The sequence below is a fragment of the Lagopus leucura genome, unplaced genomic scaffold (assembly GCF_019238085.1).
Source record: "Lagopus leucura isolate 7727_CA_CO unplaced genomic scaffold, USGS_WTPT01 Super-Scaffold_100017, whole genome shotgun sequence".
Classification (NCBI taxonomy): domain Eukaryota; kingdom Metazoa; phylum Chordata; class Aves; order Galliformes; family Phasianidae; genus Lagopus; species Lagopus leucura.
Genome location: NW_024962271.1, coordinates 2,145,989 through 2,206,936, shown reverse-complemented (window position 1 = coordinate 2,206,936; position 60,948 = coordinate 2,145,989). Strand labels below are relative to the sequence as shown.

Genomic DNA, 60,948 nt, shown 5'->3' with positions numbered 1-60,948 from the left:
AATTTGTCAGAATGGAGAGAAACCGATGACACTCCATTGTCTATCACTCCCAACAAGAGAAATTCAGAACGGTGGGTAGAGCTTTCTTCTGTTTTTCTCTCTGCTCCTGCCAAGCAGGGCAGGCACCTCTACAAACAGCTCCGATTTTCCCTGCAATGCTGAAGGCGATATTTCAGTTTCATTTTACCTTTGGTGTGCCTGGCTGCTTGAGCTATTTTCACACAGAGCAAACAGGTGAGCTGTGCTCCTCTAACATCAAACTAGTGAAAGAGTTAAAGGAATGTGCGAGAATTATTGTGTATGTGTTAGGGATTAAAGATCAGCTGTTATAAGTTGTCGATCTATAAGCCAGCAGCCATTAGCTCGAGTTGCACTTTAACCTCATCCTTCTATGTAACAGGAAAGAGCTGTTCTTAGCCCGGAGAGGAGGGAACCGCTACGCCTGCAGGAGCAGCTGGGTCGAGGACGCAGGAACTGTTCGGTTACGTGAGCAATGGAGACAATATTTAGCAGAAACAAAGAAGAACATCCAGAGCCCATAAAAGCTGAGGTGCAAGGTAAGTGAATGACAAACTCCTGTGTTTTCAAGTATATAAGACATTGAAACACTTGCTCTCTCAAAGCAACGCAGAAAAGGGAAACGGGAAGTGAGAAACGTCAGTGAGTTTTGTTTAAAGGACTGAGCTCAGACCTTATTTGTGCCCCTGACCATGGGATTTTTCTCATTTAATGGGTATTTCTATGTGCTTTTTCAGAAAGTCTGTCTGAACAGGATTCACTGAAGTTGGTGGTGAGGGACAAAATCTCAGCATTTAATCTGGTGGCACTCCCTCCCCCATGGTTCCGTACAGACTTTCATTTTCTCCTCTCCGTAACCCTTCACTACCCTCTCTAGGGTACAGAAGGTACTTTTACTAGAAGGCATTCTAGCAAAAAATGCAGAGTATACTCCATTGAGATAGCCTGAAGTGGCTTTCTAGGTACGCAGACTTGATCAATTTAGCCTTTTTTTTCTGCTTTTTTCACCTTGAAGAAGAGGGACTTAAAGAGATTTTTGCTGCAGCTACAGGAGAGGTTTGTTGTTGAGTACCTCTTTCTAGTACATATGCATATAGCAGGCATCTAAGACAGTTTTAAAGTCAGTTCCCAGGTAGGTCATATCAGGTACATATGGCTATGTTGTTGTTGTTCAGCTTGGTGGCTGAATTGAAAAAGATTTTCTTTCAACGTGCTTTGTTTAAATTGGAGGTGATTTTATGCCTTTCAGATGTTTGTCACCCAAAATAAAAGCTTAGTATTGAAATATATGAATTTGTTTGCAAGCAACAACTTTTACTACAGCTTATCTGTGTTATGGAATGGTTTATTTGAACTAAAACTGAACAGTTGAGTAAATTAAATTAATATATTACTTCAGTGGTAATGGTCATTCAGTATTTACCAGTAGTGAAAATTAAAGAGGACTCTGACCTCTTCACATGTTCAGCAACCCCTGCGTCCTGCCCGTGAACTGTCTCCTTGTTACTCAATATGTGCACTGTAAATATGATCCCTTAACGCCAGCGTCAGACATAAAACTCTTGTTGTCCTAAAGACTGTACAGCCACATCAACATCCCATCCTCCACGGCTGTGACAGCTCGTACTCTTCCAAATATTTGGAGATTTTGCTGTCATTCTCGTGTCCTCATGTAGTACAGAAAAGCTTTATTATTTTCTCTGTAGATAAAAGCACGAGGCAAAAAAGAGATGCAGTCCAGATTTGTAAAGCTGTTTAAGCACTTAAAAATGCTGACTGATACCTATTGTGATTTGCAGATGTTCTTAATTCCCACTTACATGAACTTTCATCTGAAAACTTCAAAGTATGTCCATTTTCTCTATGACTTTCATACTGCAACTGTGTCAGAAATTACACTGAATTACACCAGAAGATTCAGAAGTTGCATCAAGTCTATGGTGCCTTAAGCAAAAGACTACCTTTCTTTTTTCCCCATTATTCCTGTCCTGGAATTCCTTGAGCATCTTTCTTCTCATTTAGGGAATATATCTCTCTATTAGACATCTGTATAAAGATACACATGCCTATTTATAGATGGATAGCTAGATAATATCTAGAGACATCTAAATATATAGATAAAAATTTTTTAACTCTAACACTTCAATTGATGTAATGAAGACCAGTACAAGTCACACATCATATAAAATATGTTGATTTCTGAGAAGCTCTAGCTTTTCCTGGCATGAGTAAAAAGGATTAAACACATATCTTTAAATCTGAGTGCAGGGAAGAAAAGGCCCAGCTCTATTTTCTTCCTGGCTTTAAGCAATTTCCAGCAGTCTTTTGCTCAAGTGATAATGTCATATCACAACATTAATGCAGAATATTACTAGCAACATTTTTTTAGCAGGTTGTGCTTTAGTTATCCGAAACAGAAACATAATTATTTGCTACTACAGATGTGGACTTGCATTCACAACCCATCTGTCTATGAAGCCTATGCCCTTAGTAAAATTGTCCTGCAGCATGCTCCTTTCCTAAAGGAACGAATACTGGAATGCTCCTTTTGTTCTCAGGTCAGTTGCCCACTTGGTTACAAGGAGTACTTCTCCGAAATGGCCCAGGGATGCATACAATAGGGGACACTAAATACAACCACTGGTTCGATGGCTTGGCTCTGCTGCACAGCTTCACATTTAAAAACGGTAAGTTATTGCATGTCAGATCACAGAAAGATAAACAAACCAAACATTGGTGTTGCCAATTCTGTTCCAAGTTAGATTAGCATTAATTGTATAACCAGACATTGCAGGTGTCTGGTTATAACCCTGCAAAAAAACAGCCATGTAGGCGCTGCGTGCTGGTGAGTCTGTCACAGCCAGCAGTCAGAGTAGGTGAGCTGTTCCTTGTAAGTTCTTTGTGAGAGAGGGCTGTGCACACATCAGTGAGGAGAGGCTGTGTTTCCGATTCTGGCACTGCTCTGGTTTGTGTGTGTTAGGTGCCCAGTCACAACACTGAGCTCTGGAGGGGCTGCTTCTTGATGCCAGGATCTCAGATGTAGCTGTGTCCTCCAGTTACAGCCCTTCCCTCCTGACATAAACGGAGATGGAGAAGAAACTGTTGTGATGGTTCAGTGGGCAGTCCTATCTCTGGAACAATTACATGTTTTAAGACCAACTTCACAAAGTCATGCAAGCAAAACCACAGTTCTTTGGCTGTGATAACTGAGGCTAAAAGTTGTTTCAGTCACTCAGTGTGAGCAAGGGCCAATTTCTGCCTCTTGTCTGCAGAATGGAGTGTCTGAAATGATAACACACTTTTGGTAAAGTGTCTCCAAAAGTAGACTCACACCTCAATCTCCATAACAGCGGCTGAGGTGTCTCTCCAGGGCTGTTCTCCAGGGCAGATTATGTTGTCCTTTTTTCTGAAGAGCCAAAGTTCAACGCTGTCTGCGCTGTGGGATGGCGTGCAGCCAGCTCTAAGCAGGTCACCGCAGGGCAGCATTTGCTTTCCACACACACCAAGAGGGCCATTTTTCATAAACATTGAAGTGAAAGCGTTTTCTGTTGCTTCAGTACTTTTCAGTGTGAGGCAGGATGTTTTACATCTATTCTTCCCACAGAAAGTACAGTTCTGTAAAAGAACTGAGATCACCCTTGTCGTTCTCCATTCCTTTTTAGTTTTCATTTCTGTAACTGGAGGCTTTTGGTGCAGCTGCAGGTTCTCCTAGCCTGACCAGGTCTACATCACCAACAAAATAACATAAAGTAATGAGCAGTGTTTTTTAAATTGCTACTTGTTTTACCCCCCTGATGCAAACAGAGCTCAGCTAGCTCAAGTATATCAGTGCATTAGATCAGTTAGTGCCGAAGTTGGTTCCTTCAAGCAGTGTGCTACTCTGACATCAATAGCAAAGTGTAAGTTTTGCCAGTACTAGAGATTTACCACCACCCACACATTGCTGCATAATTAATCATTTTTACACTGATTCCTTTGGTTTACTGGAAGAATTTATCCAAGTCCATTCTTTCTTCACCCTAGACCCAAGTATTGTCCAAGCTTGATGGTAATTGAGGAAGGTAAAGAAATTGTTGCTGATCTCAGCAGCCACAAGAACAATCCTTGGTTCCTCTAGACATCTAGACAGCTGAGATTGCTTTCCATAGCAGGGATTTAGACAGCCTGATCCATTGCAAACTTTTCTTTGCTAAAGGACATCTGCTTAACAGATTCTTTCTCTATCTTTGTGCCAGTTTTCTAAAAAACTTAGCATGAAATGTGATTGAAGTCCATTTGGCCTTTGTCAGGTGAAGTTTACTACAGAAGTAAGTACCTCCGAAGTGACACATACAGCTGCAATATAGAAGCAAACCGAATTGTGGTGTCCGAGTTTGGAACCATGGCTTATCCAGATCCATGCAAAAACATATTTGCCAAGTAAGCAATGCTTTCCCCAACAGGGTGCTGCTATCCCTCTCTCTCTCTCTCCAGCACGGCTGTCTTTTCTGTTTACTCTTGACAGATGTATACAAATATGAATTTTGTTTTGTAAATTTACAATTTCCACATAGTGATAAGGTCAGGAGTGATACCCGGTACCGTATGCTCTGTGGATTAGTCTAAGGCAAACATTATAATTCCACTTTGTCGGTAGTGTTGTCTGTTTTATTCACCAGTGCAAGTAGATTTTGTTGTAGTTTTGAACAGGCAAGTGCTTTCTTTTCTTTCTAATATGGCATTTCCCTCCCCTCAGGGCATTCTCATACTTATCTCACACCATTCCCGAGTTCACGGACAACTGCCTGATCAACATTATGAAAAGTGGGGATGATTATTATGCTACCAGTGAGACTAACTTCATCAGAAAAATTGATCCACAGACTCTGGAGACACTAGAAAAGGTATAAATGTCTGTGTGTCGTTCTGGTTCCCTGCCTGCAAGTTAAATCTGCAGTACACAAAATTGGAAAGATGTATTTCCTCCTATGTCCAGGCTAGCAGAGTAGACTTTTTCAAAATTGTGGTAAAATGAAATGGTGAAGATTCATGTAAGAACTGTTCACGTAAGAACTCAGGAGTTCAAAAGAAAATCCCAAGCAGTTTATAGAAAAGTGGGGCTTTGGGCAATTGTACAGCTGTGCACAGCGTAGTGAGGCTTCAGGCATAATTCCACATATCGTGCTTATGACGTGATTATTTTGGATGATTTCCATTATAATGCATCTGTAGTTCTGAAGCGATTTACGTAATTAACAGTTTGGTAGGTCATTTATTTGATGACTTTTCAAGTGCCTTATGCAAGCTATTACTTAATTATTAAAAGCAAATGTGGACATACTGAATATTGATTTTTTCCTGTCGTACACTATGGTTTGAGTACAGTTTCCTTAAATTGAATAGAAATAATTTTGTTCCAGAAAACTATTAGACTCATTGCCTTGTTAAATAACTGCTCTCAGAATGACATGGGCATTTTCAGAGTAATGCCTTTAGCCAGCCACCCTGCTGTATTGTGTGGCTACAACAGAGGGGTGAATTCAGTTTCTGTAGTTTGTTTAGCCTCAAATTAGGAAATGATTTGAGAACCTGCATGAGTTATGTGACTTAAATGATGAATTTTCAAGACCTCTGGGGGGCACCAGTATAAGGCTACCAGTGCAGAAGGGCGGGTGGATTTGTGCCGTTAGCTATGATCAATTTTAATGTACTTACACATCTCTAAATTCTCCTACTGTATCATCTTCCAGGTAGACTACAGCAAATACGTAGCTGTAAACATGGCAACTGCTCACCCACACTACGACAGTGCTGGAAATATTCTCAACATGGGTACTTCAATTGTTGATAAAGGGAGAACAAAGTATCTTCTCTTTAAGATCCCCTCCTCTGTACCAGGTAAGATATGGCTTTTAGCAGTATTTCTTAGAAACTTGTCAACATTTTCTTTTCTTCTAAGGTTAAGGGGTGAAAACACAAGATTTTATAAATGTAATTTTACTTTTTCTTATTTCTGTTCAGAGAACGAAAAGAAGAAATCTAGTTTTAAACACACAGAAGTAGTATGCTCCATCCCTTCTCGCTCCCTGCTCCAACCAAGTTACTACCACAGCTTTGGAATGACAGAGAATTATATTGTGTTCATAGAACAGCCATTCAAGCTGGATATTGTCAAACTGGCTACTGCCTACATCCGAGGTGTGAACTGGGCTTCCTGCCTTGCCTTTCATAAGGAGGATAAGGTATTCTGTCTGATGCTGAGCAATGGAGTCGGCCAGGCCAGTAACCTGTTGTTACTGTTGCTGCTCTGTTTTTTGTCAAGTTCATTAATTTCAGTAATAACATTTTCTTTAAAAGCTCTTACTGTCATGTTGCACTTTTTTCAAACTAATGTTGTATTTTTTAAATGTTATCTCCCATCTCCAGAAATTTCACAAATACTGATGCTGAAGTGACAGTTTGGCATAGTCAAAATGTGTGCAAGAAGAGAAAATAAAACTGCTCTAACATCCCAGGCATGTACAGCTGCTCCTGCTCCATACGAAATGCTGTACAGTGTGGATGAAATCTATTCTAGATCTGTTTCATCAGATTAAATAGAGATAGATTTGTGGAAAAGCCTGAATTCAACAAAAGGACAGTCTGTTTTGTGGAGGCAATATTTTGTGACCCACAACTTGGGGAAAGTGCTGGAGAAGAGGGCACCGACACAGAAGAAGACAGAGACTTGATGCTAGGGCAGAGTTATGTAAATTAAAAATAGGCCAGGGGATTTTCCAGGTTTACTGGAAAACTTCTGCCTTCAGCTTGGCCCAAACAGCAATGTGCAACAGTGACATGAGTTTGGAGCACTTCCACACTCATTTTCTACTGCATTTTTTTGGTCTCAAGATTGGAACCTCTCACCTCCTAGCAGCAAATCCCGAATTTGTAATATGCTTCAGTAGAAACAGGCAGTGGTTTAGAATGTAGATGGCTATCTTAGAAAAATAATTTCCTATGTAACTGTTTGCTGATCATTACTGGCTTTACATAATGTTCGCTGTCTTTCAGACGTGGTTTCACTTTGTAGACAGAAAGACAAAAAAAGAAGTATCCACCAAGTTTTACACTGATGCTATGGTGCTTTATCACCACATCAATGCTTATGAAGAAGATGGCCATGTTGTTTTTGATATCGTTGCCTACAAAGACAATAGCTTGTATGATATGTTTTACTTGAAAAAACTGAACAAAGACTTTGAAGACAACAACAAGCTTACCTCCATCCCAACCTGCAAGCGATTTGTTGTGCCTCTGCAGTATGACAAGGTAGGAAGAAAAGAGCTTTTTAAACCGCTCTTTGTTCAGTAATGTCAAATGATCAATTAGGAAAGTGGGTGGATGAGCAGCTGCCAGCCCTCTTGTGCAAATTTTTAGATCTTTAAAAATAACATATTCACAAAGTGTTCAGGAGTTTTGTTTTTCATATGTGTTGTGAGAAATGGCAATGAGCAGTTGGACCTACTGTTACAGGGGTGGGGGTTCTGATATCATCATTTATGGAGATTTATGGAGGGTTGCTGAGCATGTATCATTTCCTTAACAGTGCAATTATTAGTAAGATGCTGTAAAATATAAGCAGATATATCAACTTGACGTTGGTTAGAAAGGTATTCATGAGATTTTGCACAATATGATTTTTTTCACTTTACTGGAAGCCTATATAAAATATATTCACACTCCCCACTGTTGCAATAGCTTTATTAAAATGAGAAGATTTCAGTTAAGGGCAAGATTTACTAGCATGAGGAATGATCTTATCTTTCAATATAATTTAAAACATCATTTTACAGCATTGTTTGCAGCAAAGATTATATACTGGCCAGCAACTTGGGCAAGTTTCTGCTTGATTCCTTTGGAACGGATAATACTTTTTCCTCCTACATCCCAGAATCTTGCTGGCTTTTTGTGTCTCAAAAACTTATGTGGCAAGGGCAAAGGATGTGTTGGATCTCAACTATCCTACCTATGCTGCAGTGTTAAACATTCAGCTGTAGTATATTAAAAACAAGAATGCACCTTAACTTTGGTGATTTTTAGTGTGAATTTTATCCCTAATATTTTAAAGCCTATCTCCATTAATTAAATACACAAACTGTATCATCTATTTATTGTGCTTCTGGAACACAGCCATATCTCTCTAAACCTTTCTAAATGCTCACTGTGATTCAAAGCAGTTACACAATGATACATTCAAGCTCTCTGAGTACAATCAGATTTCTAAAGAGAAGGTCAGAATCTAATGTTACAGGATAAATGGAGGAACTTCATGAACCTGGAATATCTGTGTTAATCCCAAATTTGTCCGTGTTAATATCAAACCTGATGAAAGTTCTAAATTAGAAACACATTACATTTTCAGCATACCTCTCTTTCAGGATGCAGAAGTAGGTTCTAATTTAGTCAAACTTCCAACTTCCGCGACTGCTGTAAAAGAAAAAGATGGCAGCATCTATTGCCAACCTGAAATATTATGTGAAGGTAAGAAATGTCTGCTACACAGATCTCAAATGTGTTCCTTTACACACTTACACTTAGATGTATTCTAACAATGCCTTGCAGCTGTATGTCAGATCTTTATAAAGCTGAAAGTAACAAAAGCTTTAATTAATATGTTTTGCATAATATGGACAATATCTTTCTTATTTCACTCCTTGGGGTCCATCCATTAATATAAGACCCTGAACCTGCTCAGGAATGATTCAGAGGCAGTATTTAGAAGCTGAGTTGTTAAGCTAGGGAATAAGTGAATTGTTGTGACTTATAATGGTACCCCAGTTCTAGAAACATTTATATTTAGAAAGTTCAAAATACCACTGTGTCAAAGACAGAGAGCTTTGCAAGTGACAGACAGATCTGTGCCTGCCTACTGGAGATCTGCACAGCTTTTTAAAAGGATTGCAAGAGATCTCCTAGGTCAGGTAAATCCTGGTTCCCAAACAGCATCCCTCCGAAAGGTGAACATCCTAGCACTCTGAGGAAGGGGTTGCTGTCACCTGGATACGTATTCATCAATCATGAAATCTTTTAAATGTCTGCAGTTATATCAGTTTTATATTGCTCTGGGGTCCCAAGCCTGATCTTACAGCTATTAATGTGGCTTGTAAATCTACCTGTACTGAGGTCTAAAATTGGTAACTTCAGTTATGTGCTGTATTTTATGAATTTTACCTCTGAGAGTGGATACTTAAATTTTATGAGGGGTTATAACAGGGATTTGTAAAGGTATGGATGTGCTTAAAGAGAAAGTTGTTTCTTAGAATGTTACCCTCCAGTTATATCTCAGAAGCTCACATGTAATGTGTTTATGAAACAAATGACATGATACTAATCATTTCCAGTATAATGGATTCCCAAGAATGAAAAATTATCAGTTTTGAACAAACTGCCTTGGCTTAATTGGGCTCTGTTAATACCATCATTGGCTTTTTAGAAATTCAAGCATATAAAATCTGTTTGAAATGCTGTCAACTTTTTTTTCACAGGGTAAGATTAATTGGCCTATGTAAGTGTATGCTCAGAATTGTACTTCTTTTGTTCCTAAGTCTTGGGCTTTATTGTACCTAGGAATAGAGCTGCCTCGTGTCAACTATGACTACAATGGCAAAAAATACAAATATGTCTATGCAACAGAAGTCCAGTGGAGTCCTGTTCCTACAAAGGTATCACTAACATTTACAAAGTCAGCAACAGTATATATATAACACAAATCAAATGTTATAAGTAGACCATGCTTCAGTCTGGCCCAAAATACAGTGTCATCTGCAGTCATCAATCCAAATTGAAAGGGGGGGCTTCTGAGGACAGAACTGAAACTGATAAAGCTTCTAAATGACAACAGTGCAGCAGTGTACTGTGATAATAAACTTCAGCACTTGAAAGCACTGAGATTGGAAGTTGGGCATGTATGTGAGCTTACTGGTATAACTGAAACAGCCCCACCGGGCCAAACTATGGAAGAAGTACATCCCTGTTTTGCTAGTTGAAGGTATGGAACTTTGTTGCCAGCTGTTCAAAACATGTAGCTCCAAAAAGAGCAAACAAGTGTTTTTTTAGGTGTGTGACTTGAGATTGGATGCTGTAATATTCAATAGAGAATCAGTTTCTATTAAAACTTTTCCCATTTGTGAGTCATCCACGTGCAAAGCAATAGGAAATGGCTGAATTCTCATAAGGGTGAGCTCAAGTTGTATCATTTCTCTTGTGAAGTATGGATAAAGTCAGGCTTCTTTATCCATTTTTTTATTTCCAGTCTTCTGAATACAGCAGTTACAGAGACCCTCACTTTTCTGCTCAATTTGACTGAACTTCTGTCATATGCCAATACCTACAAAGGAGAGAGTAGCAGAAAGGAAGAGCATTAGGCAGACACATATCTGTAAGAATTATGTTTGGTTTTTTTCCCTTAGGAAATTCAGCTAAAACAAGATGTTATTAAAATAATATATAATTTTTCAGAAAGCTTTTTCCTTTGCTTGAGAGCTAGTTCTGTGTAATGGGATAGCAAATGTGTATGGCACTCTGTGTATGGCAGCTTCTTAGGAGACAGCTTTGAATTACCAACAGATTAAGGTGAAAAGTACTGCTAGTGAAGGAGTATTGCACACACAGACTCACACTTTATAATTACTGTACTGAGAGCAAATTGAGATCACTCTTGGCTCTATATAATTACCACCTCTGATTACAAAATAAAGCTGGATTTCTTCACTATGCAAGAAAATTTATTGCAGAACATTTGACATTGAGCAAATAAGTATGTTTGTGATTTCCAGCGCAGATAATCTCTGCCTGACTTAAAACATAATCTGACAGCAGTTTATATTTATATTGCTGCTTATTCACTTCAGTTTTTCTTTAATGAATGCGGTCACAACAACAACCATGTATGATCCTTAGGTCAGTGAAACTGCTGTCATCTTGGATATAAGGGAAAATTCTTCCTCCAATGCTTAAATGCTCTCATTTTTGTTTGAAGTTATTTTTTGGAGTGAACATTAAAAGGGAAAGGAATAAAACTGCATCTGGATGTGAAGAAAAAGCACTTAACTTACGTGGAAGTGTGTCCCCAGTGGAAGGTGGTTTGGGCAGGCGCTTGAGCCATTAATGAGATGAAAAGCTGTGCCCTGTTCCTTTGGTTAATGCCAGTGTCTGTGTGGAATTCTTGCTCCATTGGTTTAACCTTTACATCACTATTAATAGCCCTTGTTCTGGCATATATACCCCAATTAACAATAGAAGGCCTTGAGGAATATTGAGGTCACAACAAAAGGAAAATAATTCACAGGATTAGAAATTGGAAGGTTTAAATCCTGTTTCCTGCTTTACAACAAAACTGCAGTCATTTGGGGCAAGTCACTTCAAAGTGCTGTGCTGTGCACTCTTCTCTGTATGGGGAGGATGTTATTTAGCCATGATGCAGGGTAAGCAAATCTTACCACCTATTAGGATTTGTCAAATACTTCACGCCCAACAAGGGAAGATGTAATTGCAATGTAATGAAGTGGTATCTATGCCTTTTTTAACACTACTAAAATAGTCTCTATAAAATCAACCACCGTCACTGACACTTTTCTTTTCTGATCACAACAACTTAGATTGCGAAACTGAACGTCCAAACAAAGGAACTGCTGCACTGGGGAGAAGAGCACTGCTGGCCCTCAGAGCCCATCTTCGTTCCCAGCCCCGGCGCAAGAGAAGAGGATGAAGGTAAAATAGCAACAACATTTTGAAAGCTGGGTTTTGCATTAAGTCTTAAAAGTTTCATTGTTGTCAGTCAGAACAAGGCAGCTAGGCTGATGTTTCTGCAGATCAATTAGAATTATTGCCAACCGTTTTACTCCTGCAGACTAAAGACAGATCAATGACAGAGCAAAAGGAGCTTGCATAAAGTCCCACACTATTCATAAACAGTAAAATCCATGCTTAGGACTTTCCAGATTGCCACTGGGAACTAGATTTATCAAGTGAAGAAGCTGGAGCTGTGGAAGTCAGTGCTGTTACAAATGAGAACACGAAGTGGCATTGCAAGTCTCCCTGTAATCTGGATCCGGTTCTGTTCTGAGGCGGCTCCTTGCAAAGACAAATGATAAATAGCTGAAAGGATGTGTCCCAAGCTTCACTACTCAGTTGCCCAACAAGACTGTCAGAGACACAGTTCAGTGTTTGCTTGCTGCAGGCAGGCCAGGTAAAGGAACAGAAGAGAACCATTCAGTAGTTCCTCAGCTCCCCCAGTCAGACTTCATCTAGTAAGCACTTTCAGTGTGTGTCCTCAGATTCCTAGCAAACAAGACTCATTTCCTGACAGTGTTATGTTTTCAGCTTGGTGTAACCAGTATGAGCTTCTAATTCTCCACTTGTATGTCACAGGTGTTGTTTTGACCTGTGTTGTGGTGACTGAGCCAAACAAAGCACCCTTCCTACTCATCTTGGATGCTAAAACATTCAAAGAATTGGGCCGAGCCACTGTTAATGTAGAAATGCATCTGGACCTGCATGGAATGTTTATACCACAGAATGATTTGGAGGCTGAGATGGAGTAAAGCACTATTTATCCCATTACACAAAATGAGACAGCTTTCTACTGAGCGTGGGATAATATCCCTTTTATCATTCAAGAACAACCATATTATGACACAAAACGACTGTATATAATCTCTTAAATAATAGATACAATCTTTTTAAGACACAGCAATGACTTTTACTACAGGTAACGAGATGCACAACTGGCACATAACTATTCCAAAAGAAGAATGATTGGTATTTTAAAAGTGCTAATGTTGTACATAACTGTGGTAGAGGGAACTGGAGAGAAAGGTAATGAGAATATTTAAGTAGAATATAGATTTCTGAGCAAATGAAGTACAGTATTTATAGTGTGATGCATGGCATGAGTCACATAGGTCTGGAGCTCGTGTATCTTTCAGAGATCGTTTCAAGATTGCAGCTTGTGATGCAAGTTTTCTCCAGCCAGAAAACCTCATTTTAAACCATCTGCTACTGGTAATTAATACCAATGCATTTTCTTGGTGCTTGATTTCCACTTTAACCAAAGTTAAGTATTACATTCAGGTGCTACAACTTTCTAATTTAAAACTGAAACAAGCAAACGAAACTTGCTTTGCTAATAATCCCATACTTTCCCTTTTTATGATGACAAAACCAAGTACATATGTAGCATTATGTAGCATTCAGTTATACTTCAGTGCTATTCTATCCTAATGTTGTAAGCAATTTGTACTTAAATCAGTTTTCCTTGACAATATCTAACATAACATTTCATGTAATTAGATGAGTATGTTGTCTAAAGATGAATAGAAGTGTATCTTTCATTAATATTGTTATTTGTGTTACTAACACAATGCATATGAATGAGAGCAATATATTTCTAGAATAACTCAGATATATGTTCAACAATTTCTTTAGGTAAAAGTTTATTTTCTGATGGAGGTTGAATCATAATGAGTGAGAAAACTGTGTATCCATCCATCCACCCACCCACCCACCCATCCATCCATCCATCCATCCATCCACCCACCCATCCATCCATCCATCCATCCATCCATCCATCCATCCATCCATGTTAGGTGTTCACTTGGTCTGTATGTGTCACCACACTATTTGGGTATCTCTCACTTTCACATACCTGTTCTCGGTGTTTCTGCTACTCACTGTATTTTGCAGGAGGGAAACAAAATGGGATCACTGTCATCTATTGCCCCATCACATGAGAACAACTGGGCTTTGGTGACTTGTTCATGGTTACATAAGATGTAACCATGCAGAGCAGCAATAGAACCAACACCATCCACAGTTCTTGCTTGCTCTGTTATGACTCCCTTTGCTGTCTTTATAGTTCGCATGTATAAAGAATACACTGCCTAATTTTCATGTTAAAAAGTCACTGGGGTCAGATCTAGAGCTGAAGTAAGCAGTTTGGGGTTTTCAAATGTTTATATGTTCCCTAAAATGGAAATAAACACTCCGCAATATGCATATGAAGAAATAGTGATCATCAGTGTTTTCAAGGCATGCTACCACCACCCTATATGAGAATTTTATAATCTAAAGAAGAAACTGAATTCCGTTTTGTATGTAACATAGAAGTAGTACTGAAATGGCAGATCGACCTTTGGTGCTGGGACAGTAGAAAGGCTGCTCCAAAAGCAATGCCTCCTGTATTATTATGTTGGCCCACGAATCAGAGGCGGATGTTGTGGTACGACAGTAGAAGCTGAAGCTTCCCGCCGATATTCCATTCCATTTTGTTGCCGTGTGACAGATGGCAGAGGAGGGGCAGTCTGGCAGAATGACATCAGACGAGAAAGCGTGTATGAAGCAAAGGTGTGTTATTGAATTCCTCTGTGCAGAAAAAAATGGCACCCACTGACATTCATCGCTTGCTGAACATTTATGGAGACCAAACAGTGGAAGTGAGCACAGTGAGGCGGTGGGGACAGTGACAGTGGGTCACCTCTTCTGGTGCAGATTTTTATGAGTGTGGCATGCAGGCTCTTGTTCAGCACTGGCAAAAATGCAGTGCTAGTGGTGGTGACAATGTTGCAAAATAGTGATTTGTAGCTGAGAATTTGCTCTATCAAGTAGTGTTATTGTGCTCTTTGCATCTCCTGTAGTTTCCATGGAAATAAATAGGAGCTGATACTTTCAGACTTACCAAAATCTCCACAAATATTTCTGAAATTATAAGAGGGACGTCAGTCAAAGGTCTAACCATTATTATATCTCATTTTAAGAGTTTATCTCCAGAATTCCATCTGAGATTTCATAGTGTTACGTGTTTGGATGACCGTGAGTTTGGATACAGGAGTGACAGGATTCTGGGGAGCTAACTCATACCACAGAGAAGACATGAAAGGGGAATATTCATCATAAAAACAGATCAGATTGGTTATCTACAGACTACTATTTGCTAATCTCAGTGTTTGATCCAGGTCATCCTGCACCACAGACAATACAGATCAGACCATACAGCTAATCACAGATTTCTGAGACTATTTTTAGTGGTTGCAATGGTGATGTGATGAAACATTTACCACAAGTACAGTGGCACACAGTATAATTTCAAGTCTGACAACAGCAAGAGGGAATGCACGCGTGCTTTGCCAAGTGGCTGCAAGGCTTGTGGGTGTTTTGTTGTGGTAGTACAACACATGGTAGGCAAGTTCCTAATTTGCTTTGCTTCCCTGACGTCCTTCACCATGAATGAGATCCTGAGGGTCATAAGGGCTGGATTTTTGCACCAGTTCCAGTCTTAAGCTAGCCCCTAAAACTACTGGGATTCCTGTAACGGCAGAAAAAGAACCCACACTCAGTGGCTGCAAATAAAAATAGTAAAGAGAGATTGCTCCCTCAAAGGGAAAGAACAGCTGAGCAAAAGCTGAGCAGAGCGGGATGGACACAACTTGTCACTTCAAAGATGCTGCAAGCAGCCCTCTAGGAGGCACAGGTTTGGTGCATTGTTGTTTTTTATCAGTGAGTTTCATGAAATGAAATGAATAACAAAATGTAACCATTAATTTGTTCTCTGGAAGTGGGTATTATCCGTTACGCCTTGTCCCAGTGCCCCACATACACAGCAGGAGGAAGAGCTAAAACCAGTAACACAACTGTGTTTTCCACCATTATAGCCCATGCAGGAGGCACAGAAACAAACCCGTGTTTGTCTTTTCAAATAACCAGGCCACTCAATGACAGCTTTTGCAATAATTCAAACCACTGCTCCCTTGGGTGTGCAATTACCCAACAATGAGCAAAATACACCTTCCACCAGCAGCCCGAGAGCTCTCCTTGCTCAGTGCTGCGGAGACTTGCGTGAAGCCCTCCTGCATCCTGCCGGTCTGGTTCGAAGCAGAGACATCTGACATTCCGGATAATTACATCCAAGCCAGAAGTGACCTCCTCACGTTCTAACAGCGCCGCCAGCCCTCCTGCATCGCCGCTCCGCTCCGCGCGGGGGCGCTGCCGGGGCAGGGGCGCGTCGCTCCGCCGCCGCCGCTCCCGCCCAGATGGGCGGCGCGGGTTGATGACGTCAGCCATGGTGCGAGGCACCGATTGAGGTGGCCGGCGCGGCGCGGCTCGGCACAGCGCGAGGTGTTTGCGGGCGGCGGGGCCCGGCCGGGCAGCATGTCGGGACCGAGCGCCGTGTCGGATCCCCAGCACCCGGCGCGGCTGCTGCGGGCCCTCAGCTCCTTCCGAGAGGAGAGCCGCTTCTGCGACGCGCACCTGGTGCTGGAAGGCGAGGAGATCCCGGTGCAGAAGAACATCCTGGCGGCCGCCAGTCCCTACATCAGGTGCGGCGGTGCCAGGCCGTCCCGGGGCGGTTATGTAACGGGGAGCGCGGGCTGCGGGCCGCCGCTCTGCCTACCGGCCAAGGCGCATCGGGGCTCGGGCAGCGCCGGCCAGCGCGGCTCCGGGCTGCTGCGGCCGGGCCTGTTGGGACGCTGGGTGCGGAACGTCGTGCCTGCCCGCCCGCCCGCCTGCACGCCCGCCTGCACGCTGGGTTGGCGCGGAGCGCGGGCCGGGCGCTGCCTGCTTGCTGCTGCCACATCGCGGAGCGCTCCGCGGCTCTATTTCTGTACGCTTTTGGGGCGGCGCGGTGTTTTGTGGTACAGCCTCAACGTTTTCAAGCGTGAAAACAAAGTAAAAACAAACGGAGTGTGAAGTTGGTGATTAACTTCTAAATGGATGTTGGTCCAAAGGAGCACTTCTCCCTGCCCGTAGCCATGAGCAGGCGCGGCTGAGGCCGGGAGTAGGGTGCTATAAAACTCACTGAGATGGAAGAGCAGGAAGAAGAACCCTCAGAACGGACACTGAGGTGCTTCAGTACTCAGAGTCAGCTGTGGAAGGCTGCTTTGAAAGGCAAGCCGAAGGCATGAAGTAAGGGTGAGCAGTCAATGAAATGTTCTTCAAATGCCTGAATCCTTTTTTGGTTGTTGTTTGTCATTTTGTAGATGACCCAATGCCAGATCCAAAATCAAGACTGGAAGGCTTGCTGTAAGTGGGAGATGCTGTTGTTCTGCTGCAGCAGCAGTATAGGCATACACAGAATGTGTGACTTCTGGTTGCACAACCTCTGTAGTTCAAGGATACTATAAACTACGCTATAAAAGGGCGCCTTTTCACAGATGTTCATGTCAATGTATTGCATTTTGTTCTTGATCTCTGAAAAACCAGCTGGGAAACACAAGTTAGGTGTCCTGGAGTTAGACAGAGCTGCACTGGCTCCAACAAAACCTGCACTCCTTGGAGTTGTGGGTATTTTTGTAACTCGGGATTGCTCAGGCTCATATCCAAGAAGGAACTCATTAGCTATGTGGAAAGTAGGTTACCTGCATTAGTACATAAATATGATGTAGTGTTGGTCCCTTTGTTTCTTTTGGTTGTTGTTTTTTTTTTTTTGAGCTTACTCATCTTTTCTCCTTGGGCTTACAAGATGTGACAATACATGTACCCAATTCTGCAGCACATTAAGAAACATGTTTGCCTTACCTGCCTTTGCAAAACCACATTTTTACCTGTGATGCTTGTCTCTTCTCATCACTGTAGGATCCCTTTCTTACTCCAGCTGTCCTTTATTTTGGGTGGAATGGGTCAGGTAGGGCACCAGTACTGGAGAACTGTGGTTCCAGCTGAAATGAACATCTCAGTGGCTTTGGTGATAAAATGCAGCTCTAGCTGTACCCAAACTTCTGCAAGTCCTATTTATTCTGAGTGTTTTCAGAATGATTGATTTATGTTTCTATATAAAGAGTTACCAGGAGACGCAGGAATTCAATGTCATGTTATTTTAAAGCTAGCTTATTCCAAAGCATGCTATGTTACCAGAGTCTGAAAGTCCAACTGCCAATTGATTTGAGTTACATTTATTCCAATATGTAGCTCCAAAAATCCAATAACTAATTTCAGAAGAACGTTTGGAAGAAAAATGAGTGGATATGTGGAACGTAACAGTGGAAGTATTAGCTGGCATTGCCTTTCCTGGCTCTGTCATTATATATTGTGGCTGTGGGCAAGTTCAGAAACTTCGTATGGTTTGCATGAATGCTGAATTTAGGGTGTGAGCAGGAAAATAAGTAGGCATGGATGTTCTGAGGGGGTGGTTGGGTGTGAGCACAGCACTGTGTGCTGAAGGATTTGTGTAGCCACAGAGAGAGGAGCGTTACCTGTTTTTGAGTTTTGCATGGAAGTTATTTGGCTGAGTGGTTATGAGTAGGACATTTATAAATTGCAGTGATGTGGTTTTCCCTGTTGTTACTTGGCAGCTTGAGTATCCATGCAGCTCAGAAATGGCAGCTGGGAAGAGGCAGAAAGACGTGAAGACAAAGCAGAGACACACGGAAGTTCTGCTGATGCTGTGGACCCCATCTGCCTTTGTTCATTTGCTGGCTTCTGCAGGGGCAGGAAAAAGCACCAGCTTCAAGGATGAGCTGTCAGCCTTTGGGCCAGTGAGACTGCGTTTGTGTGGTAGCTTGAGGTCTTGCCCCAGCTGCTCAGTGCCAGGCTGCTCATAGTTCTCTTATGGAGAGCAGGGCCTTGGGTGGCTGTGTGAATTCCTACAGGATGGACGTATTTGTGCAGCTTTATTTCATCCCTTAGCTTGCCCCAGAGCGAATCTTGACATTTAAAAAGCAAACAAACAAACCAGAAGTCTTCCTGCATATTTCTAACATCTCGCGGTGTGTTTCTGAGCCTGAGAAAAGGAGTGGTCCTAATGAGGAGTCTGCCATAGGGCAAAGCATGGTTTGGCTCATGGGCACTGCTCTGCTCCCCAGAGAGGTTTGGTTTGAGCCAGGTTAGCTCTTGGCTTTCTCTGCTGTAACAAATCAGCCACAGCTCTGCACTACTGCTTTTTTCTTCTGTGCTTTTGTCCTGACAATAGCTGTAACACATTTTTCCCAAGATGGTTTCCTTTGGCTCAGTTTGTTTGATTTGAGAACCCAGAGTAAATTACTCCAACATAAGAGTGCTTTTGACAGAATAAACTGCTTACACTAGCATGGTATAAGTTGTAGCATTCATCCAGAACCCTTTTATAGGATAGGTTTGGTTAAGTATTCCTGGTATCCTCAGCAGCAGGTTTCTCATCCGAGCAGGTCTGTCGCTGTCTGAGCAGTTTGAGGCCGGCTGAAACTTGCAGCTCTGGGCGCCTGGCAGCTCTGTCTGCTCCCCGTGTGTCAGGGCACACCGAGAGCAAGGGGGATGTAGGAACTCAAGTTTGTGAATGAACTTCGTGCTGTTACGTGGTGATTGTTCTGCTATCTCAATTAAGTGCTGTGTTTAACAAATCAGGAATTTTTTGTTATCTCAGTGTGTCTCGTCTTTGGTTTTCACACATCTGTGTGAACAGATTGTAGATGGGTGTATGTACTCTATGCTGTTCCTCAACATTTTTCTGACTCGATAACAGACCAGTAACCATACTTGTGTCTTTTGCCAGACAAGCGTAATATAGCCAAAATAAAAATGAAAGGTGAAGTTCTGGTACTTTACCTGTAGATCTGTTTTGATTGGAAATAACACGACAGCATTTGCACCTTCTGAGCTGTGCTGTTCAGCCTTCTGGCATGCCTAAAACATGCTCACAAGCCCACCTTGTGAGACCCGTCTGCAAGACCCTTCTGCAACTCCCAAACCTCCACAGACTGCAGTGGATCTGTGCTGTGTCCTATGTCACCTGGCTCCTTTCCTCTCAGTGCCACCACTGGTCCATTGGAGTTACCAGGAGGCAGCCAGTAAGACTTCTTCCTTTGGAGAGCAGCACAAAGTGGGTTCCAGGGCCACTTGCTCCCGCTGCTTATTTCTTGATCCTTGTTTGGTTTTAACTGGCATTTATGGGGACTCAGTAGTGTTTTAGCACTGTTCAGGACTGAGACAACTAACAGCTGAAGCTGGGTGCTACTTTGGTGATGAGGGCTCTGTTTTCTTAAGCTGTGCTTTAGCTGAATTGCTCTCTGCTTCTTGCAGGTTGAAGGCATATGTCTGCCCATCCCTCTCCGTTTGTCTGCTCCCTGCTGCAGAGTGCTGTTGTAGTAAGTGCTTCTACAAGCAGGAGTTTCAAGCCGTGCCATAGCAAAGCTTTCTTAGGAGAGATTTGTTTCTGTCGGTCTCCCGGGGATTTCAGAGGCTGCCCTGACAGTGTGAACTCTTGCAGTAAGGTAGGAACAGACTGTGACAGGTTTTCCTCCCGGACTTTTAAGGCTGTTTTGCAAATTATGCAAGACTTCTTTCCAAATGATAGTACAGTGTTACTGGTGATGCTTTAGTGATACCTCAGTTGTAGAGTCTCTGCAGCTTTGAGGAGCAGTGAATCAAAATTGTGGCTGCATCCAGAAATTCTTTATCTGGCACAGCCCAGAAGTGTCTAAATGTGGATTGTGTTTGGGTAAGGAGTTGAGGGGCAGCAGCAATATAGGTATATTAAGAGCTTATGGTTTAAAAAGGGCTATGCCGGGCTTGAGTGGGGAGTTACTAATTACGTTCCTGCTCCAACAAGCCCCTAAACACAGCCTGGAGGGAGGAAGCAGTAAGGTTCCTGCCCAGCAAGGTACAGGCAGGCAATGCAGCCGGTTGTTGCTCCATGTCAGGCAAAGGGGGAGCATGAAATCAGACCATCTTGTTTACAGAGGAGATCTTGAGGTGACCCTTTGTGGTCTCTGTGTTGAAGAGGTGCAATTCAAGCACATGCTTGGTTTGAGGGAGGGGAGCAGAATGCAGCAGTTCAGGATGTCTGGGTCAGTTCCACTCTGCAGGTTGTGTGTCCACCTCTGTTAATTGTTGTTTGCCCAAAGTTTTGTTGTTAACAGGGCTTTTTGTATTAACCTTTCTTCTTTAAATTGTACTCTGTGTGGAGCAGGGCTGTTCTGATGGTGCTGCTGCGCCCCAGGGAAAATCTAGACTGAGTTTAAACGCTTCGTTCATTGTGTTGTTTGCACTGATGTCAGCTACAAACAGAGAAGGAACTTCTTCCTCATGTGGGCTGACAGATAATGAAATGGGAAGTAACTAATGATCTGACAGAGTTTTTCTTTGCTCTGTGTAGACCTTTTATGTCACGTACACGTGTGTACAAATCTTCCCCTCTCGATCCTGCTGCTGAGCACAATGCCACTTGTGTTTACATGCTGAAGTCTCCCCTGTTTATCTCCCAACAGTTCCAAGCCAACAAACAAAATTGCTGCTGTGGACAGCTCTGAAACTACCAGCTGCCTATCAAGGAAATAGCTTTGTAATACCATGTAGTTGGTGGCTTATGTCCTTAGGCATGTTGCTTTTACATCTCCTGAACAACTGTAAGCTGCCGACTGCGACTCTTGCTATTCGTTATGAATGTAGCCCTTTGACTTGCAGACTCTTGGCTCCTTGTGCTGGCGAAGTTTATACTTCACTTTCCTTTTTCCTCTTGGCTGTTTTTGCTTTTCATCACAGCCTTGCAGACTGTGGTTTTCCAGCTTCTGGTGTTCTCCAGAGCTCCGCAAGAGTAAGAGGGTTAAAAAACCCACCTGACAAAATCAGGTTTTCTCAGCAGGCTCTTTGGTGTTTTTCCAGTAAGTTTGCAGTAAGTCGCAATGAGTCTAGTTTATTAGAGATGTATTAGATGGTGTTACAGTTCATAAAGACTTTATTAGAAGTTTAGTGGTGTAAGTATGGTACTGTTCTCGCTCCTGCTTATTTAAAAAAAAAAAATTAACACGTTTAAACACAGAGTTAATTTAAAAGAAGACTTTTCAATTAAGGTACAATTCAGTTCTTGGTTTAAAGCTGTAGAAATGCCTTCCTTGCTCTTCCAAGGAAGACCTGGCTCCAGGCTGCTTCCTGTTTGGTAGAAACTCAGCTCTAGTGTTCAGCTGATGCTGAATGGAAGTCTCATGAGTCATCTGTTCAGTGGGTGGATGTGAACATGCTCTGGAGCGCTGAAATGGTGTGGATGTGACACTGAAGTAGCTGAGGAACAGCCTTGATGAGCGCTGCGTGGAACTAGACTGCTGAGGAACTGCAGTTCAATATTTCTTCCCACCTTTTAAAAGGAACAAGTGACCTATCTGAAACAATTGGTACAGAAATACCACATTTCAGAGGTGTTTCTTTTACAGGAAGGTATGTGATCGTCATTTTCCTATGAGGAGGTGGCAGCCAGGCCTGCTCTCCTCAGCTACACGACCCAGTGAGGCCTGGCTCTACGCAGCTCTGGGGTGAGCCCTAAAGCCAGGAGTCCCTGCTTGGAGGCTGTTCTAGTCAGGTGTGTGTTCTATCTGCTTAATGCTAACCTTGTGTTTGTGCAGGACGTGCTGGCTGAGGGGAGGCTGCCAACTGAGATTGCAGCCTGGCTCTGGGCGAGCTCAGCATAGTCAGATATTTGGGGTAAACAGGCAGTTCACTGGGGGAAGCCCACCAGCTGTGAACACACCCTGTGCTGCTGTTGAAGGAGTCGCTTCTTGTTTTGTTTCACTTTTCTCTTATAGAGAGAGGGGGAAAAAAGCCTTAATCATAGAATCACCAAGGTTGGATAAGACCTCCAACATCTCCTAGTCCGACTGTAAGTTAGGTTTTTGCCTGAATTTTTCTCTTTGTTGAAAAGTTGAGGTTATTCCTCTTTGTTCCCCTTTAAACCAAAGGAAGCAACTTGTGCAGATCTCTATGCTGAGCTGTTGGGTGGAATATTTTGCCTTGCGACCAGAAGTTGCAGTTACAGATGATTTTAAAAAGAAAGACCTAGTGAAGGCACAGCCAAAACGCACTGAGAGCTGGCACCCTTTCCAGGGTGTGGTGAAGACAGTCAGTCTTTTATGTGCACTGCTGAAGGCCAGGGTGCAACCTCCAGGAGAGCCTCTCATTTGATTGTAAAGTGCAGTGTTGGAGGAGGGCAGTGGGTGGAGTGAACTGCTGCATCATGTTGTTGTGTGTGACCTATTTAACGGTGTAATTATTAAAGTTCTTTGCATGCAGAAAGATCAGCCTGGCTGGAAGGAAAATGTTGCAGATAGAACATTTCACACAGAGGGTGGTGATGCACTGGAACAGGTTGCCCAGGGAGGTTGTGGATACCCCATCCCTGGAGGCATTCAAGGCCAGTCTCTGGGCAGCCTGGTCTGGTGACTGGCGACCCTGCACATAGAGGGGGGTTGAAACCAGATGGTCTTTGAGGTCCTTTTCAACCCAGGCCATTCTATGATAGAAGGGCAGATGTGAGAAAGAATTGGCCAATGTAATGGTGAAGTTAAGCAGGGGTTAGATTTAACCCAGTAAGCTTGTAGTGTGAAGACTCAGCCAGGGTAAGGAAGAGATAAAATGATGTTTGCTGACGTTATGTTTGCACTGAAACCAGAATTTGAAAGTTTTTTTCCCTACTGATGAGGAGCAATGATGTACTTAACTTGGCATTTTTGGTGCTCTCTGGCATCCCATGGCCATCTCCTTCTGGCCTGGGGTGCAGCTTTGCCAGAAATTTTTGTTAGAGATACAGCTCCATTTGAAAATGCCTTCTTGTGAAGGTCACAGCACTAGTGCAGATAAGGGATGTGTCAGCACAAATGGATTTTATTGTGCCTTGATTTAGAAGGATAGCCTTCTTTCCTTAGTGCTGAGATAGAGTAGTGTCCATTGGCAGAGCCTGTGCAGTGTAGGCTGGCCCTTGTGGCTAATCTGGAGTTAATCACTAAATCAGTAATCTGGAAAGGCAGCTTCTTTCAAAAAGAAGAGCATTTCCCTCTTCCCTCCTGAGTTCTGGCTTCTCACAGCTGTGTAAGCAGCTCTGCAGAGCTGCATTGTTAGCAGTGTGGTGATGTCCAAGTAGGCAAAAGTTTTGTTTTAACCTCTGGTCTTCTCCTATTGCAGAGCACCAAAACCAAAGCAACTAGCTTTGTTTCCTAATTTCTGATTGTTCTTCACTACAGATATTTTAAATCTACTCAAGTAACTGCAACCTGAAGTGTTCTCTTTGGAGGCTGCATTGCTCTCATTTACCTTGCTGGTGCTATTGCTCACGTCTCAAGAAGAGATGTTGGAGTGTTTTTCCTTGCTGTGCGTTATGCGGTGACATCTGAGGTGACTCATTAGGACTGTGCTCCTTAAGTGACGTGGAAGAGCAGATTCTAAATTTGTCTGTGACAGCCACACAACATCAAGCACGGCACAGTAGCGCTTGTTTGCATGCATGGAGTCAAACTGTTCAAAACTGAATTAGGTGAGAAAATAAGGTTAAGAAATTCCATTGCTTTGTTTTCCCCTAGCTCTGTATGCATCTGGGCTGTGCTCTGTGCCTTGAGGTTTTATTTCCTTCCAAATCTGGATGGTCTGGTCTTTCATCTGAGATGAGGAAGACCGAGGCAGCTATTTATGCAATGGTTTGGCAAATTAGAGTGCTTTTAAAGTCATCAGAAATGTTGTCCTTAGTAGGAAGCTCTCACATGCATGCATTAGAAGCAGCCGTAGTGCGTCGCTGTTTGTTGTTGGATTCCAGATTTCATCCATGCAGATCATAGGAAGAATGAATCGCTATGGAAAAGAGCATGCTGGCAGGGAAAGCAAACATCCTTCCTGGCATATTCACAGACTGGAAACCTTTGCTCAAGCGTGGTTTGGAAGCTTTCTTCTAGATTGAAGTTTAATGGAGAAAACTGGGGTTATGTGTTGCTCGTGCTGCTGTCTGCTCTCTACTTGAGCTGGGAACAAACGTGTTTGGAAACTTCCCAGTTCTGAGAGCTGGATGTGCTGTGACCAGGATACCTGAGCTCTCTTCTTGCTGGTGAGGAATGGATGCAGGTGGTGCAAGAGGAGGCAGGTCCCTGTTCCTTCCTCTTACATACCCTGTTAATTTCTCCTCTTCCAGATTTCTCTGAACTGCTACACTCAGTTTTCTATCTTAGCCTTTTCCAGCCCTAAGCCCCGCTATCCCATCCAGCTGCTGTTTGGGAGTGGTTCTTGTGTCATGGCTCAGATACCTTTGTGCCGAAACAGAGAGCCTCAAGTTCATTAGCTAGCAAATTAAGGCTCTGACACAGATGGAAAACTGCTCCTATCATCTGAGAAACAGCAAAGCGTCGTCTGAAACTGAGCGGGCCACAGTTGCATACTGTGAGTGTTTGACTGCACACAAGAGTCTGTAACTGTGCAGACTTCTCCATGTGCTCTCAAGTTTATTTTCTCTGCTCTGTTTGTTTTGGGCATCTGCAATTGGTTTGTTACTTTTCAGGTTAACAACTGTTGTACCCTGAAGGAGTACACAGGAAATAGAACACAGAGCCTGATAAGACCCCAAAGCTGTGGGCAATGCTTCCTTGTTACTAGGAGGTGTCAGTGTAAAGTCCGTGCAAGGAGGTGATTTAGCTTGGGTGTGGGCTGGTGATGCTGAGATGAAAGTTAGTGATAAGCAGTGCTAGTCCTTTCCCTAATCTCCCCATTAGTGCTGCCATGCAATGTGTTTATTATATGCTTGCACTCGGTTTAAAACCCACAGTGCATTGGCTGCCCTGGTTTGGTGTGGTTCCGTAGCTGCTGCACATAGGTGCTTGGTGTGGAATGGATCCCATCTGGCTGCTGTTCCTGGGAAGAAGCCAGATACTGCAAATGTAGATCTGTTTGGTGTTACTGAACAAAAATGCCATTTTGTCCCAGGAAATAAGGAATAGCTTTCATTATCAAGCAAGAAACCCTGAACTCAAGTGTAACCAACATACATAAAATTGAGGTAATTTGGATAGACTTGAAAAATCTGCGTGTAGAAACCTAACCCTGGAATTGGGAATGGATGTTGGTGTGTGTGCATATGCTCTTTCCTTCATTTGGAGCTTGTAGGTGTGGGAAATGCCTGTTTCCCATGGGCAGGAAGGGGTGGGTTGGGAGACAAGTTGCACGAAATTGCTTGAGCCCTACATTTGCTATGTAAGTTCACAGATCAGTGTCTGTTCTTTCAACATGATTGGGAGTCATGTGGGCCATTTACAGAAGGTGTTTAATTTTCCTAATCTCATTCCAGGAGTTAGGAAATAAGCAATTTGCTCATCCAAATGATGTTGTTGTTCTGTTACTTGTGTGAGGTGCTACACAAACACAGAGCAAAGCAGCTCAGTGTCAGTGCTGTTGCAGTGATGTGCATGAATTGGAGCAGGTATTTCTGACAGAGTTTTGCTCACAGCTTAGAAGAGCAATGTGAAAACAAAGCAGCAGATATGGTGGAGGGCTGAAATTGCCATCTTTATTTGTACTTCAGAATAACTATTCATAACTATTTATAACTCAGATTTTATTTGATGTGAGTTGCATGTTTTGAGATGATTAATTCTGAGTGTAAGTGAAGCAGCATCTAGCCCTTAACTAGGTCGTATCTGCTTGGTGTGAGTGTGGATAACAGAAGACAGTGGCAATGTGAGGTGTTTTTCAGTTCTCTGTTCTATTCAAAAGCACATCCAAACTTCCTGGGATTTTTGAAGAGACTGCTCACCAGTAATGTGTCTGCTGACATAGATGAATATTTACAGCTTGACTGAGCAGAACATGGTCTGTTTCCTGGAACTGTGAGCACACAGTGCAGCTGAAAGCCAGTCGTAACGTTGATCTGATAACTTCATAAACCAGACAGAATGGTCCTGTTGTGCTGCCAGTGTACATTTGGTCACCTGTGCTCATTCCAGTGTGGGTGGTTTTTTTTTTGGGGGGGGGGGGGGGGAACCACCGGGGGCTGTTTGTTAGTTTGTTTCACCTTTACCAAAGCAGATTCTTTTTTCATCTGTCAGCAGAATTGCCCTTCTGTTTGAAGCTTTGAGTGATGCTTGTGAATGCTTGGGATGAGTGAGCCAGGAGAAAATTGCTTTGGCTCTCCAATGCCATAAGTAGTTTCCAAGGCTAGCCTGCTTGTTCTGTCTGCACATGTGATAAGCAGTACCAGAGAGCATGCATATAGTCTCTTCTTGCCAATTTTCAGATTATGTTGTAAGGTTTTACCATTTCTGTTTCAGCAAATGTAATTTGCAGCTTGCCTGCTGTCATTTTTCTTTAGAAAGAAATGCTGTGCCCAGCTCATGAGTGCTTCTTATTTATTGGTTCATCTTCCCTTCTTCTCTTAGGACGAAGTTGAATTATAATCCTCCAAAGGATGATGGCTCAACATACAAGATTGAACTTGAAGGGATATCTGTTGATATCATGAAAGAGATACTAGATTACATCTTCAGTGGACAGGTATGGTATTAAAAAGAACTAGGTGGAAATTGGATTGCTTGACAAAATAATCTGGGTTTTAACAGTACTATACTGAAAGACAAATCCATCGGGAAGCACTCTTTAAAGATTAATGATGAAGCAACTGCAGAGTGGTACATCTTACATAGGCTCTGCCCATGAAATAGAGGCAGCAAGTTCTGCAAGGAGTTCTTTCATGTCGCACCATGGAGGAGGACTCTGAAAAATTCCATTTTGAGTAATTGTTTTTGTTTAGTAACTTGTGCTTGTTCACTGTTTAGTAACCTGCTTTAAAACAGACCACTACCAGAAAAGAATACTGGATTGACAGCAATGGAGGCTGAGACCACATCACTGACCCCATGTATTGAAGTACTGCAGGCATTCTCACATCTGGTTATCCTGCCATGTGCCCGTTGTGTCTTAATTCCAGTAGCCTTAGCAGGAATCAATGTGTGCAGTTCGTTCAGAACCAGAGTTACTGCTGAACTGCTTAAGCTTTTCGCAGAAGCAAAGAAGCAGATATGCCTTGAGATTCTTTTCTGGACATTCACTTTTTTTAAAGACTATTAATTTATTGCAGAAAAATTCATTACAGGTTCTCAGATGAGAGTAGCAATTTCATGGTTCCCTGGGGTGCAAAATCCTGCAGTGACACCTTCTGTCAATCCAATCCCTTCCCATTCCTTGATTAATTTATATACGTGTAGTAGTCGTATTGATTTCTCATAACTTTTGCAATGCTGTTAATATTCCATTTCCCAGCCACTGAGAATGATTGTAGTGAATATGGACATGTCATGAAGCAAATGGGTGATAGTAGCATAACTTCTAAATTAATTCTTGCAGATCAGGCTAAATGAAGAAACTATCCAAGATGTGGTACAGGCAGCTGATCTCCTGCTGCTTACAGACTTAAAAACTCTCTGCTGTGAGTTTTTAGAAGGTTGCATAGCTGCTGAGAACTGTATTGGTATTCGGGACTTTGCACTGCACTATTGTTTGCATCATGTTCACTACCTTGCCTCAGAGTATCTGGAAACTCATTTTCGAGATGTCAGCAGCACAGAGGAATTCTTGGAACTGACTCCTCAAAAACTGAAAGAAGTGCTGTCGATGGAAAAGCTCAATGTTGGAAATGAAAGATACGTCTTTGAAGCAGTGATTAGGTGGATTTCTCACGATTCAGAATCGAGAAAGGTCAGGATACTAAAAGGTTTATTTTTTGAATGTGACTTCAATCAGTATGCTTATTCTAATGGGTGGGAACTTCAGGTAGAGTCATTTAGCTTGGAAAAAAACTCATGTGATCATTGAATTCAGCCATCATGTAACACTACCAAGTGTACCACTTCAACCATGCCCCCCAGCTTGATGTCCACGTGACCCTGAAATACCTCCAGGGCTGGGGATGCCACCACCTCCTGGGGCAGCCCGCTCCAATGCCTAACAACTCCTTTCATAAAAAATTCCCCCTAACATCCAATCTAAACCTCCCTTTGCACAACCTCAGGTAGTTTCCTCGTGTCCTGTCACTTGACTCCTCTGCTGCAACCTCCTTTCAGGTAGTTGTAGAGAGCAACGAGTTCTCCTTTGAGCCTCCTCTTCTCAATACTAAATCCCTGCTCTCTCAGCTGCTCCTTGTAAGTCTTGTTTTCCAGGAATGTTATTTTCAGAGCTAATCTGATTTTTATAGAGTTGAATTTTGCCAGAAATGCAGACTCTGTGATTGTAGTAAAAGCATGAAAGAAAGCTGTGCTGATGATATATTATTTCCTGTCTTTATTATTTAATAGGCATTAAAAAGAAGAAAGAAACCCTTTGACACTTAATGATATAATGTTGTTCTCAGAGAGAGAAAGCAACTAGCACATTTCTAGTGAGACTTCAAAGAATTCTTAGTAACATTGCAGTAGATCTTGTTACTACTTCCAAATATCAGAAATGCTCTTTAAAGTTTTTGTTAATGTGTGTGTGAATGCCTTAGTGTCATTCCATGGAGTGTTGGGAATGTTGAGTTGGTCTCTTTCTGTAGGTTCACATGAAGGATGTCATGTCAGCAGTGTGGGTCTCAGGCTTGGATGCTGCGTATTTACGTGAGCAGATGATGAGCGAACCACTGGTACGGGAGATTGTAAAAGAATGCAACAACATCCCACTCACACCACCTCAGCAGGGAGAGGCCATGCTGGCCTCCTTCAAGCCCCGTGGCTACTCAGAGTGCATCGTGACTGTCGGTGGGGAAGAAAGAGTGTAAGTATTGAGTGGCACTGCAGGTTGGTACGAATGGTCAAATAGAAGCATCTAGGTGGAGCGTCTAGGTCTGAGAATGCAGCGTGGAGTCAGTATTTGCACCTCAGTGTGCTCGTTACCCTATCATTTGAACTTGGTTTGGAGTTGTTCAGCCACACCTGAGATATTTTTCGAGTGGTTCAGCAGTAAGTAGTTGTTTTGTGATAATCCTCTGACTTGGAGTAGGATGTGGTGTTTGTTTGGTATCAGTTGTGTTGGCTGCTTTGTTGGTGTTTTTTGTTTCTTACTCAATAGATTGTACTCAAAACAAGTGCAGAACTTTGGAGAAACACTTTTCTAATCATCTTAAAAAGCATCTATAGTAACCTGAAAGATAATGAGCATATACTTTAACTGTTTCATCTACGACAGCTGTGGTTCTAAAGTAAAGTCATTATTGGTGCTCCTGAGGTGCCAGGTGAAAATTGGTGTGTCACAGAATAATCCCTTTCTGTGCCGGAGCAGTTCTAGTACTTGCAGCACTCTAAAAGATAGCTCATTATTACAATTCAAATAACATTTTGCTCATCAGTTTGTAGGTCACTTTGCTGAGAGGTTACTGATAATCTCTATCCATTCTTTTGTTCAAATCTGCTCCTAAAAAAATAATACAGGTAAATGCAGTATGAATGAGGAGGGCCTGCTTCTTATGTCTCCAGTGTGTAGAAAACTAAACTTACCTTATCAGGGAAATGCTGCACTTTATGAATGTATGTTGTGGACAGCATAGCTTTAGATACAAGTAGTTAGTTAATGGTGAACTTGTAAAACTGTGCTTTGGTTTTGTTTGTTCCCCACCTTGTGTTCAGATCCCGGAAACCAACCTCAGTGATGCGGTGTATGTGTCCTCTTTATGATCCCAATAGACAGCTCTGGATTGAACTTGCTCCTATGAGTATTCCAAGGATCAATCATGGAGTGTTGTCAGCAGGTAAAGGGGAGCTTTGTTTTTGTAAAGGCAGTATTATGGAAACTTACCAGTGCCTCAAAATATGAGATACAGTTTATATATGTTTTTTGTTTAAGATTACGTTGCACTGGGCTTATTTCATGCTTCCCCTTTGTCTGCCCAAAACATCACTTTATTCTGTGAAAATCCCTGTCATATGAGTGTCTTATAGTCACCATCCCCTAAGTATCTGTTGGAATCTGCTCATCTGTTTTTCCAGGAGTGTATTGTGTTTTGAGTGAATTCTAGTTGCTGCATCACTGAATGTGTTGAGGAGTATCTGCAGCGGTAGGCTTCAGTGTGGGTAGAACTTTACTTCTTGCAGTCCAGAGCGTGACCTGTGACTGCTCTGAAACTCAGCAAACGTAGGATACAGCTCACCAGTCTTGTTGCCTTGCTCAGTGAACACAAGTCCTGTTTTTAAGATCACGTCGCTTTTTGTTTTACAGAGGGATTTTTATTTGTGCTCGGTGGTCAGGATGAAAACAAGGGAACGCTGAGCTCTGGAGAGAAATACGATCCAGACACCAATTCCTGGAGTTCCTTGCCACCGATGAATGAGGCAAGATCATTGTTTAACTGTTGGAGTTGATTTTTTTTTTTTCTACTTTGACAAAATTCTGCTTCTGCAGAATTATTATCTGAATCTCTGATCATTTGCATCTTATGCATTCAGAGTCATGCTAGGGATTGCTTTCTGCTTATACCCTGTTGCTACCATTAGCCTGTTAATGGCTGCAGGACTGGCAAAGACAAACTGTTACTGAAGAGCTTGCTGTGCAGTTGAACTTCAGGAATTCCTTGCTGTCAAGTGCCTGTACTTGAGCTCAGAGGAAATCCACATTTGTAGTTGTGATGCATTGTGAGAGTAGAGACCTGAAAAGCAACAGCTTTGTTTTGGAGACCACTGCTGTGCAAACTGAAATATGGCCAAGCTCTGTTATTAGATTTCTTCAGTGTTGCTTTTGTTACTCTTTGCTTTTTTTCTTTGAATATCCTTTATATTCTGTAATTGGAGAATATAATAATCTTATTTGTGAGATTCAGACTTCATTGTATTTAAAAAATATATACATAGAAAAAACACTGTAGTAATTGATACCAGTATCATTGGGCTGAGAGACACGAGAGAAGATTGTATTGACTGTTCACAGTTAGCACTTATTTTTTACAGTGCTAACCTCATTGATATTCCTTAGGCACGACATAATTTTGGTGTGGTGGAGATTGATGGAATTCTGTATATTCTGGGAGGCGAGGATGGTGAAAGGGAACTGATCTCTATGGAGAGCTATGATATTTATAACCGTACCTGGACCAAGCAGCCAGACTTGACTATGGTTAGAAAGGTAAGAATTACTTTGTATGTTACCACCTTCCTTGCTGTTAAACAGTTGCAACCATCCTGTGTATCATAAGGCTTTGCTTCAACTAGAAACTAGTAAGTAGCATGGGAATGAGAGCGCATTTCTTGTCTATGTATGTTAGAACCATGGCTGAAAACATTTGTGCACAATACATGTAAGTGTGTGTATGGTTAGTTTTGAGCTCTTGGTATAATGCATTTGTGGGTAATCTTGTGTTCTTCTCTTTTTTGAGATTGGCTGCTATGCAGCTATGAAGAAGAAAATCTATGCAATGGGTGGAGGCTCCTATGGAAAGCTCTTTGAGTCTGTTGAGTGTTACGACCCCAGGACTCAACAGTGGACGGCCATCTGTCCTCTGAAAGAGAGAAGGTGGGTGAAGATGGAGCTTGGGAGGGGAGAGGGATGGCTAGACTGCTGGAGTCTATTCAGTCAGAACCCCCCAGAATAGTCACTGAAGCACCAGTATTATTTTTGTTTGTTTTTAAGTAAAGGAAGAGTTGACTGATGATGTCATCAGTGCTGTGTCACTGTGTGTTTGATAACGTGTGTGGCCTTTGTAACACTGAAGTGCTGATGCTCTGATGAGTGAAAGTTGCCTTTATTCATGGGGTAAATCCCTATGTATTGCTGTTAGAAATCACTGAGGATTTTACTGTCTTCCTGATCATGGTGGCCTGTAGTTGTAATGCCAAGATGTGGCTGAGCAAAGAGAAGTATCCAATCAATCAAAATGTTTCTGTAGAGGTATGCTTAGCATATTACAAGCAATACTATCCTGAGGCAAAGTGAAGAGTAGAAATCATAGTTCAGTTGGAACTTCAACATTTTCTCTAGAGATAAATGCATAATGTAGTGGTAAATGTGCATATGTGTATATTTCATCAATAAATGGTATATATAAAAATACATGTAAAAAACTGAAAGATTTCAGAAGGATGGAATGTTTTGGTATATCTTCTGACTGTGTGTTTTTTGTGGGTTTTGTTTTTTTTTTCTTTTCATTATTGGATTCTTAGGTTTGGGGCAGTGGCCTGTGGAGTTGCCTCTGAGCTTTATGTGTTTGGTGGGGTCAGGAGTCGTGATGACAGCCAAGCCAGCGAGATGGTGACGTGTAAATCTGAGTTTTATCATGATGAATTTAAAAGGTAACTAATTATAGCTATAAGCCTAGGGAATACATACAAATCAACAGTCACAGTTGGCTTTTGAAACAGTGTAGATTCTTGTCATAGAAAAGATGCTGTGGGTGCTGTTCAGTCCACAGTTACCTCCACCACTGTGTGTGGCTGATCTCCTCTTGTTTGTTTTGAATCTGCTTCTGACAACTTCATTTGTTATCTCTTGACTCTTGTTTTAGAATCTACTTAACTGCCTGTGGTAACTGTTTAAAACATTGCTTATGTTAGTCTGAATTTTATGGATAAGTTACCTTATGCTCTGGGTGTAATTGGAAAACTTTTGTACCTCCAGTGTTTTCTTTTTGCATTTAACTATAAATTTCTTTTTGTTTTTTCTTTTTAATCAACCACATTGAAATAAGACTCTGCAGTCAGGTATCTCAAAGAGAATTGACTGTGGTGGAGATTACTAAATCTGTTACAAGATCACATCTTAGGATGTGACCTGTATAAAAGCATATAAAAATCGTATAGCAGTGGGGAATTTGTTATATAGTCTTATTCTAAGGTGCAGATATAAAGAGACTTTAATCTCTGTATGAAATTGACTTTTTGTTGTTCTAAGTGATGTCCAAAAGAGCTCTAACCAGAAGAAGCTGGAGAGGTAACGCACTTCAAGGTGGTTATGGGAAGCAGACAGATGATAAGAGTTCCTGCTGATTCTCCCTGGTGTTTTCTGTTCCTTTGGGGGCATGGGGAAATGTTAAAAGTGAATAAGCCTTAGGGCAGGAGAGTTTGCAGAAGAAAAATTCTGGAAATAGATGGTGTCCAACAAACTGCCTCCTGCTTTTAGTTGATTTGATGGAAATGTTTCCAGGCTGATGCCATTCTTCAGGTGCTCTGTGGCTCACAATTCCTTACCAGTGACTGTAAACTTGTTTCACTGGTTGGTGAAGTTTGAGCACAGGTGAGTTGGTGCCACCTGCTGTCTGCAGCACAGGTACCTGCCAGGCAGCATTTCTAATGCCTGCATTTCTATTTTTGCTTAGTGGCATCCTAGGGAGTTACAGGATTCAACTAAAGATATAATACAGTTCCAGTCACTTCAGCTCTTGATCTTGCACCACTTCTGTCATGTGAGTGCCACAAGGGTGTGCTGGCACGAGGTGAGGTAGCAGTAGTCTGACTGTCCAGCTGCAGCTGGAGGCACTTGTAGGGAGCTGCTCAGGTTGTCTCTTTATCTTCTGCCTTGCCAGTGCATGTCATTTGTTTTGGAAATTCATCTTAATGTGACCTTGAGTTAGGGCTGTATGCTGCAGATCTGCCTTTGCTCGAAGCAGTTCTCTGCCCTCTGGTTTTGGGAGAGCCCTTTGTCACCGTTGGAGCAAGAAGTGATGTTCCTTACCAGAAGAGGGTGCTGTGATACCATGGTCTGTTACAGCAGCAGCCAGCAGGGACTGGTAGTTATCTCCAGATCCAGACACAGTTACACTTTGCAGGGTGAGTGCCGTTTGTCAGAGGCAAGGCAGGGCTTGAGGAGCCTGAGCTGGGCCTGCTTAGGGGCAGTTCCTCCTTTTCCTTAGTGCATAGTTAATGTGGTACGTACAGAGACTGATTCGTCATCTTAATGTTTTGCAGTTATTACAGATTATTAATTTATTATTGAAAAGCATGTATTTCTGCAGTAATAGTTTCTAAAACAAATAATAGTAATCGGTCGCCTGCAGACCAGCAACATCAAGGAGTCAGGAGGAGGGAAATGAGCACCTCTGAACTGCCAAGAGCTTATTCATTTTCTAGTCAGGATGAAGAAATAGTACTGGAACTATCTAATTAAACCTGAAATACCACATTGACTGTGATGACATGATTGACAAAAATATAGAAGCATTAGGATAAAAGGGAAGATGTGTGGAAAGGTGGTATACGTTTGCAAGACTGTTTAATGACAGTGAGCCAAAAGCACAGCATGTAAATTCCAGCTGTGTGTCCAGAAGGGTTCTGTAGCCAGAATTCCTAATGACTTTTCAGTAGTTGCATGTTGTTATCTCATTCTTCCTAATGAACCACAGAGTTTTCTGGGTTTAATTAACTTCAGAACTCCATCACGTGCTTTCTGAGTGTGAAGCACTTCTGGTTCTCTGAGTTCAGCTCTCAGATATTGGTGGTTCACAGCTATGGGCAGCAATAGGCACGTCTCATTTATGTGTCATAGCTCTTATTACCTGTGAACAGAGGATGTAGCATCATCCTAGGAACCCTAGAGCCCGTGAGGAACTGAGTTACAAGTTTTGTTTAGTGTATATGAATAAGCATATGCAATTACATCAGTGTGTAAATCTGCTTTGGATTGGGTAAAAAGGCTGAGGCTTAGCTTTATTCTGATGGTAACTGAGTCCAAGATAATTCACAGTGCATAGTCTTTGAGAATTGTAGTTCTTAAGTACAATACAGACTCCTCCAAGGACTGGGAATATGCAGAGTTCTTCACCCTAGAAAAAAAAACAAACATTGAGTCCTGCTACACTGTGCTACATAAACAAGTAGTGAGATAAATGAAGTGAGATGGAATACTAACATAAGCATGAAATATAAACAGAGTACTGTAGTAATTTATATTGTACTTGAAAAATTTCTGTAACTGAAATGTTTCAGTTAATAAATATTTTGTCAGTTTGTCTTTAGACTTACATGAGTGAGCATAGGCAAGTAGAATACAATTGGAGCGCAGCTTTCTTGAGGCTGCAGATGCAGATTTTAAAGGCAGGGGTTGAGCTTTGTGTGCATGCATCCTCTCTTTTAAAACACTACTCAAGATAAGAATTGATTTTAAAAATGTGAAAGTGGGAGATGTGCAACGTGTGCCAGAGCTGTTGGTGTGCCATGTCCTTGGCTATAGCCACGGGTGGGCTGTCAGTGGAGAGTGGTTTTCTAAACCATTTTTGTTTTCCTTAGCTCCTCATTCAGAAGTTTGCTGCTATCTTGGGGAGTAATGGTGAGGGGTGCTTGCTCTGAAACAAGTCAGTTAACAACTGCTCTGAACAGTCAATTAACAACTACTTAAAATATTTATTGTGCTGATGGGCCATCATGGAAATAAGATATTTTCAGTGATACGTGAATGGTAAATGAACTGATTTTGTAACAGTACTAGGAAGAGTCTTACATACAGTATCTTGGAATCTCCTTACGAAGAAATGCTTATGCAGATGTAATGAGAAATCTGACAGCACTATCAGTCAGCCAGTTAAGAGGAACACAGAAGAGGTTTTCATTCATTTGTAGGCTTCCTTTCACAGCGCGTGTTAGCTTACAGTGACGTGTATGGAATACATGGGCTCTGTTTTGTGCCTCAGCATGCTTCCCGTTTGGAAATAAAAGTTACCATCCTGCTTACAGCTTACAGCGGTTCAGATGAATTTATTTGTCTGTATCACTTTAAGACAGAAAGAAAAAAAAAGATTTCTTCCCTTTTTAAAAGGTTTCAGTGGAAGCATATTTCAGTTTGATAGTAATTGTTTTTGTCTCTATTTAGGCGCCGTCTCCTCCGCTGCTCTCGGGTTGGGTTTGAGGAGACCCATCCTGGAGAAGCATGTGAGAGTTACGTTCCAGAGAGTGTTTTCACATTCCTTTTTTATGGTGTTTTTTCCATACTGTTCCAGCAGTAGGCACAGCCCACGTTGAGCTGGAGCTTCGTCAAGTGCTGATGAAATGTGACCCCTTGCCCTTCCTGTCTTTGTTCCTTCCTAGTTCTAACTGTGAAAACTGCTGTAAGCGTTCCTGAAAAGTTGTGGCTGTTCTTTTAAAAGACGTGTTGAGAAAGGCTGAGAGTGAATTTTCACAAGCAACCACAGATGCTTTAATTTCTTCTCTCTTTTCTGAAGTGCAGCAGTAGTAAAACGGTTGGGTCCCACACTTTTTCCTTTAAACTGGAACCTTGGGTTTCTAGTGGAGCCAACCCCCAGAGTTCGTGTGATTTCTGAACTTGATGAGTAGCTAAAATAACCCATCTAGTGTTATGTGTTTCCTTCCCTTGACATAGGCCTGTATTTACCACTAGAAAGCAAAACAACCCCTTCCTTCCCAACAAACCTACAGTCTTCCTCCTCCATTTCTCTGCCTTTTATGCACCCTTCCTAATTTGAGGTAACGGTGCTAAATGTGAAGCTACTGAATCTGTTCCTTTCCTGTAGCAAGGGAAGGGAGCTACTGAAACTTGCTGAAAAGTGTTTTGTGGTGTAACAGAGCTACAGTGGTTCAGAAAAAGATCGCTTTCCTCTCATCATGGTTTGGTTGCTGTCCTTTGCGACAGCTGCAGAGGACAACATTCCCATGCTTTTCCCATTCCCGTGCTTTTCCTAAAATCCCAATCATTTATTGTATAGCACAGACACAAAGTTGGAGAGAGAAACTTTTGAAAGCCAAACTAAGGGATTAGCTGTCCCAAGACAAATGGTGTGTAACAGCATCTCCTTTGGTGCCAGAAGGGAGGCTTCTTACTTCTGAATCATGAGTTAGGGCAATACAGGCTTTTCAAAGGTCAGCTGTGAGAATATTTCTGAACTTTCCCCTCAAACTAACCAGGTGTGGGATTGGAAATAGGTGGAGCTGTTGGCAAGGCTTATCCAACTTCCCTGTTCTCTTTAAATTATTAAATAATAAACGATCCAGGAGCGGTCACCTGAAGCATCATTAATTTGTATTGTCTTCAGTAACTATGACAGCAGCTGCTCAAGTGCAGTGGCAGAAATTTTGTTCAAAGCCATATGGAGGGAACTGACAGCTCCAGACAGGGGACATCCTTAAAGGCCACCGTGGGTAAAGAGTATGTACTCACTTGGCTACCAAAGGTTTCAGCAAGGAAAAGCGTATTTTGCTTGGTAGGAAGGTCAGGCTGTTGTAGTGTTAAGATGTAATATCTTAAATGGGAACACGGGAGAGTTGTAAGATTACAGAAGGAGCTGGGAGGTGATTGAGAAGAGCCTGATACCTGATTGAGAAGTTCTGTTTAAATTCCGAGGTGAGGACGTTTCTGTCTCCAAATCTCTTACAATTTTGAGTTCTAATCTTTATGCCTTGTTTAAAATGAAGCACTGCCAAGTGCTGCATTCCTCTTACTGGGCAAGGGGATTCTTGTAGCTGATGATGTGCAATTGAAGAAGTTGAGGAACTATAGATGGGAAGGCATTGCTTCGTGACAAGCCCTTGCTATAGCAACATGTTATTTCCTGTGCTGTGGACTATTACAATTATGATTTTGATTTATTTTTTTTTAAGGTAAAGTTGCTTGAAGTTGTCTTTGTAGGGACAATTGATTGTTGCAGCTGTTGCAGAAAGGGCTCTTACATGATTGCTGTCTTCCTAAGATTACTGGTTGTGTGTAAGAATTTGTTTCAGATTGGGTTATAGAGTGAAGCAATTCTGAAATAAAGTAACTTCAGCATGAAGCATCAGAACTTGACAAATAGCAGTACTGTGTGGGCTTCCCAGCTAGGAGGAGCCAGGACTGTCTTGAACTGGACAATGTTCCCAGCAGTTCTTAAAGTCACTTGTGCACTCTGCTTTTGACTCAAGGATGGTGGCTGGAAAGAGAACCTGGATTTTTTTTTTTTTTATGTGCTAGATTAAAAAAACAAACATACAGCAGTTCTCTGTTATTATTTTCTTACAGGTGGATTTATCTAAATGACCAGAACCTATGCATCCCAACTAGCTCTTCTTTTGTGTATGGAGCTGTGCCTATTGGAGCCAGCATTTACGTGATTGGAGATCTTGATACAGGTCAGAATTAAAACTAATAACTTCTGCTTATTTTCTTCTAGTATGGTTGTTTTTTTTTTAAATATTATACACGTAGAATAAGAACCTAGAACTTCAGTTCTCTGTGATCATAGATCAGATTACATTGTTACTGTTGTCTTCAGAGAGTTAATGCTAGATGTTGAGAGATTTATAGTGGTTTGTTGTTGTTGCTATACCTCTTCAAAAAGAAACTGAGCACTGTAAACATTTGGTTGATTTGTTGCTTGAAGATTGGAAGAAGTCAGGACTAAGAGATTGTTAATGCATTCATGTAAATATGAGAACAAAATTAGTGCCAGGGTTGTTCATCCCATCTGTATGAGAACTGTTGAGCCCTGGCCTGACCCACTGATTGAGCACCTGGGGAAAGAACCTGGTCAGTCCTGGAGCACAGGTGAAGGCAATTCAGCTGTGTGAGCAGAAGGGCTGCAGCCTGGCTGCACCTCTCTTAGACCTCATTTAAGGGCTGACTGCCACTGGGAAGGATCTCCTTCTGGAGATCCCTCCTTGGTGAAGCTTTCCCCTGTGAACTTGGATTCTTCTGATACAGGTGAGCAATCTTCTTCCCTTTCCTCATAGCACCTTTCTGTTGTGCTGGTCCTTTTGTCATCCTGCCTTTGTTGTAATGCCTTTCCCATCGTACTGATCTGTCCATTTGCTGCACCATCCTTGCAGCAGTAAGCAGATGGTTCTGCATTTTGGGCCCTCATCCTTTGCTGTCCCTGACTGTGTTAGTGGCCCTTACCTCTAAGTCTTAACCACACAGGTGTACTGCCAAACACATTTGTACTCCTCCCACACAGCTGTCAGCATCTGGCCCTGCTGTAAAAGATGTGTGAGAGAGTACGTGTTTTATGGCTGTGTGTGTGTAAAACAGGGCTTTCTGCAGAATATAGAACAGTAAAAGTCCAAGTGATGTGTATTAGGATAGAAGAAATGTCACAGTTTCCTTTTGAGAACGATTTCAGCAGGGTATCCAGAAGCCGATCTGCAGTCCTGTGCGTGCTCTTGTTCCCATATCTCCGTTATTAGAGGTGAAATGTGCTGGTGGGTCCAGTATGTCTTTAAGCATTCTTCTCTCTTTCTCCACACGTGGGTTTAGGTACGAATTACGACTACGTTAGGGAGTTTAAGAGAAGCACGGGGACGTGGCAGCGCACCAAGCCGCTTTTCCCGTCGGACCTTCGCCGTACTGGCTGTGCAGCCTTGAGGATTGCAAACTGCAAGCTCTTCCGACTGCAGCTCCAGCAGGGCTTGTTCCGCATCCGCGTTCCTTCCCCGTGATCCGTGTGCTGGCAGTGGAGGAGACTGGAAGAGTTCTGCGCAGTCCACCATATGTAGCTCTATATAAAGGAAAAGCTGAGAAATTACAACTGAAACTTACACTGTATGCTGTGCTTTGGTATGGTAACTGTTTTTGTTTTAAATGCTTAAAAAGCTTGAGTCTCAGTTCTTGTTTCGGGAACAAATAACTTACGTAAACATTAAAAAGAAGAGGGGGAAAACGAGGGGGGATCGAGGAAACACCTTCAGTCGTAACCATTTGGACTTTACAGTGTGTTATTGAAGGAGATCTGCTGTGTCTGGAACTGGTGGGAGCTGGTATTCCTTTGGTGAAGTTTATTGGAAAGAGAGAAAGATTTAAGGTGCGTTTCCCTTGGGGGGAACCGATAAGAATAAATGTGCTATCTTGCACCAGATAGCTCTAATATGCAGAATATTATGAAAACTATATGAAAACCAACCTCCCTGGTGTACTGCAAAGACTGCTGTTTGACTGTGATGCCACAGGAGGCGTTGGTTGTTGCACCTTTCACTCCTAGTCCTTCCTCAAAGCTAAGGTCTGTGCCTAAAAGTGGTGGTGGTGTGTACATATGTTTTTCATTCATTTGCAATGTTTTCATTCCTAAAAATATTTTTAATATATTTAAAATGGACTAATCTAAAATGGATGCAGTATACTGCAGAGAAGTAAACTGTGGTTTTTTTATGCTGACATTTGGATAGCCTGATGAACTGGTATATAGATGGGCAGCATGTGTTTCTGCATGGGGTTTTGGAGGTCGTTTCCTTGCAATAAGAGGAAATGGTTTTTGGAATGGTTCATGATGACTGCTGCTCTTGGTAGAAGACAACGAAGCTTGAGAAATTAAAGAGAATAGGTTGTGTTCCTTCCTACTTCAGGGCACTTGAAAACTAGGAGGATGTTATTTTTTATTTATAAGACTGAGGATTATAGAAACATTTTATCTCTGGAGCAAAGGTGAAATATGGCAAGGATACATTTGTTTCACAGAAATCAGATTTTTGTATTATCACTTGCAGGAAATTTGTACGGCTATTTTGAATTGGGATCAGAAGTTGGTGTGCTAATGATTTCCATGCTAGGGCACAGAGTCTTGTTTACTGCTGTTTGATTTTGAAAGCTGGGCTTTACGGTGTGGTTATAGTGAGGAATTCAGTATCTTACATTTTATTTCCTATTGAGTCGTGTTCACGTCAGTAGTGATTTCGACTGACTTCTGTTCTTGGTAAAGATGGGCTGGTAGAACACTGTACCTCACTTCTTGATTTCACTGTTGTTTATGATGGGTGGGATGCAACTTGTAGTTATTTAAAGGTTATTTAAAAGTAATGAAATGAGAGAGGTAGAAATAGAAATGAGGCCTCCTGCCCTTCAGAAAAAGATTTTGTACAACCAGTATTATAACTAAGTACAGTACTTTCCACGCTGCAACTTCATGGACCTCAGACGCCAATCTGCCCTCGGTTGTGTTAGCATCAACCTTTGTCATTGTTGTTGAATCTCCTTAGATCTGCTGAAATACAATCCTGAACTCACACAAGAGTTACATTCAACTAAAGGTTCCTTTAGTTTTTCCTTTTCTCAAGGTTCTCCTTGACGAGGCTTTCTGAAACTTGCTTTTGCTCAGTCCTTCCACAGTGCTGATGTGTAGTGGGAATTACTCCGGTTCTGAGAAAAGGGGTGGGGGAAAAAAAAGGCAACAAGAGAGGGCAGCAATCAATCTGTTGGCCATTATTTATTTATTTTTTATTTTTTACAATGCTGAAGTGCTGCAAAACTTGAACTGTAGACATCGATTTTCTGACCTCTATTAGATGGCATATTAAAAAAGTTTATATATTTATGCATTGCGGTGAACTTGATATGTGTGTATATATAGTCTTTAGGTTTTAAATTTATATATAATGCTTTACTACAGAAATGTGAACCACTATTTCCATCTTCAGCCATCATGTGAAATAAATCAAGTGCTGTTGGCTTATCTATAAAATCTCCCCTCTTCAAAAATTTCGTGTTAATTTTGTTTCTTAGGCAAAGTGCTGAGATCCTGTATTCAAAAGTGATTGAATGTTTCTAAGTATTTGGACTTGGTTTTCTAAGTGCTTAGAAAACTCTCAGAAACTGTATGTAGACTTTTACAGGCTGCTATCTCCTGAGTCCCTGTAGCTCCCCAGTACACTTGAGGGCATTTAGTGTCCAGAAGGCCTAAGTAATAAATGCACATAACGAATCCAAATCATATATACATTAGCAGTGTTTTGTGGTTAAAGTTATTGAACAAATGTTTACAGTTGAAGTAGGATTAACAGTAGGTATTCTTACTTTTTTTTGTAAAGGTAAATAAAGCGAGCAGTTCTGCTCTAACCGAGCTGTATTGCAAATGTGCTCAGCTAGATTTGACCGAGAAGCTTAAGTCTCTTCACCTGAAACAGTTAACTTTATTTCCTAGCATGTGGCTGGAGGTCAGGGACCAACCCTGTGCCAACACCTGCGCCTTGAGTTTCAGGTACGTTCTCAAGGCAAAAATGTAGGCGCTCCTGAGATCTCAAAATTGTCTTTGTTGGCCTTGCCTGGAAATGTTTGCGTGTTGTGGTTTTGTGTTACGTTAGTGAGCGGTTCCTGGAGAGCTGCTGGGCACAGAGGAAGGTGGGAAGTGTCAGTTGGTGTCAGTTGGTGTCAGTTGGCATGCTCAGTGACCGGTGCCTCTCTGGGAATGTGAAATTGTGCCCCTGGTTGGAGCTGGGCCTGGAAAACAGGGCCCTGCTTTCCTAAAGAGAGCCCTGCTGTACCGCTGATGGTGTGCGAGGTGGATGGCTGGTCTCTGTGCAAGGTGGAAGAGATGTTTGGCTTGATAGGGAGGATTTGATTCCAGAAGTACTGACTGGAAGGCACTGACCAGCTTCCTGAGCCACAGGGTTGAACTGGGTTCATTTGTAGGTGCTGCCACCCAGCCCCCTGTGCTGCCCTGGCACCAGCCTCCCCTGCACAGGATGGCCAAGCCACACCTGAGGCAGCTCCTGCATTTTCTCAGCTTGCAATCCAGGAGTTTTCCAATGATTTGGCAGTTTAGTAACTATTTAAGTTGTCCTTGCTTGGCATGGTGCTCTTGATAGCCAGTCCAGCTCAATTCCTTCCAGCTTGAATCAGCCTTCATAAATCCGCACGGTTGCCCCACAGGTAACTCGTTGAGCCGTCCTCTCAGTGAGCTGCCAGGGCACTGTGCTGCTTTCTGGGGATCATGGCAGCAGGCAGCCGTAGTGCTGAGGTTCTTGGGGCCAGGATGTTCATCCCTGTGCCCCCTGACACTGTGTTCACCACTGCAGGTTTGGGGTGGCCGTATCCTGGACTGAGCCCAGCATGGTCCCGCACAGCGGCTGGGCCACACGGCAGGGGTGGCTTTTTCCCCTTCACTGTGATAGGGATGGACAAACTGGTAATTGTAACAGAAAGCCACCAGTGATGGAGTGGAGGCTGCAGAAGACAGGAGCCATGGTGGTGTTTCTTTTCCCCCCTCACTCCACATCCTACCACAGTCCCCCTCCCAAAAAGAAAAGACTTTTATTCTTTTTCCTGGGTATGAGAGATTGTTTTTGGGTAACAGAACTCCTGGCCTGGTTCCTGTTGCTCACCTGTCCTGCGTGGACTGCTCTCCAGCCCTGGGGTTCCAACTCTCATCCTCTTCCTAAGCTGGAAAAGGGATATCCTGTGTAGGGCCTTGTGCTCTGCGCTGTTCCGGACTGCAGCAAGCAAGGTCTGCACATCTTTAGATAATTCATCAGCTATTCCTCAAGTTTTCACTTTTGTGGAAATGCTATATCAGCTCAACTGTTTGGGTCAAGTGGCTTTCAGTAGCTTTGACAGTGCCTCATCTTTAAATTAAACTGAAATTAACGTGAGATTACACGATAGGCAAACTTACCAAGCTGGCTCAATGGTGAGAGCAGACAGGCTTGCATCTCTTTGGTGTTTGACAGCACAAGACTTGCGTGTCGCAGCGTCTGCTTCTGAGTCAGACTTCTTGCTGAAGGTACAAGTGTTTCCATCAGAGCTCCCAAGTGCCTGGCTTTCTTACCAACTCTCCTTCCAGAGAACATCAGGCAGCTTAATTAATTTTTTTGTGCAGTATTTTTTGTGCCTGCGTGACTTGGTAAATGCAGAAGAACAAGAAGCGAAGGGTTTAGGGAGTGCTTTCCCTGCTTTGGCTGCAGCATCTCTGGTGAGCTCAGTAACTGCACTGTCTGTACTGCCTGCCTGGGTTTTGGTGATGCACATTTGCCATGCCAAGTGCAGGATGCAATAACAAACAGTAGTTGTTACAAGTGCCAAACTTCTGTTTCCTCTGTGTATAGCAGTAATTCAACTCTTCTGTTCTGTGTGGAGGTGCTGAAAACTCACTGTGCTCCAGAAAAGAGTAGCGGTTCTTTTTTTTTTTTTTTTTTAAATGAATGTTACTTAAAACACTGTAAATCTTTAGGTTTTTTTTTTTTAAGTACTGTTCTGCAGTTTTGTGTTACTCCTCACAGCTGCCTTCAGCCATCACTCCGTGTGGTGCATGCAGACACTGCTCTCTATTAGAGCACTGATGCCATGCAAGTGTATAATAAATGGCAGCTGACAATAGGTTTTAATATTTAAAATGATAAATACTTGGGTAAAGTACAATTCAGTTGAATTAATCTTATTTGCAGGAGGAAGGTTGTCTCTGGGGCGATGTGGATATGGCAGAGGACACGGGCATGCTTCAGATTTTAACCGAGGAGTGATTTTGTGCTGCTCAGTGACGCTTTCAAAAGACTTTTATTTGATGTAGGGCATGGATCCTTCCTGTAATAAGCATCAAGGTTTTAGGGTTTGTGTTCTCTTTACTCCTTGGAGTAATTAACCAGCTTTTTCAGAGCGTGGTGTTAATTATGTGCATACTCGTTTTTTGAGGCAGAGGCTACTTATTCTGTGTTCACTCGGAGTACTTTCCTGCTGAAGGCTGAGCTGGGGCCTGTGCTGCAGTCACTGATGCTGTAGCCTTTTGATATTTGCCATCTGCTGCTGTTCTTGTTTGCTGTTGGAGCCTTGAGCTGGGCTGGGTGTGTCTGCTTTTCTGTAGCACGTTGCTTTGGCAAGAAAAGGGAGGAGAGATGTCTGAAGGTGGAGAAGCTGGGCCAGTAAAGCTCACTGGGAGATATAAAGTGTAAAAGCCAGTAAGATGTGGGTGAAGCGCTGCTGTGAAGATGACATCTGTGTGCTGTGAATGTTACTGATAGGTCATCTTATGATTTGGTTCTCTTTTTTCTTTACGTTTATTCAAATGGGAGGGATTGCAACCAGGCTTCAGAGCAACAACCCCAGTCAGCTTTGTCCTGTGGGAACTGCAGCCTTATGTTGCTGTGCTCCAGTAACCAGTTTTCTCAATTCCTTATTAACAGGTACCCTGAAACAATGCATTAAAACCATTCTAAGTGCCTAATGAATTAGATGAACATCTGCTAGAAGCTATTTATAGTAATGGGGGTATTAAACAATAACCTGCTACCAACAGCTGATAATGGTGTAAATTTGTTAGTGATACAAAATTTTTTTTTTAATAGCTTATTCAGGATAGCTGCTCAGTAGTTCCAGAAGTTGTCATCTGTGTGTCAGACTTGTTTAGGAGAAGCGTTTAAAGGTTATTTGAAATAGTGTGCTGAAAGTCTGGAACTTCTCAGTGCAAACAGTTAAACCTTGCTGCTCAGTATCTGTGCAGGATTTGCGTGTGGCTGCTGCACGCCTGCCCCAGCACCTCAGTGAATGAACATGCTCAATGCCATTGCCTACCTGTGCTCTTGAATGTTTGTAATGAAATGAGGCTGTACCGTAGGCCTGTAAAAGCTGATGGATTTGATTACAATGATAGGATAGACAGAAGCATCCCTGCTGTAAGGAACATCTATTATGTTACTGATAAAACACAAATATGTATTTTTTTTTTTAACGCTGGGTGCTTCTGAATCACCACGTATTGCCCTTTTTTTCTTTGTCTTCCTTTCTTCATGTCTTGTCAATTGATGCTGTGATGTCCTCTGGTTTTGTCAAGGGCGAGTTTCTTCCATCTGTGCTCCTAGCCCCAGTCACAACCTGAGGGATGTTGTTAAGGTGGGCTGTACTGCAGGCTGCCTTTACAGCATCATTCCTGCCTGTCTGCATTGTCAGTGTGCTGCCGCCTGCGTGCATTTCGGAACAGAAATCAAAAACACTGTGGAACAAAATTGCACTTGATTAAAAAGCAGGAGCCACTTTGGAAAGCCTACATTTTTGCATGGGGTAGGCAGTATGCTGTAAAGACTTATCACTGTGACTCTTCTTGAATGTCTCAGCTTAATGATCTACATGCTACAGCTTCAGCCTGGCAGCATCTGTTCAATTAATTTGTGCGTGAAAGTGGGAAAGCGTTCTCATCTGCCACGTGTTTCACCATTTCTTAAAAAGCAAAGCCTGTTTCCATCTTGGAATAAGTGAAATGGTGTGCTGCAGGGCATGGCAGGGTGGTCGTGTTGAACAGACATTCCCTGAAGCTGTGTGGAAGTTCTGTCCTGGTAGGGAGCCGAAGGGTAACCCTGCAAGTGGTGCTTTCTCATAAACTCTTTGAGAACAGGTCTTAAATTACTCCAAAGGACTCTTCAGGATTGCTCACAGTGGCTGAGATCTGTTCTAGCTTTTGTTTGCATGAACAAACACCTCAGCTAATTTTGAGCGTTTCTTCCTCTCTCTGGCTTCCCAAACCTAAAGTTTTGCTTCTCCCAATTGAAGCTTTCTGTATCTAAGGGTTAGAGGTGACACTTTGCAACTTCTGATATTCTGTCAGTACCTTAGTTTGATTGATTTAAACAGTGAGCTGTGTTCTTGTGGGCATCTCAGGGTAGTATAAATACTGCCTGGTAAGCAGTGAGGAAAGAGAACAATAAAGTGTCAGTGTTTTTTTTGTTGTGCACAGCATTAGCTGTACTCATCCGATGGGACGAGGCTCTTTGTGGCACAGAGCTGGGGTGATGCTGCCCATTGCTGCCTCTGCTGTTGGGAAGCAGGGCTGGGATGTGTCAGGCCTGGTGCCTGAGAGGCTGTCTGAGGGTCAGCCCAGCCAAAGCCTTGACCCAAAACATCTGGGTTCCTGTGCATGCCCTCAGTGCACTACTGCTTTCTGGCCTTGGTTGTTCTGTCTTTCAGTCTTACTAGCATGGCTTTGATTTCACCCTTGTCCCAGATTTCCATTTGGATCAAGTGCTTTTGCAGATGATCACTCAGAAATGCTTCGGTGGGTCAGAGAAGGTCTGCACAAACTCAGTGCTGCTGTTGCTGCTTTCTGCACATCTTGGCGTCCCCTGACAACCTGCTCAGTGCTTGTGGCTAACAGATGATAAAACGGCTGCTCATCAAGCTGGTGCTGTCTGCAGGTTAATCATCACCTGAGCTGCCGTGAGCAATCCTTGATGTGGGACATGTGTATCACGCCATGTGTACTCTGTTCTTTTGGGCACACGTTTGCCTTTGGTCCATAGGGGGGAAGCCCCTGTTCCCAGCTACCTCATTTTATTGTTTTTCTTCCTGCACTTTGTCATATCCTCTTCTTTTCTTACATTGCATTTTGTCCTTCAGTGAAAACCTGGACCCAAACACGAAGCAGGGCAGAGTGATGCCGTTGTCCAAGGACAGTTTACTTTAATTTCATTTTAAATGCATGTTTCTGTAACGAAAAGACCAAGGTTGACCTGCAGCTGCTGTAAAAGTAAATAAAAATTATGACTTGAAAGTAACTATTATACTTGTAAATGAGAGAAGCAATTGAAAGACTGACCTGGTGATTTTTATAAAGAGAAAACTCAAAATAGGGATGTCAGCTGTTTCTAAAGGCGGATTGGGTTTTTGCTCTGCCTCAGTTCTGTGCTGATTTGCCTCTGAGCTGGAGCCTCTGTTTTCCTAACAGATTCACAGTTTGTTCTGTAATGCGAAATGTGGGCTTACATGGAGTTTCCCATTTACTGATCTGCAGAGAAAAGCTGCCCAAATGAACACCAACCTGCCATACCCGGGGTTGTGTTTTTATCCATTTCTTTGGGACCTTCAAGCATGCGGGTTTTTGCTTAGCTTGAAGAATTTTAGGGGAAAAAAGCTTCCCTCTCTTCCCTCTTTTTGCCTCTGAAGGTGCTGCTTTAACATACTTTTGATTTCGTTATGCTGTGCTTGGCTCCACAAAGCAACAATGTAAGCTGATTTCAGCTTTTGTTTGTGCTTTTATTGTTTGCGTGTACTCAGTGCTTTCTTAACAAATAATCCGTTTTCATTAGACAGCTTCCTAACAGCAGAAGGCCTTAATAATGCAAGGTGTAATGGGAAAGTGCTGCCTTTCTTTCCTTTCTGTCGAGACAAAAGGAAGGAATGCTGCACAGGAACTCTTCTGCAGAAAGGTTACGTGGCAGCTCATCCTAACATTGAGGTGAATGTAGCAAGTGTTGTACTGGGCACGCACAAATAGGCTGAAAGAAGGGGCTGCTGGTGCTTGTGCTGACTGTACCAAGCAGGAGGCTCTGGAATTAGCAGCTTGGCACTGTGGTGGCTGTTCAGTGAATTACAGCGTCCGCGCTGCCCTCGTGTCATGGGAGGATGGAAAGGCTTTTGGGCTGTGTTAGCTGAGATCCAAGGAGTTCTTAGTGCACTGAAATCTGAAAGCTTGGAGGCTCTGGAACCTTTTCTGCAGGGTGGATGAGTACAGATCTCAGTAGCCTGGGAATGCCTGACTCCCGGTTTTTTTCTTTTTCTTTAATTAAATAAACAAACGTGTAATCACTTCCCTCTTTGTATACTTAGCATTTAATGGCCTGAAGCAGCAGCCTTGACAGTTGGAGATTTTTCTTTTGAAGGCGAAATTAAAACAAAGTACCATTATTCAGATGAGTGCTCTGCCTTCAGAGTTTTGCCTCTGTATGTTGCTTTATTGAGTCCTAGGAATCTTGCAGGATTGGACTAACAAATTAAAATGCACAGGCGAATGCTGACTAATGTATTCAGTATAATTTTGTACTATGAAAATATTTTTATTTTAGCATAGGAGAATGAAATAACCGCCTTGATTAACAGCTAATGATACCTGTGTTCCATGAGCCAGGCAATAGGAGGACGATGGGGTGTCATGCCGTTCCAAGCACTCTGCTGCTGCTGGTGAAGGCTCAGCCTTCTGTCAGATGTAAGATATTAGCGACTGCCAGGATATGGTCAGAATTTATTGTTGCCTTTTCTACAGAAATGTCTGTGTGTTGTGGTAGAAGCTCTCACTTCGTTGGTTGCCATTGCTGGCATGCAGTGGGACAGCTCGATTTACTGCCGTCATCCAGCTGTCACGCTTTGACTACTGTGCGATGGATGTTTGCTATTACAGGCTTTCTATATGCATGTGTTCTCTGTGTCTTTCTGTCCTGTGTGGGAATGAGCTTTTGCTTTTTTTGTTGTTTGTTTTTTGACGTGCCTATCCCCAAATCTTTGCGTTACCTCAAAAACAAACCCAGTCATTGCTGAGGGCCAGGCCTTGGGACGCTCTGACCTGAGCGTGCAGTGTCTCTTCTGTGAAAAAGTGGGGAAAAATAAGAAGTGCTCTTTGGCTTCAGTCAAACTATGCAACATAGAGCCCCAGAGAGCGGGATTCCTGCTGGTACAGAAGAAGCACGGCTCTTGTGTCCTTCCTAACCCAGTCCTTGGTCCAAGGTTAGAAGAACTTGTACTAAATGGCTGCCCAAGAATTCTTTGTCGCAATCAACTTGTGTGCTCTGGTTTTCCTCCTTCGCCCCTGCCTCTCTCTGTCTGGTTTGCTGGATGTTCTGAGTCTGAATGGCGTGGTGTCACAGTGTACCCCCCTGTCAGTCTCGTGTTGTTGCAGTTGGAGCTTGTCTTGTAAATCCACCAGTGCAGCTCACCCACTGGGTCAGTTGGGGCCACTTCACAGTGTTTGCATCTCTTTGCCGTAGGATTTTTGGTGTGCTGCACACTCCAGGTAGGTCTGACTTGCTCACGTCCCCCATGTTGTCCTGTTGTGGTGCTGGTGCTTACAGTGACAAATACCTGTCATGTCTCAAATCCAGTTCTTTTGTTTCCACTGCTTGTGCATGTATGTGCACGTTTGATTTTGCTGCTTCCATCACCGTTCAGGGATAAATGCTCATGTGGTCAGCACTGTTGAAAATCCTTTGTTCCCCCATTGCATCCGTTTTCCAGTGCAGGTTGTTCCTTGTGTTCCTCTTCTTGCCCCTGTTCAATCTGTGTGCTGTTCCCCTGGTCCTGCATCCCACGAGTCGCTCGTCTCTGTCATGTCCTCTCACCTCTACATGCCTCCTTCTGAGCAGTTCACTTACACGTGGCATTTACTCACCCCGTGGTACCTCGTACTGCGTCTCCTTCCTAACTCCACTTACTGTTTTGTCTCTTTAATTCAGGTTGACCTTTATTTATTTTCCCTAATTTCCATCTCTTCCGTAACTTGGGAAACAGCAAATCTCCCTTCAGACATCTGTGTATATTCCCTCCCTAGCACATATGGTGTGAGGGGTCCAGAACCTCTCCGTCCCTAACCCCAGGCTCTTCATAGCACTAGGAAGTACCAAGTCTGAAGGTGGTGTTTTATTTCTTTGGGTAATTGAGAATATGTGGCGATTTTCTTCTTTGGAAGCAGCCAACGCAGTGAGCAGTTGGTCTGCGAGAAGTTCGTTGTGCTTCCATACTCAGTATTCTTAATTGAGAAACAAATTATTTATTTCGGGGAAAAACTGTAAATTTTTTTGTATTTGTATGTCAAAGTGGCCTTTATAGGAAAAGCACATAAAATATTTAGATTAAAATTGTTTAGTTGTGTAATTTTAGTGGGGATTTTTATATTGACAGGGTTTCTATGCATTTTTCAAAATCTATTTGCTGTTCTGTGTTAAAATTATTGGAAATGTTTTTAAAACGTGCATTACCACATTTTCCATGGTTGATCCCTTTGCAACCATTCCTTTTAAATACTGCAGAAACTTTAATTAACCCTGTGAATTAATTTTTGCCCCTTAACTATTTGCATTAAGTCAATGTAAGGAGTTACAGCATGAGTATGTAGCTGTAAGGGAATAATCCCAGTAATGTAGCTTAATTGTGGAGAGACTTTTTGGAGAAGGGCAGTATGCAGTGTTTCAATTGCACTTAAAAGGCTAAGTTAGCAAATCGAGTTCTTGCTGTACCTCACTCATGCTTTTTTAATATTATTTTTCCATCCTATAGTGTTTACATAAGCATTATTAAATATGTGCTATTTTATGCAGTATGCAATTCTCCTTCATTTTGTTGGGATAAAACTGATGTTACCAGATAGGAACAAGTTCTGAATGTGTTTGTGTGGTATCCTAATGGATCTGGTGGGAGCTTGGGGGAGGGAGAAGACCAAAACAGGTCTGTCGGTCTGTGTTTTCCATTTGGACATGTGCACATTTTCACTGAGGCTGAAATAATGAAGCTTACGATGGGATTGCAAGTAATGTTTGTGCATTGGGGGGGGAGGATAGGGGACAACCGAGGGGCAGAAATACCTGTTGAGTTGTGCTGTGCCGCGTGTGCAATGGCCTCGCTGCCTATGCAGCTCTGGCCTGAGCTGGGTATGTCAGACCCTCCCGTTTGTGCTCTGATTTTACTTTCTTTTCTCAAGGTGTGATTGTAAGGTTTGCTAAGTCAACTTCCTGGGGATGGTTGTCGTCTGATGCCTCCATTCCGTCATTCTCAGTATGTGTTTTGATTTGTGCTCAGTGCAGTTTAATGAGAGATGCCACATCGCTCATAGGTGAGCATAAGTGCAAGCTTCTGGGCAAACAAACACTGCATGCTATTATGTTTTCATAATTGGAAAAAAAATGTGCAATTTTGATGGCACTTTGACCTGTTGCTGAAACACTGGGTCTTGAAATGGAACAGACTCAGCAATTGAAAACACTCTGTGTCTGTTAGATGTCATGAAAATGAAAAAAAAGGCAGTTCCTCAAGTTGTACCCACAGATCATTCGGTATTGATTTTGGTTTTTAAGAGACTTATGATTTGTTCTTACAAAAAGCAAACACAATAAACATGCTTATTGGTTTACTTTAGTTGCCATAAATTGCCCAGTGCAGAGTCTGGCCCACCTCCACCCGTTTGTTTTCATGGAGCGGTGGCACGTAAAGCTGTAACAGAAGCAGAAAGCTGTTTGCTTACACACCCGTAACACGACTTGCAGAACGGCTTTGTGGCTCAAACACACAAAAAGGGACGTGAGAATTTCCCTGGATGAAGTAGCGCTCGCTTTGTTTACGTGTTCAGTATGATGTTGGGTGACTAAAGGGAGGTTCCCTTCTTAAAGTGTTTGAATTGTGCTTTGGAGACTTAGTGGCCACTGTGCAAATTGTGCTGTAATATTGTACCAAGGATCAGTGGAAGTGTTTTATCTTTTTTAATGTCGTTTGTATTTGACCGGGTTTTATAAATGTAAGAAAACAGAGTGCTGTATTTTGATCTGAAATTTGCGTATGGTAAAGTAACTTTGCTTTATGTATTGGAGGTTTGTTCAGAACTTGAATTATTTTCTAGAAGGGTACAGACCAAAATTAATTGTCTTAAAGGTGTTTAATAAACTAACCAAATAAAACATTGATGGTTTGAAAACTTGTCAACTGCTCATATGATTTCTTCTTTCTGTTTTTAAAAGAAAGGAAAAACGTGGTTCAGGATTGTCTCTCAAGGTCTTACAAGGAATGAAAGAAATGCAGTAGATTTGATAAATATCCTCCATCTCCCATGAGTTAGCTGTTTTATTATTGAGCTGCTACATACCAGAAATTTAATCAAAGAGGAAAACCCACAGGAAATAAATGAATGAGGAAAGGTGAAGGAAATAAAGTGAGAGGTGGGAGTGCTCCCTCTTGGGCTCTGTGAGGGCAGTGAGTGCTGCTGACAGCAAGTCCTGATGGCCGTTCCAGGGGCAGCGTCTGAGGGCAGAGGCTTCTGCTCACCTGTAAAAGCTTGGACAATTGCTTGAAGGTCTTCATCCTCCCCTGCAGTCGCCTTTGTTAGCCTTCTTCAAGCACTGCTGCTTTCATGAGACCTTTGAAAACAGAGGAGGAAAATATTTGAAGCAGAACAGCTCCCAAGGACAGGTACAGAGTGCTCGTTCCAGGGCTGCCAGATACTCAGCAGCCATCAGTTGCACTATGGCATGCGTACGTAAACCCATGGAGCCCAGGGAGCTGAGCTTTATGAGATGCCAAACGGCTTCCTGGAGCAAAGGCTGTGGGCTGAGTAAGAGGGGCACAGCTGTGGGGGCTACGAGTGGGAGTACAACAGGAGCAGGGAACTCAGCACTGCCGTGACGTTCGTCTTCAGGAAAACTCACGACTTCACCAAGAGCTCCTCCTGCTTTTTCTTAAATGAAGGGACATGGAGGTAAGGTCAAACGTGAGGTAGGTGGGATACGAAATCCGAGGTGTGGGGCTGGCTGAGGGAAGTGAGAAGGCTCCAGAACACTGCCGAAATGGGTGCTGTACAGGCTAAAAGGTGATGGTGTAGGATAGGAAGGAAAGGTAGCTATGTTTGCTCTGTGGAAGCCTTCTGTTGCGCAAGAGCCGTACCGAAGTGAAGCACAGGTCCTGGACTGCCAGCCACACTGGTGCAGAGAGCCCAAGGCCTCCAGTGCAGACGTGATAGGGAAGCTGGTGTTGGTTTACTATTTTTGCTGGTGTTCCCGTGGTTGTGGCTGTGCAGATGGGCTCTGCCGTATCTCCTCTGTCTTACTGATTCTTGGAAACAGAGGAGGGTGAACTTGGATTCCACAGCCTGGAATGCTGTCTGGGGGAAGAAGGCTGCTGCTTGATTTCCTTTAATTTCTGTGCACAGTGCAAATATGAGATGAAATTTCTCTTTATCCCCCTGAACTTTCTTCCTAAAATAACAGAAAAACTTCCTTTATCAAAATGTTCTCCAAATATTTAGCTGAAGTTGCCAGTGCAGGAGGGGGACGAGGCCTCTCTGTACTTCCTCACCTACAAAACGTGTCACAACAGGACCTGGGACTTGGTGATGCAATCCCTCAGGAAAGGTCTGATGCCCACAGTTGTTTGAGAGTAGTTGGCAGAAAGGAGCTTTTACCCTGACCTGGGAAGGCAGCATCTCACTGGCTTTCTCCTGGCAGGAGTGTGCTAGGGGACATGGCACCGCCAGCAAGAGCGGCTGCAATCTGAGCTGCTGGGGAGACACTGGGGAGGGAGGCAGCCTTGGGTTTGCAGTGCTGGGCTCTGTGTCACTAAGGTGCTATCTGTGTTCTTTGCAGAGCCCAGGCGTCAGAGCAGGCTTCCACCAGGCCAAGGTTTCCAGGTGAAGAAGAGAGGTGTTGTGGGGAGGAAGAGCACCCAGCTGGCAGCGCAGTGTTTTGCAGAGCAGGTAGCTGGCTCCTGTTCTCAAGCAACTCAGATCAAGCAAAGGAGCCCCGCTTCTTGCTAAGCTGTTTCTAATTCGGCCCTTTGGCACGATGACCACTGGAAACTGTCAAACTAACTGAAGAATGAATTGCTGTTCAAAATTTGTATCCTTCACCTTTTGTCTGGAAGCTGCTGCAAAGTCAGTCAAAACAAATGCAGATTCCATAGGGAAGGGAGCAGGTAATGAGTGGCGTTGACAGATTGTGGCTGCTGCTCCAGGTGAAGGCAACGGCCACTGGATCAGAGCTGTTATTTTTACTTTTTCTCCAGTGTGTTTGGACTTGTGCAAGCTGGGCTCTGTCACATGTGGTCTCCGAGGAATTGTGAACCCCAACACTGTGGGCTGGGCTGAAGGAGTTGGCTGATGGAGAATTTACGGTAAGAGCAAATGTATTTTTAACCACCAGGATATGCTTATCGTCAGGAAAGGGCAAGCAGCACTCCTATCTCTCCAGGGAAGGGGAAGTGTTGAGCATGGCTTTAGTTTTTTCCAACTCTTTCCAAACTCTGAAAGGTTTTTTCTTCCTGAGACGTGTTGTCGGATTAAATCGGGGAGTTAAATAGACATGAGTCTTGGGTCACAGGTGAAAAATGCTAAATGCCAGGCATGCAGTGTTTTTCCATTGCATATAACATGTCTTTATCCCTTTTGTGTTCAGGAAAGACCTTCAGAAAGACTGCTTTGAAACTGATTTTTTTTTTTTTTTAAACACACTGAGTGTCTGTCCAGAAGATTTTCATTTTTTAGGGCAACTGATGTTTTCTGTCTCAGAGAGGGAAACAAGCTGCCCTCCTTGCAGCCTTCCACCCCACCCCACTGTCTCTGCAGAAGCAGTGCACCAGGCAGCCATGATTTCAAGCTGCTTTTTGGCTCGGTTGCTTGACCAGAGCGGGGCTGGCTGTGCTGCCCTCGCTGCGGCTGCCTGTGCCCTGTCCCGTGGGCTCTGGCCCTGTGTTTGAGCTTTGCCACCCGGGAAAGCAGCAGCTGTGTGCAGGTGGCTGTGCTTGGCTGCCTTCCTACCTGCACGCAGGGACACGTGGCCCAGCTCGGGGCTCATCTCCCAGCAGTGGGGCTCTGACGTTTCCCACTGGCTGCGTTGCTCTCACCAGCCCTAATCCTGCCTCAGGAGTAGGAAAGCCTTTAACACGCCATGTAATTTTCTGGCAAGACTGATGATAATAATGATCCCTTTTAGGGCACCTGGGCAGGAGGGGTTTTGCTGATGCTATAAATACATCAGGTTGGGGTAGGAGTCACAAAAGGAAGGCAGGCTTTGAAGTGCTAAATGCTGCCTGCCTACCAGGTGCCTTGTGCTGCTGCTGTCTGTGCTGAGCACTGCTGCCTGCCTCCACGGGGGAGAAATCCAGTCTCATCTCCTGCAATCTGCAGCCTTCATCAGCTGCGAGTCCTCCTCCCATCCCACTTCCAGCCATTCTACAGCATCCCCTTCTTGTTTAGGGGAGGCTCAGGTTCGTTATTAACAAAAATTTCTCTGAAAGAGTGATGATGCAGTGGCACAGCTGCCCAGGCAGATGGTGGAGTCACCATCCTTGAAGTGTTAAAGAGCCATGGGGATGTGGCACAGGGGGATGTGGGCAGGTAGGGGTGGGTTGATGGTTGGGCTTGGTGAACTTAGCGGTCTTTTCTAATCTTAATGAATCTATGACAAGAGAGAGTGCTGACAGTGGCCTGCGCAGTGAAATGGAAGGATGACCTATAGCCTGCTGTCAGCGCCAAACTTGGTTTCACCTTTGCTTTTCCTTCACGTGTTGACCTCACAGGGACAGGGAGGGCTGTGCTGCTGCTTGTGAGCAAGTCCTGGAGTGTCTTTGGCCTTCATCTCTTGCTTGTAATACGTTTGCGTTGGAGGATCCCTTCAATAGGCAAAGGGCCTGGACACCAGGCGGGGCTGTTCTCTCAGTGCAAGTCTCACAGGACCACAATTGAATCTTCTTTCTCATTGGTTTAGTTGCCCTTTCAGTTCCCCATCCTACTGAATAATGCTGCAGAATCCATTTTCTGTCTCTCAGTCCATCTCTTTGTTTCAGCTATGCCTGTGCTGTTCCCCTTGCTGCTGTAGTGCGAAATGTTCAGGGAGTAAAGCAAAACTCCCTCATCTGAAAGTCTGATACCACATCTTAGAGCTTGCCATGAGGCATAGAACATTCCTGGTTCTACCTGCTTTGAAGAGGAAAGGAAAACTGCAAGCACAATGCTGTCTGGTCTCAGCAGAAGCTTTGGAGACCAGCCTGTTTTCATGGAAATTGGGTTGTTGCTATTAGTTTGGTTTTATGTCAGGACTTGAGTGATTCCCAAATCGTTCTTCTTCTCATAAAGCGGTTTGTGAATCACACACATGAAGTGACAGAGTAAGTAAATCCTGCTTCCCTTTGATGCACGGTCACCAAACCTTCTCATTTTTGACTAACTGTTCCCTGGAATTTTCTGGCTTATTATTAATATTTCAAGGAAAGTTATTAAAAAATAACACTACTACCTTGTTTTCTTGTTTAAAGAGAACAAGCAAGTTGTGTAAGCTAAAATGAAAACAAAACTGGTTTGCAGCTGAATAATTGTGTAACCTACATGTTAAGAAATGAGATGAGGAAAGGGCTGAGGAGAAACAGACCGGCGTGAACCCTGCAGGTGCAGGGCATTGGCTGCGGTTAAGCAGTCGCTGCTCAGTGCTGCCACTGCAGCCCGGTTTGGTAACAACGTTACACCATCATTATGCTGCTCCCAAGTTGGGCAGGAGGCTCTGAGTGCAGAAATGTCCCATCTGTCTCCATTCAGACGTGTGATGTCAAAACCAAGTTCCCCACTACTTGACAACTGTTCTATCCTTGCAGAACGGTGCTTTACATCCCGCAGGTATTGGGCTGCTGACTGACGCAGAAGGAAATCATTGCATTTCTCTTTACCCGCTTTACTCAGATCTCTTTCTTTTTTTCCCCTTTTTCCCTTAAGCTGTCCTGATCAGTGGTGCAATTGCATTGGCACTGGCTCTTGCTTTGAGAGGGGAGAGGCTCTTCAGATTTGCACTTTGTTGTACACAAATGTATTGTTATAAAGGCCCTACAGGTTCATGTTTTCTTGCCTTATTAGCTGCTGTGAACAGTTTGGGGGTAGCACAGCTATTGCCTACTTTAGCTTTGAGTTTGAAAAGGAAGGTATAACATTATCCTGAATGTTTTGCTATCTGAGAAGTGACTTCAGCTGAAGTCTTTGCTTTTTCCATAGTTCCGTGTTGAGACAACAACTTCTTGCAGGATTTCTCTGGGACATTCAGTTCTGTGGATGCGGTCTGGATTTGTGATTAAGTAAATCAATGTCCTTTCTCCGTGATTGAATTCAACTGGGTTATCTGAGTTGAGGAGCATCAGAATAGTGTGGTTTAACTGAGAGAGCTGCCATCATCACAGCTGCAGGCATCTGTACCTTGTGCTCCTTTCTAGAGAAGTGGACTCTTCCCTAAAAGTTCACACTGCTTCCAGCACACAATGCAACCATTGCTCTTGGGTCTGGCCTTGGGTTTCACATGTGGAAGTAGCATTAAATTTGCAAAGCAAAAAAAGGTTCCAGCCCAGCAAATACCTGGGGCTGTGGTTAGGTTTTGTATTTGCAGAACTTTTGGTCTGACTTGCCAAGGCCCCTGTGAGTACAGTGGGCTGGTAGACATGAAAGTGCTGTGTAGAGCTGGAATGGCACTGAGTTAAAATGAGTAGAGATTGGGAAATCTGGAAATTTGGAGAACAAAGGGGGGGTCTGATCAGCAGAATTTCCCACAGATTTTACCACCACACTCACTGTACCAGTTTATTAAAGAGGCCTAAAAAAAAAGCCTTACTTCTTGCCAGCCTGGGTGATTCCTATCACAGCTATGACAGGTTTATTCTATTTGCAAGTCAAAACAAGTTTCTGCTCTCTCTTGGAAGTACGCAATAATCAAGACAATCCTTATTGCTACACCAGCTATCAGTGCCTATAATATTTGGTATTTGCACTTTCCTGGCACCATCCTGATTGGCGAGGCAAAGCTTGCTTGGGTGATGAGTTTAGCATAAGAGACTCTCCTCGTTAGCTATGGGTGCCATGAATCAGTATGATTAAGTGATTTGTCCAAAGGAGAAAACAGATTTAGTGTTTCTGTACTGCAGTCTTAATAAATCATGAGTGTCATCAAAAAATCACGCGTCAACAAATTCACAAATACTACCTAAAAATATTGCATCCTATCCCATAAATATGATCTGTTTCTATTTATACTATGGGCCTCAGGCCTTTACCATTTATTTTTTTCCACAGAATGCCTAGAAACTTGAAATTATGGTAGTTTAAATCTTCTCCATGTTGAGCAAATGTCATTGGTGGCCTGAGCTCTGGTCCTTGCTCTCGTCTGCAGTGAGTGACTTGCAGGATAGAGGACAGATAACCTTTGAGGTGCCAGGCAATCACTGAAGATTGTCACCTTTCCTCCTGACTTCGAAGTCAGTTAATGCGTTGGAGGACGTGCCTCTCTTGTTTCCTGCTTTGAGACAGGAAGAACTGCCGCACCACAGGCTGCTTGATCCAAGGCGCTCGTCCTCTTGGCTGAGACTCTCCCCCTCCTTAGCAATCTGTGTTGAAAAGAGTCATTTGGGGAGCAGAGCCCTGTGATGGAGTGTAGAGCAGAGGAAGGAGGAAAGGCTGTCCACACAGGTAGATTGGAAGGACTGTTTAGAGCTTCTTGTGTACAGAAGTGCTTGCTGTCAGCTGACTTCTTCAGTGGGATGAGCATAACTTCTACTCTGCTCCTGCTCAGAAACTCTTCCTTAGCTGCAGGGGCAGCCAGATACCTCCTTTGGCCACAGGGCTCAACATGATGCAAACAGATCCTCGCCTTTAATGCCTCACTGCACAGTGATGCTGCTGGAAGGAGGAAGTATGAGCAAGGCAAAACCGCTCCAGTACCTTAGCCCTGCTCCCTCCCTTTACTCTTCTGGTTATATGAATGCTTTTCTGCTCCTCAGCAGAAGTGTTGTGCAATGTTCTGCAGCACAGGAGCCTTGGCTGTACACCCCTGTGCTTCTGCTGAGAGGAAGGCTGCATCCATTCCCCTACAAACTTAAAGAGGAGCTACTTCAGCAAATTCATGCACTTGAATCTGCTTTCACAAAGCTAACTGGTGACAAGGGACACCAGAATCTCTTCTGAGACTTTTCACCCAAGTATTATGCAAATTGTATGTAAACTTCCTCTCACCTTGTGAGATGAGCCATGCCTGAATGCCATTTTAGTAGATGGGTTTGGTGCTGGGGTTTGGAGTTGCCCCATCCTACCCTGCACCAATCCTGAAGCATCCCCAAAGGCAGCCCACCGATGAGCCCAGAAGCTCCCAGAGTTTGCTGGGCTCAGGCTGACACTCTGAAATCCCTCCCGTGTGACTTCCCACCGCGTAGCCACTGGATTTCCCAGTGGCTGGGGTCAGGGTAACTCCTTTCTGGATAGAGCCATGATGCTGATGTGGCAGAACCAATCTCTGTGTGGCTGCTGGCAGAAGCGGCCCCGCTCCCACAGTTGCTGGTAGGCAGCTTTGGTAGGTGGTGCTACCAAAGCTTGGCCAGGACCAGACGTTCTTAGGGAGGCAGCAGAGCTGCAAGCAAGCATGGCCTTGGTCATGTACCATGGACCAAGCTCATCAGGCTCCCTGCTGCTTGCACACTGCCAAATCCTACTTCCTCTGATGCTCTTTCAGTATTAGCACACCAGGTCATATGTCTGATGGGTGCAGGGACAGGGAAGTCTCACCAGAACTTTAAGGTTTGTGGGCATCTGGCTGGGGCCAGCTTTGTTTCTGTCTCTCTTGGCCTCTGTGTTACTCATTTCTCCACATATATATATTTTTAATTCCCTTAAAATGGCTCAGGAGAGCCATACCTCCAAATCCCCTGTTTACACTGCATTTGAGCGGATTTACACTCTGTGCATTCAAACCTCAGTTTGCTTTGCACTAACCTCTCTGTGCAGGCAATCCCCAGTAACTGTGTTGCCCAAAGCAACTTGCCCACTTGAATCGGGATAAGTACGTGCTTCCCAGCGGGTCCATTGTTCTGCTGCTAAATATCGCTCAGTTACCCTACCGAGCCAAGCCTGATTTGTATCTGTGGATTCTGCAAGGCAGGCTGTGGAATGCAAATTATTCTGGTGTATTTGCAGGTCTGCGCTGAGGAGGAGCACAGGAGTTTGATCCTTCTATTTCTCAATGGCTCGTTATTGTTATGTAAGTTGTGTTGCCCCACCACTTTGAGATACATTGCTGGGGTTTTGCAGGTCGCTGTTCTTTTGTAGGAGAGCCCGGGATCACAAAAATTGTGTGCGTATCTAGCAGGGAACCAGCATTCCAGTGGTGATCGCGCTAC

The 60,948-nt window shown here is 43.2% G+C and overlaps 2 protein-coding genes across 2 annotated transcripts; both read left to right on the top strand.

Annotated features, from left to right (window-relative positions):
- Positions 1-380: 380 nt before the first annotated feature.
- On the top strand, positions 381-14,044 carry BCO1 (beta-carotene oxygenase 1). The gene is made up of 11 exons (XM_042877091.1): positions 381-557; positions 2,577-2,705; positions 4,308-4,437; positions 4,754-4,901; positions 5,748-5,895; positions 6,019-6,239; positions 7,051-7,308; positions 8,418-8,520; positions 9,607-9,701; positions 11,637-11,748; positions 12,409-14,044. Exons 1-11 carry the CDS (start codon positions 494-496, stop codon positions 12,579-12,581), a joined length of 1,581 nt encoding a protein of 526 aa, XP_042733025.1. The 5' UTR covers positions 381-493; the 3' UTR covers positions 12,582-14,044.
- Positions 14,045-16,182: 2,138 nt separating this feature from the next.
- GAN (gigaxonin) lies at positions 16,183-52,695 on the top strand. Its single transcript, XM_042877003.1, has 11 exons — positions 16,183-16,349; positions 27,117-27,231; positions 28,081-28,431; positions 29,267-29,484; positions 30,333-30,454; positions 30,922-31,034; positions 31,672-31,821; positions 32,072-32,208; positions 32,856-32,984; positions 38,629-38,738; positions 39,862-52,695. Exons 1-11 carry the CDS (start codon positions 16,183-16,185, stop codon positions 40,041-40,043), a joined length of 1,794 nt encoding a protein of 597 aa, XP_042732937.1. The 3' UTR covers positions 40,044-52,695.
- Positions 52,696-60,948: the final 8,253 nt, after the last annotated feature.

Bases quoted from the DNA above. Each gene is read 5' to 3' on its own strand.
- BCO1 (XM_042877091.1), top strand. From the start codon at position 494: ATGGAGACAATATTTAGCAGAAACAAAGAAGAACATCCAGAGCCCATA. The intron at 4,438-4,753 runs GTAAGCAATGCT...CCCTCCCCTCAG, and splicing joins TGCAAAAACATATTTGCCAA to GGCATTCTCATACTTATCTC. The intron at 5,896-6,018 runs GTAAGATATGGC...ATTTCTGTTCAG, and splicing joins GATCCCCTCCTCTGTACCAG to AGAACGAAAAGAAGAAATCT.
- GAN (XM_042877003.1), top strand. From the start codon at position 16,183: ATGTCGGGACCGAGCGCCGTGTCGGATCCCCAGCACCCGGCGCGGCTG. The intron at 27,232-28,080 runs GTATGGTATTAA...TAATTCTTGCAG, and splicing joins ATTACATCTTCAGTGGACAG to ATCAGGCTAAATGAAGAAAC. The intron at 31,035-31,671 runs GCAAGATCATTG...GATATTCCTTAG, and splicing joins CCTTGCCACCGATGAATGAG to GCACGACATAATTTTGGTGT.